At 38.6% G+C, this 72,089-nt stretch overlaps 2 protein-coding genes across 3 annotated transcripts; one reads left to right on the top strand and one right to left on the bottom strand.

Annotated features, from left to right (window-relative positions):
* The first annotated feature begins 41,031 nt into the window (after positions 1-41,031).
* On the top strand, positions 41,032-42,903 carry LOC127128572 (pentatricopeptide repeat-containing protein At5g15300). The gene has a single exon (XM_051057924.1). The coding sequence runs from the start codon at positions 41,229-41,231 to the stop codon at positions 42,786-42,788; it is 1,560 nt and encodes a 519-aa protein (XP_050913881.1). The 5' UTR covers positions 41,032-41,228; the 3' UTR covers positions 42,789-42,903.
* Positions 42,904-53,947: 11,044 nt separating this feature from the next.
* LOC127128570 (RNA-binding KH domain-containing protein RCF3) lies at positions 53,948-59,875 on the bottom strand. 2 transcript variants are annotated; one of them, XM_051057923.1, is made up of 7 exons: positions 59,075-59,875; positions 57,763-58,194; positions 57,381-57,638; positions 57,000-57,269; positions 56,821-56,885; positions 56,574-56,654; positions 53,948-55,926 (listed from the first exon to the last, which is right to left on the bottom strand). In XM_051057923.1, exons 1-6 carry the CDS (start codon positions 59,678-59,680, stop codon positions 56,594-56,596), a joined length of 1,692 nt encoding a protein of 563 aa, XP_050913880.1. In that variant the 5' UTR covers positions 59,681-59,875; the 3' UTR covers positions 53,948-55,926; positions 56,574-56,593. The 2 variants fall into 2 exon arrangements, with proteins under 2 accessions (XP_050913880.1, XP_050913879.1); XM_051057922.1 differs by lacking the exon at positions 53,948-55,926 and adding an exon at positions 55,933-56,404.
* Between the last annotated feature and the right edge of the window lie 12,214 nt (positions 59,876-72,089).

The following is a 72,089-nucleotide window of genomic DNA, read 5'->3' as shown; positions in this document are numbered from 1 at the left end:
TATTTTTCCAGTTTGGAGAATTTTGTCGAAGGAGTCAGATCCATTATTTAACATTCTTACATACTTGGTCATATCTTCTAGTTTAGAATTCAAGAACGTAGCTTCAGTTTTTAACTTGAAGATGGTTTCCACATGCTCTGCCTTCTCATTCTCCAGCTGTACTATCACTTTCTTCTGGCTTTGACTTTCATCTAGCTTGGAATTCATAACCACTTCTTCTGTCTTTAATTTGGAGATGGTTTCCAAGTGTTCTACCTTCTCATTCTCAAGTTGAGTTATTACCTTCTTCTGGCTTTCAACCTGTTTACATACCTCTGCACTTTTGTGACACAACTTTCTGTAGGTAGTGACCAACTCTTCAAAGGTTACTTCATCGTCACTTAAGTCTTCATCAGAACCCCATCTTCCAGTCAAGACAGTCACCAAATTTGCAGACTCTTCTGTTTCACTCTCATCAGACCAAGTGGCAGCAAGACTCATCTTCTGCTTCTTGAGGTAGGTTCCACATTTAGTTCTAATGTGTCCATACCCATCACATTCATAGAACTGTACTTCTTTTCCTTCTTTGGGCTTATCATCTGACCTTATTCTTCTTCCAGCATTGTTGGATTTACTGGTGTCAGATGAGATGTTCTTGACATTAGCCTTAGATCTTACATCCATCTTTTTCAACAGTCTGTTGAACTGTCTTCCCAACATTGCTACATCATTGGCCAGATCTTCATCAACATCCTGACTATTTTCCTCCTCTGTGTTTGACATGAAGGTCATGCCTTTGGTTTTCTTTTCAAAACCATCATTCATTCCCATCTCAAATGTTTGGAGGGAACCAATTAGCTCATCAACTCTCATGTTGGAGATGTCTTAAGACTCTTCTATGGCTGTCACCTTCATAGCAAATCTCTTAGGGAGTGACCTAAGTATTTTCCTTACTAGCTTTTCATCTGACATCTTCTCTCCCATGGCTCCTGAGGCATTAGCAATTTCAAGAATGCTCATATGAAATTCATGTATATTTTCATCTTCTTTCATCCTTAAATTTTTAAACTTGGAGGTGAGCAGTTTTAGTCTAGACATTTTAACTCTAGAGGTGCCTTCATGAGTGGTTTTGAGAATGTCCCAAGCATCTTTAGCCACCTCACAGTTGTTTACCAACCTGAAGATGTTTTTGTCTACTCCATTGAATATGGAATTCAATGCTTTAGAATTTCCAAGGGCTAGATCATCCTCCTCCTTGGACCATTATTCTTCAGGCTTCTTGTTAGTTGTAGCTTCTCCTTCCTTAGTAATTACTGGATGTACCCAGTCTGTTAACACAGCCTTCCAAGCCTTATTATCCAGAGATTTTAAGAAAGCTACCATTTGAGGTTTCCAATAGTCATAGTTAGATCCATCCAAAATTGGTGGCCTATGAACAGATCCTCCATCTCTCTCCATTGTACCAGAAAGTATTGTCCCTAAATCTCACCCAGAACCAGAGCAGGATGCCTGCTCTGATACCAATTGAAATTCTGGTATCAGATATGAGATGTCGAAGGTAATGTCACGACACTAATATCTGAGTAAAACAAACAGGATAAAGATAAAGAATAGTAATGCAAGAGACACAAGCAATTGTTAACCCAGTTCGGTCCAACTCACCTACATATGGGGGCTACCAAGCCAGGAAGGAAATCCACTAAATAGAATCAGTTCAAAGACTCTCTGTACACTTCAACAAGTTACAGTCTTTCTCACCTAATCTCTACCCGTGCGACTTCTACCTAAGCACTCTTAGATATGAAAACCCACTCACTCCCCCTCAATCACACCTGTGGTTTTAAACAACAATTCCTTGTGAAAAGAAGACACTTTTCAATAACACACACTTGATTTTGCTTAGCAGCTTTAATCAAGTAGACACACACTTGATCTTGCTTAACAGCTTTGATCAAGTAGACACACACTCTTGCTTACAAGCTTAGAGTGACAATTTACAACCCACAAATCAGACCAATTCAATCATCTATGGATGAATTGAATGGCTTACAAGTCTCACGACTAAACAAGACACAAACCCTTGCTCTCTCTCAGTATTTTGCTCTGTATTGGTTGTGTGTCAAATCAGGTTTTCCAAGTCCCTTTTTATAGAAGCTTTCAACTGGGCTTGGACATCTTGAAAACCCTAAAACTATTTTCCAATTAAATCTTCTCATGACAGCTAGTTAGATCTCTTTGGAAAATAAGTAAATCAGGTTGTAATCAATGATTGAATGCACCTGCAAATCAGATCTTCAATCATACATAGATTTCCATTAAATGCGCAATCACAAAACACATAATATTCTCCCTGAATGTTCTGTGTACAGGATGTCATGACATCGGGTCTGACATCCTGGAACAATCCTGCATAATTCCATTTATAATTTCCAGCAGGTACATAATATCATATGCCATGACATTATGGATGACATCCTGAAACAATCCTGCATAATTATATTTTCAAACTCCAGCAAGTACATAGATATCTTAAGTTAAGACATCACATGCAACATCTTGTGAACACTCTTTGTTTTACCAAAATTGCTGCCAACACTTAGAACCAACAGTCTCGTTGCCTACGGCTAACTCAGTAGTGAGCGTTGCAGATGTTACAAAGGTGACCCGCAGTGGTCGAGTTTTTGGGCCAGTTAACCCAGAGGGTAAGGAAGAATTGATTGTTGGTAAGAAGGAGGAGGTGCCTAGTGTAGATCTTGTAGGTTGTTCAAGAGATAAGTCTGGTGAATCCAGCAATTTGAAATCCAATAGTGATGATGATGAGGTACTCTGAATGATTAAGAGGAGTGAATTCAACGTGGTTGAGAAGTTGCTTCAGACCCCCTCTAAGATTTTTGTGTTGTCTCTGCTTTTAAATTCTAAAGTGACAGAGAAGCACTCCAGAGAGTTCTTGAACAGGCATACGTGGAGCAAGATGTTATTGTAGCTCAGTTTGATCATATTGTAGCCAACATCACTTCATGCAACAATTTGAGTTTTTGCGATGAAGAACTCCCTGAGGATGGAAGGAATCACAATCTGGCTTTGCACATCTCGATGAATTGTAAGAAAGATGCTTTGTCAAACGTGCTAGTTGATATTGGGTCGTCACTCAATGTGCTTCCAAAGTCAACGTTGTCAAAGTTATCTTACCAAGGAGCTCTCATGAGGTATAGTGGAGTAATTGTCAAAGCCTTTGATGGCTCGCGCAAGACTGTCATTGGGGAAGTGGACCTTCCAGTCAAGATAGGTCCGAGTGATTTTCAGATTACTTTCCAGGTAACGGATATTCACCCGGCCTACAGTTGTTTATTGGAAAGGCCATGGATTCATGAAGCAGGGGTTGTTACTTCCACTCTGCTCCAGAAGCTCAAATTTGTCAAGAATGGCAAGTTGGTGATTGTGGGAGGAGAGAAAGCATTGTTGGTCAGCCATCTGTCATCTTTCTCATATGTAGAAGCTGAGGATGAGGTTGGAACTCCATTCCAAGCCTTATCTATTGTTGCTGAGCAGAGAGTTGTGGCACTTATATCCTCTCTGAAAGATGCTCAGAAGATTGTGGAAGAAGGTCATGTTGATCAGTGGGGGCGTGTGGTAGAGGTCGCCGACAACAAAGGAAGAACTGGTTTGGGGTTCCAGAAGGGCTTGTCAACCGTTAGATCATAAGATATGCAACTTAGCTTCCATAGCGGAGGGTTCACTCATGGGAATAAACAACACTTAGTTGTTGTGCTAGAGGACAATGAAGAGGAAGACTGCACCAACTTTGTGACGCATGGACAGACATGCAACAATTGGACTGCTGTTGATATTCCTGTTATTTAGCATCGATCTAAGTAATTGCTTTTTATATTTTAAAATCCTTCACCTATGCCTAGGGGAGAAGTGAACACTGTTGGGCATTTTAAATTGATCATCAATAAAATTAATTCTATTCATCCACATCTTTGATGTTTATTTTTACTTTTTGCTTATTTCTGAAAATGGTAATCACAAAAAACATAAATAAACAATATAATTGTCCATCTGCATAATATTTGGTCACAAATTCACTTTTCTAAAATCAAAATATCAAATCATTATGCAGGTTGGTTCCTAACCCCATTGAATACGATGATCCTTCTCCTTCTCTAAATTTTGAATTCCCTGTGTTTGAAGCCGAGGAGGAAAATGATGTAGAGGTGAGTGATGAATTGTCTCGTCTTCTTGAGCAATATGAGAAGATTATTCATCCATTTGAAGTACAGATTGAGCTTGTCAACTTGGGTTCCGAAGATGATGTGAAGGAAGTCAAGATTGGGTCTCGATTGTGTCCAGATGCTAAGAAGGGGTTGATTAATCTTCTTCGAGAGTATTCAGATGTGTTTGCTTGGTCCTATCAAGACATGCCTGGGTTGGATTCTGATATTGTGGAGCATAGATTGCCATTGAAGCCAGAATGCCCGCCAGTCAAGCAGAAGTTGAGAAGAACGCATCTTGATATGGCTGTGAAGATCAAAGAGGAAGTTCAGAAGCAGATTGATATCGATTTCCTTGTGACTGCCGAGTATCCACAATGGGTGGCAAACCTTATGCCTGTGCCAAAGAAGGATGGAAAAGTCCGCATGTGTGTCGATTATAGAGATTTGAATAAAGCCAGTCCAAAAGATGATTTCCCTCTGCCACACAATGATATGTTGGTAGATAATACTGCTAAATTCAAAGTCTTTTCGTTTATGGATGGATTTTCCGGATATAATAAAATTAAGATGGCACCTGAGGATATGGATAAGACCACATTCATTACACCCTGGGGAACATTCTGTTATAGAGTGATGCCTTTCGGTTTAAAGAATGCTGGTGCAACTTACCAGAGAGCAATGACTACTCTTTTTCATGATATGATGCATAAAGAGATTAAAGTATATGTCGATGACATGATTTCTAAATCAATTGATGAAGAGGAACATGTTGAGCATTTGTTGAAGCTATTCCAGCGTTTGAGGAAGTATAAACTCCGCTTGAATCCCAATAAGTGTACTTTTCGTGTTCATTCTGGTAAGTTGTTGGGCTTTATTGTCAGCGAGAAGGGTATTGAAGTTGATCCTGCCAAGGTCAAAGCAATACAAGAGATGCCTGCGCCCAAAACTGAAAAGCAAGTCAAAGGTTTTCTCGACCGCTTGAATTATATTTCCAGATTCATTTCCCACATGAGAGCCACATGTGCGCCTATATTCAAGCTTCTTCGGAAAGATCAGTCTTGTGATTGGACCGAAGACTGCCAGAAAGCTTTTGATAGTATCAAGGAATATTTGCTTGAACCTCCGATTTTGTCTCCCCCTGTTGAAGAAAGACCGTTGATCATGTATTTGATTGTGCTAGAAGATAGTATGGGTTGTCTTCTTGGTCAGCAAGATGAGACTCGGAAGAAGGAATTTTGCAATTTATTACCTCAGTAAGAAGTTCACCGATTGTGAGACTCGGTATTCAATGCTTGAGAAAACTTATTGCGCATTAGCTTGGGCTGCCAAGCATCTGCGCCAGTATATGTTGAATCATACCACTTGGTTGATATCCAAAATGGGTCCAATCAAGTATATATTTGAGAAGCTTGCTTTAACTGGGAAAATTGCCCGTTGGCAGATGTTGTTATCAGAGTATGATATTGAATATCGATCTCAAAAAGCAATCAAAGGTAGTATCTTGGCTGACCATTTGGATCACCAGCCAATTGAAGATTATCAGTCAGTACAGTATGATTTTCCTGATGAAGAGATTTTGTACTTGAAAATGAAAGATTGTGACGAACCATTGCTTGAAGAAGGGCCAAAACCTGGTTCCCGTTGGGGCATGGTATTTAATGGTGCTGTTAATCAATATGGAAATGGCGTTGGGGTAGTGATTATTACTCCTCAAGGCATGCATCTACCATTTACAGCTAGATTGACTTTCAAGTGTACAAACAACATGGCAGAATATGAAGCTTGCATTATGGGGCTTGAAGAGGCCATGAATCTCAGAATCAAGTATTTGGATGTCTTTGGTGATTCCGCTTTGGTAGTGAATCAAATCAAAGGAGAACGGGAGACAAATCAGCCCGGTTTAATACCATATAGAGATTATGATAGGAGGATTTCAACTTTCTTTACAAAGGTTGAGTTCCATCATATCCCTCGAGATGAGAACCGGATGGCAGAGGCTCTTGCAACGTTGGCATCAATGATTGTGGTGAAGCATTGGAATGAAGTTCCCAATTTATCTGTGATGTGTCTTGATAGGCTAACTCAGGTGTTTGTTGTTGAAGAGATCAAGGATGAGAATCCGTGGTATTACGACATCAAATGTTTCCTCCAAAGTCAAATTTACCCTCCTGGGGCATCTTTGAAAGATAAGAAGACTTTGAGCAGATTAGCCGGTAATTTCTACTTGAATAGTGACGTACTATACAAGAGAAACTTCGACATGGTTTTGCTCAGATGCATGGATAGACACGAAGCAGACTTGTTGATGACCAAAGTGCATGAAGGTTCCATTGGTTCTCATTCCAATGGACATACAATGGGGAAGAAGATGTTGCGAGCAGGTTACTATTGGCTGACAATGGAATCTGACTGTTGCAAGTTTATGAAGAAATGCCATAAGTGTCGAATCTATGCTAATAAGATTCATGTTCCTCCGACACTATTGAATGTTATCTCTTCCCCATGGCCATTCCTCATGTGGGGAATTGATATGATTAGGATGATTGAGCCCAAAGCTTTGAATGGACATCGTTTCATTTTGGTGGCAATTGACTACTTCACAAAATGGTTTGAAGTCGCATCGTATGCAAATGTAACTAAGCAAGTTGTTGTAAGGTTTATCAAGAATCAGATTATATGCCGATATGGTGTGCCAAGTAAGACCATTACTGATAATGGATCGAACTTGAATAACAATATGGTGGAAGCTCTTTACAAATACTTCAAGATTGCACATCATAATTCTTCTCCCTATAGACCCAAGATGAATGGGGTTGTTGAAGCTTAGAACAAGAATATTAAGAAGATTATCCAGAAGATGGTTGTCACATACAAGGATTGGCATGAGATGCTCCCATTTGCTTTGTGTCGCATCCCGCGAAAAATCAACCGGCGAGCCTAAAAATAAAAACACACAGAGCCGCCACTAAACGTTATTTATCCCAAGATAGGGAAAGGAAACGCTCAGAGAAACTTGGAAAGGAAATGGTCTTGCGACCAAAGAGAAAGGGTAAGGGAGTCGGTTACGCGAGGGGAAGGTATTAGCACCCCTCACGTCCGTCGTACTCGACGGGATCCACGTTCTAGAAAGATAAGGTTGCTATAAACATACATCACACACACACACCGGGAACGCAGGTGGGGTTAAGAAGAAAGGGCTCGATAAGGTATCGCACCTTATGCCTACATATCTTGTCTGGAACAAGAATCAGAGCCACTGTAGTTCGGCTTACGCACGCCAAACAACACAAAACATACAAACAAGCAAGGGTGGCAAACATGGAGCCCGACAACCACTGGATGGAATTACGTCGGCATCCGAACCGAAACACACTCAAAATGGCAAACGAGGAGCCCGACTGCCAATCACTGGGCTTACGTCGGCATCCGAACCCAAACATACAGTCAGATAACAAGTAAACACACGCAAAAAAGAAAAAGGTTGCCCGGAGTGGTCTCGCACGACCACCTGCCTACATACCTTGTCTGGAACAAGGATCAGGGCGATGTAGTTCCCCTGAAAGGGACTAAATTGCTAACCAGAAACCGGGGAAAGATACACAACTAGGGAGCTGAGACTCGAGCCTAATGTTGTCATGCATCGTTAACCCTAAGTTCGGTTTTCTATCCTACTTGCATAAGCAAACTAACCTAACCAGGAAAGAAGCTAGCACACAAGCATACCATCATATATCAACATTAAATGAGAACAGGCATCTCAAACAAACATGTCAATCAAATAATCACAAAACACCCACTATAACCAAACAAGAGGCTCAATCAATGGGGTTTGACCGCCGAAGCGAGTCGTCTGTACAGGCTGGTTTTGCTCTTAACCTTGCCATTACGAGGCTAAGGTGAAGCAGATGAAAGGATGAAGTGAGGATCAGACCTCACAGCTCTTATCCCTAACCAGGGAGAGCTGACAAATGAGCATGGGTCCAGAATAGGGGAACCCTTCTATACTCGATGACTCTGACACAACAGATCTTGGGCTTTTGATCTCAATGCTACAACCATGTAATGGGAGCAAGGAGAAGACTCACTGAATAGTGGGGGACAGGTTGCTTGTCCCTACCTTCCACCAATTGCCTTCTTTGAAGGACTTTTCCTGCTTGGGCTTAAAAATAAACATACACAAGCATTGCCTCTTAAGGAGGACTTCAGACAATTTGCCCGGCCCGGTAACAGCCGGGTCTCCAGACTACATGAAGATTAGTAGGTTACCTCAATGCAAGTTGCTTAAGCAAAGCAAAGCAAAGCAATAGTTCACAAGGAACTGAGCAACTAAAGTACCTGGAAACAATCAAACTCAGTCAGTACTCAATCAGACAAACTGTAAAGCAAACAGTTAAACAGCTTAAACAATACAACACAAAGCAAGCCCAAGGCTTAAGCCCAAGCTCCAACACCTACAAAACAATGTTATGTTAGTGTACAAACATCCACAACATCAATTAAAATCAACTTGTATCATTCTCCATGTACATTATGCTTTTGATCCTGAAAAACCAAGCAAATATTAGCAACTAGACCACTAGGCCAAGCCTAGGGTCCAAAAGCAAGAAAAAACTCAAAACAGCAAGGTATTCATCATCCAACATCAAATTATCATCAAACACAAGCAAACATCATTGGTCTCATGTTTATATCATCCATCATATTCAATTCATGCACAAAATAATCCATATTGGTTCAAATGATGCACCAAATATACAAACAGAAGTATTGCATTCAAAGCCATGCCAAAACACATCAAAAAAATCTCAAATTAAATACACCTAAACAGGGGTCAATCAAGGTCTACCATGTCAAATTTGAGCTTAATTGGGCAAATGGAACCATGTTAATGAAAATCAACAAAAACAGACACAGTTACATGCTTCAATTCACAACATCAATGCATACATCCACTTCAAAAATTCATAACTCAATGAAAACTAAAAAGAAATGGATGGGACCAAAACAGGGAGGTCACACAATGTGTCTAGTTCATGCATATCAAATTTCATGGCCATACAATACAATATGAGGATTTCCCAATCAATCTACCAACATGTATCACATGAGCTTGCAATTTCAACAACCAGAAATGAAAAATCATGATCAAATTGAAAATACAGCGAAAAATTCTACAAAAATTCATCCAACATCCTAACATGCCAACTAGTCATCATGCAAAATTTCAGCCAATTCCAACATGCATAGGTCATCCAATTAAATTCTACAAGTTGACATCAAGAGGTATGACACAAATTGTCACACCTATGTTCCAAAAATCATATCTCCCTGTCCAGGTATCATAAATGCACAAAATTTACATACAAATAAACCTCAATCAGTCATGAATCACCACAAAAATTGGCACAAATTTCTTTTACATCATATGCATTTCACAAGTCAATTGGCAAAACATGTACAAAATGACACATACAATCAAACCTTAGGCATTTTAATTTTCTACACATGCAAAAAATCCACAAAAATCATGATAAAATTCTACACATTTCCATAAGAACAATGCAAAAAATCTCACCAAAATTGGATAAAAAACGAGTGAGTTATGAATTTCTAAAGATCAGGCATCAAAATGAAATGAAATTGTGAAAAAAAATGAAATAAATGGTGTCAGTGGCAAACTTGTAAATACAGCGAAACATTTGAATCTAGCGCCTCTATAAAACCGCACGGTTTCGCTAAGCGAACCGGAAGCTTCGCTAGGCGAACACTCATCTTCTTCAAGCTTCGCTAGGCGAATGGATCACTCGCTAGGCGAATGCGCGATTTCTTCGCGAAAAAAGACGACGGAACAGTGAACACAACACACACTTACGAACAAATTTTCACAGAATCATGCAAGCAATATACCGATCGAAACGTCTCGTCATGTAGAACATCGAAACAACAAGCATTCATCCTAAATCTACTCATGCTAACCGGATCGAGCAAAAGAAAGTTTATCATCAAAAGTTCAGATCTACATATCTCATTCAATTCTTAACGAAAACGCATGATTCAAGTTGCAGTGTGTTCTATGTTGCAAGATCTACCTAAACCGCATGTCAATTTCAAGAATCGAAAGGTTTGAATTCTGACCTTATGAAGCAACAGTTGCGAAATCGAGCTCCTCAAGGCTCCAATGGTGAAAACAGATGGAGTTTGTTGATTAGGAAGGTGAATGGAGAAGCTAGCTTAGCTCGAAACAACTCCAAGTGCAAGAATCATGAAGATGCCATTGTTGTGCAAGCTTTGGACAGTTGGAATTCTTGAAGATTTGGCCACGAATTCTGCAAAACAGTTCACCACAACCACATGTAGAACCTGAATCAATCAAAAACGAAGCAAATTGATGAAGATTTGGTGAAGAAATGTGAAAAAAAAGTGATGAAGTTTTGAGAGAATTTGAGAGGTTTTGGAGGGAAATTCAGTTTGGATCTTGAAGAATGAAATGTGGTTTTCAAATTCTGTTGTGATTAACAATATATACCATCTCCTTAATCCACTTCTTAATCCATAATTACCAAAATCATGTGATTAGTGCTAATGAGCTTTTTAAGTGCAAGGGCAAAATGGTCCTCTCCAAATAATGCAATGTGACAGCAAATGACAGCTCAAACAAGTTCTATTTGGCATATGGAGTGTATTAGAATTGGCCTTGCATTCAAAAACCATGTATTTGCAAAATGTCCATTTTTAGCACTTCATTTTCCAAGCCAAAATCCAATTTACATGCCTTAGCCATGAAATGAATATTCAAACACCCTTAAAATGCCATTCCTGAGGTGTTGGAAAAAGTCCCATTCAAAAATTCCAATTATTTTGAAAGTTGGACAATTTTGCCCCTGGTCCAATTCAGCTGTCCAGTTGAAAAGTGACTTTTTGCCTTGGCCATTTTTGGACAAATCCAATGATGCACCCTTGAAGTACATGTCAAATGGAGTTTGTGCATATAAAGAACTTGCAATTTGGACAATCCATGTGGAAGTTATGGCCTCCTGATTACGGGTCTTTTCTGAAATTCAATGAGCCATATCTTGCAAACCGTACATTGGATTTTCAAGTTCTTGGACTTTTTGGAAAGGTGAGAACAAGATCTACAACCTTCATGTTGAACAAATTTTCATTTGAAGCTTCCTTGGACACGTGGCTTTGAGGTCCCAAACTTTCCATTTTTGGAAACTTCAGTTAAAGGTCACTTTCTATTTTTGGCAGTTTTTGTCCTGACTTGATTTCCTTCATTTTTAAGCTTTGAGATGTCATTCAACACTTGTTCCAACATGATTGAAGTGTCTTCAACTCATTTTCACCTCCAAATCCATCAGATCATGTACAGTTGACCATAGTTGACTTTTCATCTGATAGATGAATTTGGCAATGCACAGATCAAATTGAACCCCAATTTCCAGCTGAAATGGCTCAAGGGTGACACCCTAGCCTCAATAATCACAATATAATCACAAAATTATCTTCATCTCCTTCACAAACCCCATCTCCTGATCCAACCCTGATTGGCCCAATACAACTGATTAGGGTTGACCAGTGGTCAAAACCCTAATCTCAAGGAATCTTCTTCAATCTTCTGATGATACCCAACCATGATGATGATGATGTATCAATTCAATCAATATGAAGACCAATATCCCTTGAGAATCATGAAACCCTAATCCACAGCCCCATCCTCAGATGGCCCATGATCAGTCAATAACCCTAGGCTTGCACCTTTGAACTTCCTCATCTCCTGATCAAGACTTGGGAAGATGGCTTGCACTATGTAACCACATGCTATGCAATATGAGATGCCTAATGTCCTAAAATGATATGTAAATATGTTAATGCTAGTCCCAAGAGAGGAGGGCAAATTTTGAGGTGTTACAGCTGCCCCTATTCAATCCACTATGAACCTGTCGATACGAAATAGCCTCGGATTTCGGATGATCAGGATGAAGAGTGATTGAATACCAAGAAACAGACGAACAATTTGCACCCTGATGGGATAATAATTAACAACGCCTGTCAGCATCGGCGAAGAAACAAACTCTGAACTTGTCGACCTGGATACCAAAATAAATGGTAACACAGGGATAACCATGGCCTGATCACCACACATCCACGCGGGATTATCATCTCTTCTTTTCTCTATTCTTTTCTTGAACCCCGAAATTTTCTTTTGCGTAAACGATCCTCAGATCTCTGCATTTGAACCCCGGAAAATGCCTCAGCATCTCTTTTTGCCAACATAATGAACCCCGATCTCCAATTTGAACCCCAGTCGCCTGACGATAACTCTCGATCGCCAGAATGAACCCCGTTCTCCAGAAAATGTCGCAACATCTCCTTTTCTCCATTTGAACCCCGTCTCCAGAAAATGTATCCACATTTCCTTTTCTCCATTTGAACCCCAGAAAATGCCTCAGCACCTCCTTTTCTCCAATCTCTCGTGATAATTCCGCTGGCAACGACGGAACTAACACCAAACCACTCTGAGGGCGACATGTCAGAGGGTAACCCTTCACAACGGAAGGTAGCATGTGTATCTCTTCCTCAGAAGACACCTATAACGACCTCCATTGGCCTCAACCAGAGTCTAAGGCGACACATGAACAGAAAGTAATCCTAAGGACCTCATCCCGGATATAATCTTCAACTCCATCTCCATTTGAACCCCAGAAAATGCCGCAACACTTCCTTTTCTCCATTTGAACCCCGAAAATGCCTCAGCATATACTTTTCTCTGATTGAACCCCAAAAATCGCGTTGATCGCGCAACGTCTTCTGATTTTATCTCCATCTCTGTCCGACGGAAACATCTCCTCCAATATCGCACTACTGGGGAACACTGCTGAACTGACGTCATGATGCTAAACTCCTCAGAGTAACATCTTCACCCTCTATCTCGCACGACAGAAACCTCCTCCAGTATCGCACTACCGGGGAACTACCTTTGGTCAAATCATGAGGCTAAACTCCTCGGAGTAACACCTTCGCTGTCTGGCAAAAACCACTTCTCAAACAGTAACCACGGCTTGAGACTAGCTTATGCTCGCAATGATGCATGATTGATTTTTTCTGCGTAATGCTCCATAATTATGGAAATGCTACGCGATTATTTATTTTTTTATGCAATATGCCATGTTATTTTTTCATGATGAATGCATAAAAATAAAAACATCCCCTTCAAGGGATTCTTCTGGGGAACACGAGACACTCTGCTGAGGAACTCGTCACCGCTCCGATTCCACCCTGCTGGGGAATCACTGCTGCTAGGGATAAGGCACCCTTGCTGGGGAATACCTCCTTTGCACCCAACCCTCTCGAGGACCTGCTGGGGAAGAAGAACCATCATCGCGCTCTGTGGGGATACCACAATCTCTTTGACTCGCTGGGGATACACGCCCCAACTCCACTTCGGGAAAACTCACACAGATATCTGTCGACTTCACTGGGGAAATGCCCACAGATACTCTGCTAGGGGAATAGCAATCTCCAGACTCATCTGGGGAAACATCCATATATCACCTGCTGAGGATAACCATCTTGACCCTGCTAGGGAACCGCATACTACTCCGCTGGGACAACCCATGCAATCCATATGTAGAATCATCTCAGCTGGGGATGCAAAATCTGTCCGCTACGGGAACTTGTTCAATCCACTGGTAGGATGAACACTGTTGGAGATATATTTCATTGAAACCCGCTCCACTCGGGGATAACAACCTTCTGGCCTGGCTGCTGAGGAAACACCACTTTAAACCTGCCGGATAACCATCCTGACTCGGCTGGAGAGGTCACAGACCTTGGATCTACTGGGGAGCTAGTCTTCTAACTCTGCTTAGGGACCTAGCTGGGAAAATGAGAAAAGTTGGCACAAAACACCCGTCGACTCGTCGAACCACGGTATCCACCTTCGTCCCTGATCGAACTCTGCGGGGAATCGCATACTTTCAAGTCTTCCGACTTTGAAGAGTCTTCTTGATTACCATCAAGGATCGTCGTACGCCGCAACGTCTTCGTCATTCTTCATTCGTTTATCCCTGAGCGAACTCTCTGGGGATCTATTACAAAGCTTCCACATCACAACCTGCAAGTGAGTGAAGAATATCTAACAGTACCTGCAAAACAGATCGTCAGATAAAACCGTGCCCCAGGCGTGTCAAGATTTCAACACTTGGGTCACTTAACCTTCCAAATAAGATTTCCAGCATTCAATCTTATAAACATGCATTGGAAGGAACCTGTATGTCTTAAAATGCAAAGATTCTTTATCAAAATAATCGGATGTTTTGGCAATCAAAGCGGTAATGAAAAACAAAAACAAAATTATTTGACTGAATATGCATTTTATTGATTGGAAAAGTGTGGCTCAAATGAGCAATACAAAGGAAGCAATTCCTGAAAAGAGGTAATTGCGCTCAAAAGGAAAAATCTATCCTAATGGCAATGTGAAACCCGTGATCTCATCGAGTTCCAACTCGGTTACACCCCATATGTCCTCAGACTCTCCATGCTTTCTGCCTTCTGAACAAGACGTTTCTGACTGATCCCTACCGGGTATTATCCATGATGCTTTAACCAAAGCGCAAACGATCATGCTAGACGCAGTTGTTCGTTTCAATCCCTCTTTTGCCTGGACCGCCCTTTCAGGTTTTCAGTCCACCGGGATACCCCTTTTTTGCCCAAGTCGCCTTTTCAGGTTTTCGACTTGCCGGGTGTACATTTTTTCAATTATATCCCTAATTTCTGCCCGAACCTTTTTTCTGTTTTTGGTTCGCCGGGATGCCCATTTTTGCCTGGACTATTTTATTCTTTTCGTCCAGCGGGTCTCTTTACACGAAGTATTTTTTAACTGCGTCCGCATTCACAGGGGATGGAAAATCCTCGCCATCCATGGTCGTTAACAACAAGGCTCCGCCAGAGAAAACCTTCTTGACCACGAATGGACCTTCATAATTGGGTGTCCATTTGCCCCTTCGATCGTTTTGAGGAGGAAGGATCCTTTTCAGCACCATATCACCTACGTGATATACTCGAGGTCGCACCTTCTTGTCAAAAGCACGCTTCATCCGTTGCTGATACAACTGCCCATGACAGATGGCTGCTAGCCTCTTTTCCTCTATCAGGCTCAACTCTTCATATCGGGTCCTTACCCATTCAGCCTCTTGCAGTTTCACGTCCATCAGGACTCTTAAAGAGGGAATCTGAACCTCAACAGGTAACACAGCCTCCATCCCATATACCAACGAGAAAGGAGTTGCCCCAGTAGATGTGCGCACCGACGTTCGATACCCATGCAATGCAAACGGCAACATCTCATGCCAATCCTTGTAGGTCACCACCATTTTCTGCACAATCTTCTTAATATTCTTGTTGGCTGCCTCAACCGCCCCATTCATCTTCGGACGATAGGGAGAAGAATTGTGATGCTCAATTTTGAATTCCCGGCACAACTCTGCCATCATCTTATTATTCAAATTAGAACCATTATCAGTAATGATTCTCTCGGGAACCCCGTATCGGCAAATGATGTCTCTCTTAAGAAATCTGGCTACAACCTGCTTCGTCACATTCGTATAAGAAGCTGCTTCTACCCACTTGGTGAAGTAATCAATAGCCACTAATATGAACCTGTGCCCATTCGAAGCTGTAGGTTCTATCTTTCCAATCATATCAATGCCCCACATAGCAAACGGCCATGGCGACGACATCAAACTCAATGGATTCGGAGGCACGTGCACCTTATCAGCATAAATCTGGCATTTATGACACTTCCGCACGAAATTAAAACATTGGGCCTCCATAGTCATCCAGTAATAACCTGCTCTCAGCAGCTTCTTTACCATTGCATTCCCACTGGCATGGGTACCGAACGATCCCTCATGAACCTCTTTCATCAATTGGCTTGCTTCTGCATCATCCACACATCTGAGCAAGACCCAATCGAAATTCCTCTTATACAAAACCCCATCCTTATTCAGGTAGAATACCATGGCTAACCTCCGCAGAGCCTTTCGATCTTTCTTTGATGCTCCCTCAGGATATTCTTGGGTCTCAAGATAGTGCTTGATATCATAATACCACGGCTTCTCATCATCAGGCGCTGCATCAACAGCAAACACATAAGCCGGTCTATCCAGACGTCCGATCTCCACACTGGGGAACTGATTCCACCTCTGCACCTTAATCAAGGCAGCCAGAGTAGCCAAAGCATCTGCCAAAGGATTCTCCTCTCTGGGCACATGATGCATCTTCACCTTGGTGAAAAACGTCAACAATCTCCTCGTATAATCTCGATACGGAACCAAATGAGATTGATGCGTATACCATTTTCCGTTAACCTGATTTATCACCAGAGCTGAATCTCCATATATGACAAGGTTTTTGATTCTCAAATCAATCGCATCTTCAATACCCAATATGCAAGCTTCATATTCAGCCACGTTGTTGGTACACTCAAATGTTAGCCGAGCAGCAAAAGGAATATGAGATCCTTTCGGCGTAACCAAAACAGCACCAACACCGCTTCCATTCACATTAACGGCCCCATCAAACATCAGAATCCATTCGGATTCAGGGTCAGGCCCCTCCTCCGGGATTGGTTCCTCGCAATCTTTCGATTTGAGAAACATGATGTCCTCATCAGGGAACTCAAACTTCATCGGTTGATAATCATCAATAGGTTGCTGGGCGAGGTAATCAGACAATACACTCCCCTTAATTGCTTTCTGAGAGGTGTACTGAATATCATATTCAGTCAAAATCATTTGCCACCTCGCAACCCATCCGGTCAATGCTGGCTTCTCAAAAATGTACTTGATCGGATCCATCTTGGAAATCAACAAAGTGGTATGAACCAACATGTACTGCCTTAGTCGGCGAGCAGCCCAGACCAAAGCACAGCAAGTTTTCTCGAGCAGTGAATATCTTGTTTCACAGTCGGTAAACTTTTTGCTAAGGTAGTATATGGCATGCTCTTTTCGACCAGACTCGTCATGCTGCCCCAATACACACCCCATAGACCCCTCGAGGACTGTCAGGTACAGAATTAACGGTCTTCCCTCAACAGGAGGCATCAGAATCGGAGGCTCCTGCAAATACTCTTTTATTCTTTCAAATGCCGCTTGGCAATCATCATTCCACCTGACCGTTTGATCCTTTCTCAACAATTTGAATATTGGTTCGCACGTGGCTGTTAGATGAGATATGAACCGTGAAATGTAGTTCAATCTACCCAAGAAACCACGAACCTCCTTCTCTGTTCTCGGTTCAGGCATTTCTTTTATCGCTTTTACTTTTGCAGGATCAACCTCGATTCCTTTCTCACTTACAATGAACCCCAGCAGTTTACCGGACCGCACTCCGAACGTGCACTTATTCGGATTCAACCTCAGTCTGAATTGTCTCAGCCGGTCAAACAACTTAGCCAAATCAACCAAATGCCCCTCTTCTGTTTGGGACTTTGCTATCATGTCATCAACATAGCATTCAATTTCATGATGAATCATATCATGAAACAAAGTCACCATAGCTCTCTGATAAGTAGCACCGGCGTTTTTGAGACCGAATGGCATCACCTTGTAACAAAAGGTACCCCACGGTGTAATGAACGTTGTTTTCTCCATATCATCTGGCGACATCTTGATTTGATTATAGCCAGAAAAGCCATCCATGAAGGAAAACACCGAGAATTGAGCAGTATTATCTACCAACACGTCAATGTGTGGTAGTGGAAAATCATCCTTCGGACTTGCTCTGTTCAAATCTCGGTAGTCCACACACATTCTCACTTTCCCATCTTTCTTCGGGACTGGTACAATGTTCGCGACCCATGGCGGATAGTTAGTGACAGCAAGGAAACCAGCATCCCACTGCTTCTGCACTTCTTCCTTAATCTTCATCGCCATATCAGGTCGAGTTCTGCGCAACTTCTGCTTCACTGGAGGACAATCTGTTCTCAACGGTAGCTTGTGCACAACAATGTCGGTATCCAACCCTGGCATATCTTGATAAGACCAGGCAAAGATATCGACATACTCTTTCAATAGCACCACCAATCTGCCCTTAACACTTTCCTCCAAAGCAGCCCCGATTTTCACCTCTCTTTTGACCTCGTCGGTACCCAAGTTCACGACCTCAATCGGCTCTTCATGCGGCTGAATCACCTTCTCCTCTTGTTTTAACAATCTGGCTAATTCCCCTGGCAGTTCACAATCTTCTTCGTCTTCTTCTCCAGCAAGATAGATTGGATTGTCGAAGTCATACAAGGGTGTAACAGGATTGTTATCAATGAGATCCGGAGAGGAATCGCATCTGCATGAATGTTGATTCATGCACTGCTTTAGAACCGGTGTGAGAAATCGAAAAAGAAAAATGAAAACATTGCCATTTTTATTTCGTTTTTATTTTTTAAACTGCAAAAATAAATGAAAAACAGGGAACACCGCTTTTGACTAAAAAACATCCTTTTATTAATGATGCAAAATCTTACAAATTTATGAACATGAGGAGGCCCTTACAATGGACCATTACGTGTCGGGCAACACGTATGGTTTGCATGCAAATAAGAAAGAAAACAAGAAAAATATTACTCTTCGAGGAGAGTGACCCGGATGATTTCTTCGGCCTTCCAGTTGTGGATTTCCATCCCTGGTGCGCACGGTGTTATCCACCGGTCCATATCACAGTCGCTGTCAGTATCCTCACCCATCATGCAGATGTGGTCCGGATCTAGCATTCCAGCACTGGTGAAAGTTACAGGCGTACGACCCCCTCTGCTCGGCCCAGAGCCTCGGCTCGGCTTATATCCAACCCCGAATCGGTCCTTCTTCTCAGGGACCTCCATTATTCTGCCCCAGCCTGGAGCTTCTCCGCTCTTGACTACCTCAGCAGCCTGCTTATAGGAAGCGATGGACGGTTTCTCTTCCTCTTGCTTGGCGAACAAAGCATTCTCCACCCTGACGGTTTCAAATGCCTGACTCGGCGTTTCCCATATCTCACCGTCCATCTCAACATACTTGAACGAAGACAGGTGGCTGACAAAGATGTCTTCCTCTCCGCAAACAGTAACGACTTGGCCTCCCCAGACATACTTCAGCTTCTGGTGCAAAGTCGACGTAACTGCCCCCGCAGCATGAATCCATGGGCGACCCAACAAGCAACTGTAAGCTGGTTGGATGTCCATAACATAGAAGGTCGACTTAAACACTTCCGGGCCAATCTTTACTGGCAATTCCACCTCCCCGAATACGGCTCGCTTTGACCCATCAAAAGCCCGCACAATCAAATCAGTCGGGGTCAAAATCAGCCCATCACAGTTTAGCTTCGCCAGGGCCTTCTTAGGCAACACATTCAAAGAGGAGCCGGTATCAACCAGCACATGCGAAAGCACGGCTCCTTTACATTCCATTGCAATGTGTAAAGCCCGGTTGTGGTTCCTACCGTCCACTGTCAGGTCCATATCCGTAAAGCCCAACCCATGGCTAGCATGCACGTTGGATACGACCGTCTCCAATTGGTTTATAGTGATCTCCTGAGGAACATACGCTTTCTTCAGAATTTTCAATAAAGCCTCCCTATGACCCTCAGAACTCAACAGTAGTGAAAGAATCGAGATCTTAGAAGGTGTTTGCTGCAAGTGATCCACCAATTTATACTCCGACTTTTTGATGATTCTCAGAAACTCTTCAGCCTCATCATCAAATTTGTTATCCGACCCCGCAGGCGCCGGTGTCATCACAGGAGTATTACCGCTATCTGCCACAGCCTTCCCCTTTGCCCTGGCTAAAGCCTCGGCCTTTTCCTTTTTATCTTTTTCTTCCTCCCCCCTCCTCAAAGCATCGGGAGCAAATAACCTTCCACTGCGAGTGAAACCGCTGGGACCGGCATTATCCACCTTTAGCACGGTGGTTTCACTAGCAGATTGTTCTTTCAACCTCTCACCATTACAATATACCTCTCCCCCATAATGCCATGGCACGGCATCCTCTTTGTCGTATGGAATCGGCCCAGGTACCGTGATGGTAACTGGAGCCTCCTCCACCAGGTTAGACAAATCAACCGGGTCATAGAAAATGGTTATGGTGGAGACCTCCTCCTTCTTCCCTTCAGACTTCTCGATCACAATCTCCCCATCGTCCATCAGCCCCTGGACATGCTTCCTCAGAAGCTCACAACCATTTGCAGAAATAGTGCACTCAGCACACTCAAACCCGCAGCCCGGGTAAACCCCATTTCTTAACAACTGCCTCTTGACCTCAGCCAAAGGCGTCTTCAGCTGATCAACATCAAATAGCCCAACTCGACTTTCCTCAGAAATTGCATTCACCCCCCTCTGACCATGCGCAGGCATGGGATTGGCATTGACATTGGGAGATGGAGCAAAATTAATGGCTTTGGAATCCACCAGGTCTTGAACTGTGTGCTTAAAAGCTTTACAGTTCTCAATGTTGTGCCCGGGCGCACCCGAGTGGAATTCACATTTAGCATTCTCATCATAACTGGCTGGCCTTTGATCAGGTCTCAAAGGTGCCAGAGTTCTAGTTTGCACAAGGCCCAAATCTTGCAGCTTCTTAAACAAGAAAGCATAGCTCACTGGAGGCCTATCAAACTGACGATCCTGCGCTCTGCCTCGGATCTGATAACCAGCCCTTTGTTGTCTCTGCTGAAAGGGTTGTTGTCTCTGTTGCTGTTGCTGTTGCGGTTGTGCTGAATGAGACTCAGCAGGAATTGTTACTGCAGCATTGTGCTGGAAGTAACGGTCCCTACTGGGTCCGCGTTGAGCGTACACTGCACTGGTATCTCCCTCTTTCTTCCTCTGTCCACCATTGCTACCGAATGGCTTTTTCGAACCTGAAGAAGAAGAAGACGCACCCTGAATTTTGCCCAGCTTTAACCAACTCTCTATTCTTTCTCCAGCTACCACGATATCAGAGAAGTTGGTAACAGGACACCCCGCCATTCGTTCTGCAAACGGCCCCTGCAGGGTCCCCATAAACAAATCCGACATCTCCCTGTCCACCAGAGGAGGTTGCACCCTCGCAGCCAGTTCTCTCCATCGCTGAGCATACTCCTTGAATCCTTCGTTATGCTTTTGAGACATACCCTGCAGCTGGGTACGACTCGGAGCCATATCAGCATTAAATTGGTATTGCTTAAAGAAAGCATCTCCCAAATCTTGCCAGCTTTTGATATCGGACGATCTCAACTTGGTGTACCATTCCAAGGAGCCTCCAGACAGGCTGTCCTGGAAAAAGTACATCCACAGTTTTTGATCCGCGGTGTATGCTGAGATTTTGCGGACAAATGCCTGGAGATGAGTTTCCGGGCAGGAACTACCGTTGTATTTATCGAACGCAGGCGCCTTGAACTTCTGAGGAATGACAATCCCCTCCACCAATCCCATGTTGGACATGTTAACCACCCCTGGCGTGGCATAACTTTCAAGCACTTTTATCTTCTCAGCCAGCAGCTGGATTTCCTTATTCTGAGGAGGAATGTCGTAAGGCACAAAAGGCTCATTTCGCATAGAGAACTGGTCAGCCTCTCTATCTTCCTCCTGATCTTCGTCAAACCCATAAAACGGAGGCACAAAGTTGTCTTTCATATTCTGACTAGGCCCAGGTTGACCAGCAGCACCAGCATTATTCACCAGACCAACTGTTGTCCTCTTTCCACCATCACGAGATCCCTGCCCCTGATTGGAGACTCCATCCAGGTTGACCCCACTGTTCTGAGCAGAAACCCGCTCGAGTTTCTCAACTTTATCTGCGAGAGCCTTCTGACCAATGGCAAAACCTTGCATTATATTGATCAGTTCGGTCATTTTCTCCTTCAATTCCAGCATATCAGCACTGGGAAGCTCCATGAGTCTGGGAGTGTTTCTTCTTGTGTAATATCTGTGAGGGCGAGTTGAGTGCAGGGGTACTACTCTTCGAGCGCGAGCAATGGTTCCTGTTTACAAACAAACACGTTAGTAATAGTCACCTGCAAAATAAAGCACAAGTTATCATGATTAATGCATGTATGCAGTGTCTATCCACATGAAGGACACTTTGTCTCTCGACCCTGGCATCATCGAGACAAATAATAATCCAGCATCAATATTCTGATTAGCAGTGTTTGATTTTGTCATGCAGATCGGAGATATGTGATTTAGCATGATACCCCCAACCATGTGTGTGCTCGTGAGAGTGCATACAGCAAAGCAAATAAAGCTTGAAAACCAATCACTGAATGAAAAATCACCATCACATAGCAAAAAGTGCACAGTCAGTGCAATAGTCATACATCAACCAGATAAGGTCAGATACAATCCTCCAGAATAGGAAAGAAATACAGACAAGTGAATTCCGTCAACAAGCCTGACGGTAATTCAACACAAATGAAAGATCTATCTGGATGAGGGTCCCGCAGATGGCCCTATCTCGCCTTCCATCCTTGCGAACTCTGCGGCGAACCTGAGCTCTATGTTCTCCTGTTGTAGTCTTCCAACTTCCTTCTGATGAATCTTCATCTGCCTGAAGTAGTGGTCTCTCTCTGCCATGTAATGATCTCTCTCAGCCCTGATCTTTGCTTTCTCCGCCTCCCACTCTGCAGCGAGGACTCTGGCTCTCTCATCCCTCTGATCCCTGACTAGGATTTGCCTCCTCTTCTCATCTTCTATCACCTTTGATGCTCTGAACAGCTTCTCCTTAGTGATATCATGCTCCTTTGCTGAAGATGCCAAAGCCTGACTAACCTTCCCATAGTAGGCTGTATCCATCTCAAATCGCTTGGTCTCCAAAGCATGCCGCTTATCCTGATCTTCCATCTTTGCTTTGAGCTCCTGATTAGCTCTCTGAACCCGAGCGACACTCATCTCCAATTCCGTCTTCTCTGCAAGTAGCTGATCTCGTTCCCGCTTCACCTCTAAGAACTCATCCATGCTGACAGAAGAACTTGGACCCTCAATCCTAGGACACACTGAGTCACCTCCAGGGAACGGTAGAAATGTAGACTCAATCCTCTTCCGCAACCAATCCTCAAATAGTGGAAAATACCGGCAGTTGACTTTGCCATAAGGAACCTTACCCCTCCTCTGGATATCTCGCCATTCGTCCAATACCTGCCTCAACTTGGTCTGGTTACCATCAATCGGGAAATAGAAGGACTCCTGAATCTCTCGCCCGAGAGGAGGACCCTCTATAGCAAACCCCATCTGTCTCCGGAGAAGCATCGGGTTGTAATTAATGCAACCCTGAACTCCCACCAAAGGCACATTAGGTAAACTCCCACAACTACATATGAAGTCCTGACCAGCTAAACCATTATGAGTCCAAGCAATGTCATCAGCCCGCAGACCCATCAATCGGAAGGACCACTTGACACTAGGGTCAATCTGAACAAAAGCACCTCGGGAAGGCAAATACCCCATGAACCATCTAAAGAGCAACTGAGAGCAGCATCTAACCAGACCACCCCGCCTCTTCTCATTCCTGTTATGCACTGAGTAGTAGACATCTCCAATCAGGGTAGGAATAGGGTTTCTCTGCATAAACAATCTGATAGCATTATGGTCCACAAAATTCTTCTGGTTAGGAAACAACACAATCCCATAAATGCTCACAGCAATCAGAGCACAGACCGTCTTCCAGTTACCCACAGCAGCATGTTCCTTGGCATTGGCCTCCAAGAAACTCAAATGAAACCCGGGTAGCTTTCCTTTCTCCTTCAGATTACCCTTCACAACCTCTGGACTCAAATAGAAAGCACGGGAAATCCCACCAATATCAGGTTCTTCCTTAGTAACACGGAAAGGAACCTGGTCCCTGATTTGGATACTCAAAATATCAGCATAATCTTCCAACATCGGCCCTAGCACGTAATCTGGGAAGACGAAACACCTCAACCCAGGGTCATAGAACTGAAGAAGAGTGTGGATGGCGCTCCTGTCGCAGTCAGTGAGTCTGAAAACCATCTTCAGAATACCGCCGTATGACTCTCTAAACATTCCCACATGGTCAGGAGTAATCAATGCTATCATATCCTTGAGCACACCAATCTCTGGATCAAAGAAACTGTAAGCAATGTTGTTCTTCAAACCGGTCCTCATATTGGAGCCGAAATCTCTCAACCAGGATGTCGATCAAAAATGTCCCTGCATATGGGTAAACATGGGTTAGATGCAAATAATGCAAAATGCAATGATGCTGATGAATGAATGTAATGCGTTGCCATCCTCCAAGCCATCTGATCATCTGTACTGAATCTGGGCTCTGAACTGGTCATAACCATCTGAGTGGACAAATAATCACCAATCTGATCCACGGGTTCCGAAATAAACGGAAGACAGATGCATCATCATCATCATCAACACCAGACCATCTCTGAGCAGACACACCATCACCATCTGAATCGGCCCGGGGAATCCGAAATAAACGGATCCCCACTGATACATATCTCGGCCCGGGGAATCCGAAATAAACGGATCCCCACTGATAAGTCACGGACAGCACTCCGGCGTCACAGCAATAAATAACCATAAATCCGACTTATAATTATGTCTCTGAATCACAGATCAAAAGGTCACCATCTGAAGGCTATCTGAACAAACATCTGACAGAACAACCCTCCCCTCACAGGTAGGTTCTAAACAAGCCATCCTAAGGCGGATAATAGTCTCGACAAATCGGGCGGAGATACTCAATGGGTTTGCCCTTGCGGGTGTGCCATTGTAGCTCCCTTAAAATCGTCTAAACCAAAGATCCGGGAATGATCGGTCACCAGAGTCAACAACTCAAATGGAGTGACTCAAACAAAGCGGAATATCCACAGAGATGAGCACTATCAAGTGAGCCTCGTCCGGCTTGTGGCACATCACGCCGCCAGGCACATGTTGACTTAACATGAAAGAGGCAACGTGAGACCACACTAGTCCTAGGTGTATACTCGGGCCTGGGTTTTAGCCCCACTCAGAACACCCACCCCACACAACAGAACCACCTGCAGAGGACAGCAACAACATGATAGTATGATGCATGCAAACATTTAATGCAAATATATACACACTGGTTAGAATAATAAATGCAATAAATAACACAAACAAGCAACCTAAACTAATCCTAGAACGCTAGGAAGGACTCGCTTAGGGACGATGGACCAGCATAGGTCTACATCGCAAGTCCCCAGCAGAGTCGCCAGCTGTCGCATCCCGCGAAAAATCAACCGGCGAGCCTAAAAATAAAAACACACAGAGCCGCCACTAAACGTTATTTATCCCAAGATAGGGAAAGGAAACGCTCAGAGAAACCTGGAAAGGAAATGGTCTTGCGACCAAAGAGAAAGGGTAAGGGAGTCGGTTACGCGAGGGGAAGGTATTAGCACCCCTCACGTCCGTCGTACTCGACGGGATCCACGTTCTAGAAAGATAAGGTTGCTATAAACATACATCACACACACACACCGGGAACGCAGGTGGGGTTAAGAAGAAAGGGCTCGATAAGGTATCGCACCTTATGCCTACATATCTTGTCTGGAACAAGAATCAGAGCCACTGTAGTTCGGCTTACGCACGCCAAACAACACAAAACATACAAACAAGCAAGGGTGGCAAACATGGAGCCCGACAACCACTGGATGGAATTACGTCGGCATCCGAACCGAAACACACTCAAAATGGCAAACGAGGAGCCCGACTGCCAATCACTGGGCTTACGTCGGCATCCGAACCCAAACATACAGTCAGATAACAAGTAAACACACGCAAAAAAGAAAAAGGTTGCCCGGAGTGGTCTCGCACGACCACCTGCCTACATACCTTGTCTGGAACAAGGATCAGGGCGATGTAGTTCCCCTGAAAGGGACTAAATTGCTAACCAGAAACCGGGGAAAGATACACAACTAGGGAGCTGAGACTCGAGCCTAATGTTGTCATGCATCGTTAACCCTAAGTTCGGTTTTCTATCCTACTTGCATAAGCAAACTAACCTAACCAGGAAAGAAGCTAGCACACAAGCATACCATCATATATCAACATTAAATGAGAACAGGCATCTCAAACAAACATGTCAATCAAATAATCACAAAACACCCACTATAACCAAACAAGAGGCTCAATCAATGGGGTTTGACCGCCGAAGCGAGTCGTCTGTACAGGCTGGTTTTGCTCTTAACCTTGCCATTACGAGGCTAAGGTGAAGCAGATGAAAGGATGAAGTGAGGATCAGACCTCACAGCTCTTATCCCTAACCAGGGAGAGCTGACAAATGAGCATGGGTCCAGAATAGGGGAACCCTTCTATACTCGATGACTCTGACACAACAGATCTTGGGCTTTTGATCTCAATGCTACAACCATGTAATGGGAGCAAGGAGAAGACTCACTGAATAGTGGGGGACAGGTTGCTTGTCCCTACCTTCCACCAATTGCCTTCTTTGAAGGACTTTTCCTGCTTGGGCTTAAAAATAAACATACACAAGCATTGCCTCTTAAGGAGGACTTCAGACAATTTGCCCGGCCCGGTAACAGCCGGGTCTCCAGACTACATGAAGATTAGTAGGTTACCTCAATGCAAGTTGCTTAAGCAAAGCAAAGCAAAGCAATAGTTCACAAGGAACTGAGCAACTAAAGTACCTGGAAACAATCAAACTCAGTCAGTACTCAATCAGACAAACTGTAAAGCAAACAGTTAAACAGCTTAAACAATACAACACAAAGCAAGCCCAAGGCTTAAGCCCAAGCTCCAACACCTACAAAACAATGTTATGTTAGTGTACAAACATCCACAACATCAATTAAAATCAACTTGTATCATTCTCCATGTACATTATGCTTTTGATCCTGAAAAACCAAGCAAATATTAGCAACTAGACCACTAGGCCAAGCCTAGGGTCCAAAAGCAAGAAAAAACTCAAAACAGCAAGGTATTCATCATCCAACATCAAATTATCATCAAACACAAGCAAACATCATTGGTCTCATGTTTATATCATCCATCATATTCAATTCATGCACAAAACAATCCATATTGGTTCAAATGATGCACCAAATATACAAACAGAAGTATTGCATTCAAAGCCATGCCAAAACACATCAAAAAATCTCAAATTAAATACACCTAAACAGGGGTCAATCAAGGTCTACCATGTCAAATTTGAGCTTAATTGGGCAAATGGAACCATGTTAATGAAAATCAACAAAAACAGACACAGTTACATGCTTCAATTCACAACATCAATGCATACATCCACTTCAAAAATTCATAACTCAATGAAAACTAAAAAGAAATGGATGGGACCAAAACAGGGAGGTCACACAATGTGTCTAGTTCATGCATATCAAATTTCATGGCCATACAATACAATATGAGGATTTCCCAATCAATCTACCAACATGTATCACATGAGCTTGCAATTTCAACAACCAGAAATGAAAAATCATGATCAAATTGAAAATACAGCTAAAAATTCTACAAAAATTCATCCAACATCCTAACATGCCAACTAGTCATCATGCAAAATTTCAGCCAATTCCAACATGCATAGGTCATCCAATTAAATTCTACAAGTTGACATCAAGAGGTATGACACAAATTGTCACACCTATGTTCCAAAAATCATATCTCCCTGTCCAGGTATCATAAATGCACAAAATTTACATACAAATAAACCTCAATCAGTCATGAATCACCACAAAAATTGGCACAAATTTCTTTTACATCATATGCATTTCACAAGTCAATTGGCAAAACATGTACAAAATGACACATACAATCAAACCTTAGGCATTTTAATTTTCTACACATGCAAAAAATCCACAAAAATCATGATAAAATTCTACACATTTCCAGAAGAACAATGCAAAAAATCTCACCAAAATTGGATAAAAAACGAGTGAGTTATGAATTTCTAAAGATCAGGCATCAAAATGAAATGAAATTGTGAAAAAAAATGAAATAAATGGTGCCAGTGGCAAACTTGTAAATACAGCGAAACATTTGAATCTAGCGCCTCTATAAAACCGCGCGGTTTCGCTAAGCGAACCGGAAGCTTCGCTAGGCGAACACTCATCTTCTTCAAGCTTCGCTAGGCGAATGGATCACTCGCTAGGCGAATGCGCGATTTCTTCGCGAAAAAAGACGACGGAACAGTGAACACAACACACACTTACGAACAAATTTTCACAGAATCATGCAAGCAATATACCGATCGAAACGTCTCGTCATGTAGAACATCGAAACAACAAGCATTCATCCTAAATCTACTCATGCTAACCGGATCGAGCAAAAGAAAGTTTATCATCAAAAGTTCAGATCTACATATCTCATTCAATTCTTAACGAAAACGCATGATTCAAGTTGCAGTGTGTTCTATGTTGCAAGATCTACCTAAACCGCATGTCAATTTCAAGAATCGAAAGGTTTGAATTCTGACCTTATGAAGCAACAGTTGCGAAATCGAGCTCCTCAAGGCTCCAATGGTGAAAACAGATGGAGTTTGTTGATTAGGAAGGTGAATGGAGAAGCTAGCTTAGCTCGAAACAACTCCAAGTGCAAGAATCATGAAGATGCCATTGTTGTGCAAGCTTTGGACAGTTGGAATTCTTGAAGATTTGGCCACGAATTCTGCAAAACAGTTCACCACAACCACATGTAGAACCTGAATCAATCAAAAACGAAGCAAATTGATGAAGATTTGGTGAAGAAATGTGAAAAAAAAGTGATGAAGTTTTGAGAGAATTTGAGAGGTTTTGGAGGGAAATTCAGTTTGGATCTTGAAGAATGAAATGTGGTTTTCAAATTCTGTTGTGATTAACAATATATACCATCTCCTTAATCCACTTCTTAATCCATAATTACCAAAATCATGTGATTAGTGCTAATGAGCTTTTTAAGTGCAAGGGCAAAATGGTCCTCTCCAAATAATGCAATGTGACAGCAAATGACAGCTCAAACAAGTTCTATTTGGCATATGGAGTGTATTAGAATTGGCCTTGCATTCAAAAACCATGTATTTGCAAAATGTCCATTTTTAGCACTTCATTTTCCAAGCCAAAATCCAATTTACATGCCTTAGCCATGAAATGAATATTCAAACACCCTTAAAATTCCATTCCTGAGGTGTTGGAAAAAGTCCCATTCAAAAATTCCAATTATTTTGAAAGTTGGACAATTTTGCCCCTGGTCCAATTCAGCTGTCCAGTTGAAAAGTGACTTTTTGCCTTGGCCATTTTTGGACAAATCCAATGATGCACCCTTGAAGTACATGTCAAATGGAGTTTGTGCATATAAAGAACTTGCAATTTGGACAATCCATGTGGAAGTTATGGCCTCCTGATTACGGGTCTTTTCTGAAATTCAATGAGCCATATCTTGCAAACCGTACATTGGATTTTCAAGTTCTTGGACTTTTTAGAAAGGTGAGAACAAGATCTACAACCTTCATGTTGAACAAATTTTCATTTGAAGCTTCCTTGGACACGTGGCTTTGAGGTCCCAAACTTTCCATTTTTGGAAACTTCAGTTAAAGGTCACTTTCTATTTTTGGCAGTTTTTGTCCTGACTTGATTTCCTTCATTTTTAAGCTTTGAGATGTCATTCAACACTTGTTCCAACATGATTGAAGTGTCTTCAACTCATTTTCACCTCCAAATCCATCAGATCATGTACAGTTGACCATAGTTGACTTTTCATCTGATAGATGAATTTGGCAATGCACAGATCAAATTGAACCCCAATTTCCAGCTGAAATGGCTCAAGGGTGACACCCTAGCCTCAATAATCACAATATAATCACAAAATTATCCTCATCTCCTTCACAAACCCCATCTCCTGATCCAACCCTGATTGGCCCAATACAACTGATTAGGGTTGACCAGTGGTCAAAACCCTAATCTCAAGGAATCTTCTTCAATCTTCTGATGATACCCAACCATGATGATGATGATGTATCAATTCAATCAATATGAAGACCAATATCCCTTGAGAATCATGAAACCCTAATCCACAGCCTCATCCTCAGATGGCCCATGATCAGTCAATAACCCTAGGCTTGCACCTTTGAACTTCCTCATCTCCTGATCAAGACTTGGGAAGATGGCTTGCACTATGTAACCACATGCTATGCAATATGAGATGCCTAATGTCCTAAAATGATATGTAAATATGTTAATGCTAGTCCCAAGAGAGGAGGGCAAATTTTGAGGTGTTACACTTTGCATGGGTATCGTACATTTGTCTGCACTTCAACAGGGGCAACCCCTTTCTCTCTTGTTTATGGTATGGAAGCAGTGCTCCCCGTAGAGGTTGAGATTCCTTCATTGTGTGTGCTCATGGAAGCCAAGTTGACCGAAGCTGAATGGTGTCAGACCAGGTTTGACCAGTTGAATTTGATTGAAGAGAAGGGATTAACTGTCATGTGTCATGGTCAGTTGTATCAGCAGAGAATGAAGAAAGCTTTTGATAAGAAGGTCAAGCCTCATGTGTTTAGATAAGGTGACCTTGTGCTCAAGAAGATTTTGTCGTTCAAGCCAGATTCTAGAGGAAAATGAACTCCTAATTGTGAAGGCCCATATGTTGTTAAGAGAGCCTTTTCAGGCGGTGCATTGGTTCTTACAACTATGGATGGTGAAGAGTTCACTCGTCCTATGAACGCAAATGCAGTCAAGAAATACTTCGCCTAAAAAAATAAAAGAACAGTTCGCTAAGTTGAAAACCCGAAAGGGCGGCTTAGGCAAAAATGAGCGTCTCGGTGGATTGAAAACCCGAAAAGGCGATCCGGGCAAAAATTAGGGACATAAAAACAGAAAATAATTTCCCGATAAGTTGAGTACCCCATCTTGGGGCAATTTATGCAAAAATTAGGGATTATGGCAAGTAACTGCATTCTGCTGATCTCCAGTGATTTTGAAGACTTGTTTGAGCACAAGGGTTGACGTCAGTTCATCTTCAGCAACGGTCAAAAACACAGTGGATATCAAGATTTGGTAGAAGGATTAAGGATCATTTGTATTCAATGTAACCCTTTTCCATGTAAATTACCATTTTCAACTTTGTAAAATCTATGGAGTCTTGTCATTTACAGACTACCATTCTCTAAATAAAGTTGAGCTTTTATCCAATTGTTTCTACTCCTATTTACTTTAGCCAATAGTTTTAAATTTTATTATGATCATTTTAAAATTAAATTTTTAAATCAAAAATCAAGTTTTCTTTAAAATATAAAAGCAAGAACTTTTCCAAAGCAAGTAACAGTAATATCAATAACATTTCAGTGAATAGCAAGTCCTTAAGTGCAAAGCATCAGAGGTTCCCCAAGCAGTAACTCTTCGGGTATCTCTAAGCATCATTGTTGATTCATGTCCTTAGTAGAGTGCTATTATCCTCAGCTAGCGTATTCAGTTCCCCGGTGGAGTGTTTGATACACCATTGGAATTTCTTTTTTGTTCCCTAGCTGAGTTGATTGATTCAAATCCCCAGCGGTGTGTCCTTGTCCCCAACAGAGTTTCGGCCTTCCCAGCGGAGTTTGTATTTCTTCAGCAGGTAGATCGTCACCAGAAGATGTTTGATCTCTCCCCAGTATATCGCTTTGGTATCTCCACCAATCGTCATATCTTTGCTCCCAGTCAGAGTTCCTTCCTGGTTTCTGAGCAGCTTTTTGATTCTTCCCCGGTAGGGTTGTCTCCCATTTTTATGGTGTTGACCTAAAATTCCCTACAGTTGGATGTGTTTTATCCTCAGCAGATATCCTCCTTCCCCCGGTTAGGGTTTGAGCTTTTGGGATATTGATCTCTCTGTTCTCCAGCAGTTTGTCTCCATGACTTTTTGTGGATTGACCGAGGATTGTACCGGTGGTTCAAATTCTTTGCAACACCTTTGTATCCTTCGTGATCGTTTTGTCAGCATAATCACCATAGATACATATACATATACATTCATAATAATTTCATGATTTGCATGTCCTGCATATTTGATTTGTTTGAGATTCTCATTCTCTGTTATGGCGGTACTTGATCCCCATATCAAATTTGGTGTCTGTCCTCCTTCAATTGTAGAGTGTCAGCCCCTAAGCAGAAAAGACTTTAACATTTCTCTGTTTCCCCACTGAGTTTATTTCCCCGTGGATGATTGTTATTTTAGTTTCCTCTCCAGCAAATTTTTCGGATGGAATTACTCCCCTTGAGTTATGTCCTCATTGAGTTGAGTCTTGATTGATTGTTCTTTCTAGTTCTTACCTAGATAGATATTTTGGTCCCCGAAGGGTCTATTACCCAGTAACTGGTAATATTCTTCTTAGTTTGTGGTTTGTTACTTCTTGCCCAATACCCGGCAAAATTACCCCCCTTTTTTTCCCCAGTGGAGTCCCCGGAAGTATATCCTTAATATGTTCATCCTAACTGATGACGGATATCTTTCCCTTCCCCCGCAGGAGTCTATCCTTGATATGTTCACTTTAACCAGTGAAGGGTATTCTCTTCTTTGGTATTCTACCCAGTAAAAAGGTAGTTGTAATCCCTATTTTGTTTCCCCAGAGACTTAATCCTTGATATGTTCATCTTAATCGATGACGGGTTTCCTTCTCCCCTTTGATCTTCTACCCAGTAACCGGTAGTTATAAATCCTATTGTTCCCCTTTCAGAGTTTATCCTTGATATGTTCATTTTAACCAGTGATGGATTTTCTCTTTGATTGGTCTTCTACCGAGTAACCGGTAGTTGTAAATCCTACTTTGTCCCCTCGCAAAGTTTATCCTTGATATGTTCATCCTAATCGGTGACGGATTCCCTCTCCGACGGTTTTCTATCCAGGTTTTTTGATAGATGTAATTCCCTTTTTGTTTAGTTGGTATATCCTTGATATGTTCATCCTAACCGATGACGGGTACCCTCCTTGACATCCCCAGGCAAGTCTATCCTTGATATGTTCATCTTAACCGGTGACGGATTTTCTTCCCTGTTGAGTTTATCCTTGATATGTTCATCCTAACCGATGATGGATACTCTCACCCTTTGGTCTTCTGCCCAGTAACTGGTAGTTGTAAATCCTTTTTTTTGCAGTTTTCCCCAGGAAGGTTATTCTTACCCAATAATCGGTAATGAATACTTCCTTCTGGCGGTCCTCAGCGAGTCATCCTTGATATGTTCATCTTAACCGATGAAGGATGTCCTCTCTGTCAGATCTTTATTATCTCCTTACCTAGTAACAGGTAGTAGATAATAGATGTCTGCTCCTCCTGTGTTGAAGTTTTTTTTTCTCCCCAGTCGAGTCGAGTGCGCATTTCCTTAGTGAAATCGCTTTTCCTTGCACGAGTCGAATATTTCAGTTTTATCCTGGTTTATTCGTATCCCCTGCAGATGTTTTTGTTTCCTCGGCCGAGTCCTTCCATTTTGTATGGGTCCCCTCAAGTCCCCCAGTAGTTTTAAGTCGTAGTTTGGCCTACACATAACTCATTTTATCCCCTAGAGTCTCTGTCTCCCCAGTGAGTTTTCCTTATGGAATGCATTATACTCCTGCGAATTTTCAGTCTCTCTGATTTCTTTTTCTTTTATGGCAATATTTCCCCACAAAGCATTAACTCTTGCACTCATATCATATGCATCATGAGGTCTCTTAGGGACCAAATTTTGTTTCTCTATGTTGTTATTTAAGCCCACTCTACTCAGTCGAGCCGAAGATTTTAACCTTCACCTCCTAAGTTAGAATGTCCTTAAATAGGGGCAGCTGTAAGACCCCAATTTTGACCCTAATATCCCTCATGTATTTCATCGTAAACATTGGCATTGGGATCATACCTTGGAATCCTCATTCCCCCTTTTCATTGGGTTTGTTTTGGGAGAGATCACCAAGCATTTTGTGATTATATCATACTTGTATTTTATCATTTTACTAACCAAAATACCAAAAATATGTCTTTGTATCTATCTAACTCTTTGTGTAAGTAAGGAACATGATTTCCTTGATTCATTGATCACATCTAGGGTTTGAGACCCTCATGAACAAAGAACTGAAGGAGAAGGGCGATCCAAAACGCAATGGAATTTAAAATTTCTCCTTTAGTGATCCTCACGAATCGGCATGATCAGTGATAGAATTGTTACCTCTTGTGGCGATTGTAACCTTTGATGTAGATCTACGGAGCGATCGCGAACGTTGAACGATGACAACGCCTCTACTCAGTCCACACGAACGAATTCCTTCAATCTCAGTGCTAGTTGCTACGAATGAAGGCTTTGAGTGAGTGAGTGTGTGTGTGTGTGTGTGTGTGTGTGTGTGTGTGTGTGTGTGTGTGTGTGTGTGTGTGTGTGTGTGTGTGTGTGAGAGAGAGAGAGAGAGAGAGAGACGAAATTGCAACTGCACAAATGCTTTTACACAAGGGTTCTATTTATAGAACCACTTGTATGGGCTACAAGCTAAAAAGCCCACTCAAGTGTATGTGGCCCATATCTTATAATATGCCAAAATCACTTAAGCGCATGGTACCTTACCATATTTCGTATTCTACCAAAGTACACCGTACCTTACGATGTTATACAATTCACTTAAGGACACCGTACATTACGGTATTTCTTAGTTACTTTATCTCTTATCAATCTGTCCTTTTGTGTGTGACCCTGTAGGTTTTTGCGGCATTGGCAATTATATTAAATCACGTATTTAACATAATAAACAGTGAGCGGTATCTAGAAACACATCACTGCTACCCAAGACACGAAAATGTCATGTGATCTGACAAATCCTTTTGTGATAATACTTATATGTACAATTACCCTTTTGCCCTTATGTATATATTGAACACAAGGCATAGACCGTGTCATCCTTGTCCAGTTCAATATTGGGCCCATAGACATTTATCCTGTTACGTAGGATGGGAAAATTCCATTCTAGGTCACTCATGTCCCTTAGCATGCTTCGTGGAGTACCCATCAACTGTCTTTATGGTCATCCAGTTACAGACGATGTTTGATCAGCAATAAGGCACTCGACTCTACATCTAGGGTCCATAGTGGTTTCAGGTCGAAGGGTGGTATACACAATTATCACCATGAGAATAACTTATGACATTTTGCATAACATTCTATATAGTATTCTCATAGCGGGTCAATCCAGTATAAATATTACTCTTAATATTCATACCTATGTTTAAGACTTGATAACTCTTTATCCATGATCCATGAGATGTGATCATCAGTCTATATACATAATAGTCTTAATGCTTTAATGTTATCCCACTTCACAATAAAGCTCGACTATGGATACTTTAAGAATAGTGTCCTTATGTTTAATGTGATCTCATGATTAAGTCACACTTGATACATTAAACGGACTAGCTATTCTAGGGACTTTATTAAACAAACATAATAAAGAAAAAGCCTTTTATTATTAATAAATAATTCGATACAAGTACCAAATATATTGGCCTCTAGGGCTTACACCAACAAGAACACCATCAAGAATTGATTCAAGAGTGGTTATGAGCATCATGTATGAGTCCCAATTGCTTCTACATGTTATATTGATCAATTTTGCCTCAAGAGTTTGAGGGTGATTTGCCTTGGAAACCCTAGTTTGACTGGGTATCTTGAGTAACTTCTCCAACAATCTATCTCACCAATTGGTAAAATTTATTAAGGGACACTTCAAATTTAATCATATTATGCATATATTATCTACCATGAGCCAAGAAATTCAAGAGAATTGGAAATTAGCAAGTTGGTTGATGGTGGTTGGCCAGATGGATTCATCTGATCAAAATTGGGTCTCCCTAGACCCTATCTCCTACACTTTTCACCATATAAAAATTATTCCAAGAGAAACCTTACTCTAAATGATGTTATAAACAACTTTAATGTTGAGACCTAGATCTAGTTTTGCTTGGAAAATCATTTTCTATGTTGAAACATTATAGATCATTTTGTCTAAACCCTAATTTGAAAGTCAACTTCCCAAGGCCATAACTTGCTCAATTTTTATGATATGAAAGATTTACAAGTTGCACAATAAACTTCAATGTGTCTACTTCAACTTTTATTTTTGGAGTGGGATCTAATTTAACTTCTTTCCACATGTGATATGAGGCTACATTATAGGTCACTTTTGACCTATACCATTGATCAAGTGATTTTGCCAAACTTCAAAAATGCATAACTCTATCATTTCAAATCCAAATGACATAAAATTGGTGACCATTTGAAGCTCCCATAAAAAGTTAATCAAGGTGGAATATTGAGACATGTGGCTTGACACTTAGAAAATTTTTAATATGTCAATTTTTCCAAACTTTCACCTCAAATATCTCCAAGTTCCGAGCTCCAAATGAAAAATTGTTCAACATCAAAATTGTTCCTCTTGATATCACCTTTCCAAAGAGCTAAAGTTCATGAATTTTGGATGAGAAATGCATAGGGTGTGCATGGCTTAAACAGGCTGGTATCATGTGTCATGGATCCAACTTCAAGTATCAATGTTTAATTGCCTTGCATTTCAAGCTTGCTTAAACATATCTGAACTTCATTTTGGACCTTTGAACAATCATTTGATGGGCCTATGCGTGCCCATGCAGCTACTTACATCACTTTGCCAATTTTGGAAACTTGAATGGAGTATGCAATTAACACTTGAATTCTCTATAAATTGAAGCTCAATTGCTCACAATCGACACACACACTGCACAAGCTTTGATTCCCCACAGAAAACCCTTCATACCAAGAGGATAAACCTGAGAAATTCTTTTGAATTTGAGCTTGAATCTCCACTGTTTTGGAATTCAATTCTCCAGGAGTCCTTTGATTCTAAGCCATTCCATTCCTCTTCTGCAAGCAATTGGAGTGAAGCAAAGCACGATTCAGATCAAGATCTAGCAAGCTCATACCTCCATTGAAGGTATTTTGCAGAAAATTTGATCTCTTCGATTCTCCTTGTTTCTTGCTCAATTCTCTTGATTATTGTGTTAGCTGAAGTCCTACCAATGCAGGCAAGGTATTTGAGTTGTTTTGATGCTGAATCGAAGCAACCCAAATCATGAACCTCATTTTTTAATTCCACATATCTCTCAATATAGTTTGAATTGGAAGAAATGGAGGTGATATTCGTGCTCAGTGATGTTTTCTCTTTAAAATCATGTCCATGTTTGAAATTTTGGTGATGGTTGATGATGACCAGTCCGACGAAGCTCGCTGGAGAAGACAATTGGAGCTCTGGTTCCGGTGATGGGTTGTCTCAACTCTAGACCGTGTGATCCTTGCTCCACGTTATAATCTCAGTCGTTCCTTTTGATTAACAAGTTTGCCACGCAGTTGACTAGTGCAATGGTGGAACGCGCGTTGTGGATCGTCAGATCTGCCACCTCAATTAATGAGGGAGATCTGGTGGTCCACGTATTTTTGTAATTTCTGATTTTCCATTTAATTCCATTATTTTCAATAATTCATAATAAATTTAATATTGATCCAAAAAATATGGGACTTTCACCAGAAAATTTCAAATATTTTTCTCTTTCATATTCTGAATTGAAATTATTTTTTGGATCATTATTAATATTTTTCATGAATTAATTGATTTTTCATTTGTTTTTAATTGTTTAAAAATATTTTTAAGTGTCCAAAAATTATGAAATTTTTTATCCAAGGTCCTTTGACCTTGTTTGACCTATGATAAATCACATGGCCATTTATTTGGTGTTTTGATGTGATTTTAGGATTTGGACAAAACATATTTGAATTTAATGCATTATTTTAATATTTTTAATTGAATAAATGTCATTTTAATTGTGTTGACCATTTGAATTGACTTATTTGAGTTTCTCATTTGTTGTTGGACCTTGGTCAAGGTTGATTTGACTTTGTCAAATTAATATTATTGGATTTAGGGGATTGATGGAATGTACATTCCATCTCCCAAAATGAATTAATAATATTAATTTGGTAAAAGTCTTCCTTTGACCAATTTGTGATCTCATTCATCCCTTTCCCTCTTCATCTAATTCCCCTTCTTCATCCATTCATTTCAATTGGCCAATGACATCTCAAAAATCCTAATGCTAGTTGATTGAAAGATTAACATGAGTATGGATGAGATTAGGCCACACCTATGCATATTTTTTGTGTGTGGTATGTTTAATGAACATAGTTATTAATACTATGTCTCCAACATGCATTAACACCAAAAGTTTATTGCACGGTCTCAAATAGTTGTGACTTCTACATAAGTCCAATTACGATTGCTTAACATAGCGCTAAATTTGTGACATAAAAGGCATAAGCATTCTAGTTAGTGAGATTGTAAGTCTCCCTTCTTCCATGGTATTGTGTGGAAACTTGGCCTTCTTTCCTTCCTTTGGAAGATGTTTTGGTTCAAGGATCTATGCTTGTGGCGAGTGGGTTGAGTGTTCTCCAAAGAATGTCTTGAAATAAAAAAAAACTAACCATTAACTTTTACTTTCAAACTTTTACTTTTAATGCAATTTACTTTTATTGTTCTATTATCATTTTTCATTGTACATATCATTCTAATTATTTATGTTTATGCAATTTTCACTTTGTCCACTTGGGCCATATTATGCGATATACTTTGTTGCTTTGTTTGTTTGATTTGTCTTTGACCATTAATGCAAATAATAATAACAAAAAACCCTAAAAGACTTTTGAGTGGACTGTTGTTTTGATCTCCCCAATTGGACTTAGAATTTAGGCAACATTCCTTTGCTAATGGACTTGGCCAATGCCAATTTGTTGAAGAACCAAAGTCTTTCAAGTTTGAATTCATCTGATACATCATTCTAGATCTCTCCAGATTCATCTGCAACATTGATCCTTGTTAAGCTGTTATGTTGAACCTGTGACTTGTGGATTTCATCTGCTATATAGGTTATTCTAAAGAAGATCATTGAAGTGGATAAGCTTGGACGAGGTCATCTTTATTTGATGTCTTTGCTCTTCAAGATTGATATAATTGTGCATTTGTGTGTTGCTTGATTCTAAAAAGTCCAAGGGAATTCTGGGTTTCTATTGACATACTTATCTATTGGATTGCTCTCATTTGGTCAGATCTTTTCAACTTTAAACTTTTAAATTTCTTGTATTTAGCGTAGTCTCTTCATCTTCTCCCCACTTCTTTAATATCAAAATCTCTCCCTCCATTTTCAAAAATCTTCTTTGTGTGAACTATTTTTATTCTAAATTTTGACCACTTCTACAAAAAGGTAGAAACTTTGGCCTTATGCCATTGCATTTCCAAACTTATTTTCTTAAATCAAACCTGTAAATAAACTTAACTATACTTGACTTAAACTTTCAAAAAGGTAAAAAAGAACTAACTCATTCAAACCATTTTCAGGCCTTTATGCCTTTCTAAATTAAATTTTGCTAAAATCAACATACTCATTTTGAAATTTCTAGCACGAACTACGAGGTTTTGATCCCTCATTTTTATGTTGGTACGTAGGCACGAGACCGAAGGTCTTGTCAAACACAAAAATATAATTCACCAATTCTTTTCTCATCCCCCCATTCTATTTGTTTGTAAACATCACTTTGTACAAAATACATATACACACAAAAAGGGCTCCCTAGGAGTACCTAGGACACTTTGGGTGCTAACACCTTCCCTCTGTGTAACCAACCTCTTACCTGTGTTCTCTGATTTTTATTAGTTTTTATTTGAAAACTTCTTACTATTTGGGTTTTGTTCGCATTTTTTCTCTTTTCCCTTGGAAACAATAAAATCGTGGTGGCGACTCTTGTTAATTGATCTTTAGCTTGTCAATAGCTTAGTGATCATGAATTTCCTGCTACAATAATCACCTTCACGCACCTTTTCTCTGCCACGCCACTCACCGTCATCCAAGTCAACTGACCGGATGATCATCGATAACAATCGTTGTTTGCTCAACCAATGCAACCAGTATGAAGGAGATGATGATAGACTAATTCAACATGGTTGTGGATCCAAGCATCATACCATTTTTAGATTACGACACAAATCTCAATTTGAGGTTGTTTGTTTGCAAGCAATTTGAAACTAAATAGTGGTTGTTTTATGTAGCTGAAGGATGTTAAGAAATGATATTGTTGTGGTGGTCGGGATCATTACCCAAGGTAGGTGGTGGTTGGCTTTGACAACAGTGGCAACATGTAGAGAGTCAGAGGAATAAGATGGGGGAGTGTTGTGGATGAGGCTTTGTTTAATGTTTTAATTTTTTCAAAAAAAATATGAAATCGTGTGCCATATTATTAGCGCAGGATAGATCTAACGATGAGTAAACATTCGAAGTTACCGTGACTTTGGTGGGTTAAAGTCACTGAATCCTGATCCCTACCCTACCTTACATGTGTGGGTGCATGTGGAGGCCTCAGCGGTAACAATATTTTGTCTGCGCAAGGTGCTTTAAATGTGTATGTTCACCATGCCAACTACCCCCTCAACGCCACTACGGAGCTCTCTCTTTCCAAGGGGCATTCTCAACGGTCAGTCTCCATCAACAGTGCCTATTTATATATTGGTTTCACTGTTTTCCACATCAACCCTCTTTGTTTCAAAGCTGGTAGCAAGGACTTAAACGCAGTTATTTCAGATTGGTCAAATACCCCTTATAATCGACCATAGATCCAATCAAGTAGGAGTGCATCATTCACAGACGTACATGTTGGCTTTCATTCTTAAACACCACATAAGAGCACGACCTCCATTTTCATCTTGATCGTTGATTCACATCTAACGGTCGCTCATACTCCACGCTGGACAAACCGATGACGATTTTAACCATTTCGTCTATAATAAGTGTAACCATAAGTCACACCCAAATATACTTTTTTCACACACATTTTTAAATTTTCATCTGATTCCATCACTGATTTAAGGATTGTAGTGATAACCTTTTGAAGGTATCCAATCTAATGAGTAGAGAAGAAGCCATGCAATGTGACTTAACTTCATTTTAGCTATTGAATTAAACTTCTTTTCAAAATGAACACAAAACAAGCCATGCAGCCACCCGAATTCCCAACCTAATAGAAACGAAGAAGATTAACATCATGATCAGAAAAAGAATAGGCACAACCACCCCAATTCCCAACCTCGTAACCCTCAAACAAATCCACGCTTTGATAATCATCAACGGTTTCGACACTTCCTCCAACGTTGTCTTCCTCAGAAACCTCGTATTAACAATCGCCACCTCACTTGTGGGTCCCATTGCAACTCCAACGGTCACAAACTATGCACACCAACTATTTGCCCAAATTCCCGAACCAGACACATTCATGTGGAACGCCATGATTCGTGGTTCCTCTCAGAGCCCTGATCCTCTACGAGCTATCTCATTGTATTCTCAAATGCACCGATGTTTTGTTAAACCTGATAACTACACTTTCCCTTTTGTTCTCAAAGCATGTACTAAGCTTTTCTGGGTCAATACTGGTTCAGCGGTTCATGGCAGGGTTTTGAGATTTGGGTTTGGATCAAATACGTTTGTGAGGAATGCCCTTTTGGTTTTTCATGCTAAATGTGGTGACTTGAAGGTAGCAACTTCACTTTTTGATGATTCTTGTAAGGGTGATGTGGTTGCTTGGTCTTCACTTATAGCTGGTTATGCGAAACGTGGAGATTTGAGTTATGCGCGGAAACTATTTGATGAAATGCCTGAAAGAGACTTGGTGTCGTGGAATGTGATGATTACTGGGTATGCTAAGCAAGGGGAGATGGAGAATGCAAGGTTGCTTTTTGATGAGGCTCCGGTTAGAGATGTTGTTAGTTGGAACGCGGTGATCGCGGGTTATGTGGTTTGTAACTTGAACCAACAGGCTTTGGAGTTGTTTGATGAGATGAGTAGAGCTGGGGTTTGTCCGGACGAGGTGACTTTGTTGAGTTTGTTGTCTGCTTGTGCTGATTTGGGGGATTTGGAAATTGGTAAAAAAGTACATGATAAGGTTATGGAAATTAGTAAGGGAAAGTTGAGCACGTTGTTAGGGAATGCAATTGCTGATATGTATGCTAAATGTGGAAACATTGATGAAGCACTTCATGTGTTTCGGTCAATAAGAGATAAAGATGTGATCTCGTGGAACTCGGTCATTGTTGGTTTGGCTTTTCATGGACATGCCGAGGAATCACTTGGCTTGTTCAAGGAGATGCTGAGGACTAAGATTTGTCCGAATGATATAACTTTTGGTTGTGTTTTGGCAGCATGTAGTCATGCTGGTAAAATTGATGAGGGTTATAAGTATTTTGATCTCATGAGAAGTGAATATAAGATTGAGCCGAACATTAGGCATTACGGGTGTATGGTAGACATGCTAGGACGCGCTGGACTTTTAAAGGAAGCGGTTAAGTTCATCGAATCCATGAAAATTGAACCTAATGCAATTGTTTGGAGGACTCTGCTCGGAGCTTGTAAGGTTCATGGAGATGTGGAATTGGCAAAAGTGGCTAATGAGAAACTTCTTAGAATGAGAAAGGATCAGAGTGGTGACTATGTGTTGATGTCAAACTTATACGCATCGCGAGGTCAGTGGGATGGGGTTGAGAAGGTAAGAAAGCTAATGGACGATAGCGGTGTGACGAAAAGCCGCGGCTCTAGCTTTGTTGAAGCATGAACATTGTTTAATGTCACAATTTTGCAGAAAATTACAGTAATGCAAACATTGAATATCAAACAAATAGGTAAACGTAAACATGATACATTAATAGTATAAAATTAGATATCTCTCACACACACTCACTTTTTTTTCAATGATTACAAATAGGCATGCATTGCATGTAATTAGATTGGTTTAACGTCTTGATAGAACAAAAGCAGACAAAAGGATTAGGATTATGAAGAGATGAATTGCAACGAAGGATCCAATCATTGCAATTGCACTTCCTAAAGTGGCTCCAATTGCAATCAACCTTAACATAAAATCAACTATGGAGACTCCTCTCTCAATGCTTCCCATTTGTGTAGATGATTTTTGTTCAACATAAGTTGAGTTCATCATTTTTCCTAAGTAGAAGGAAATAAATTAATTTGAACCTTAATATAGGAAAGGAGTTTAAAGGGGTATAATAGAATTGATAGATGTACTTTGAATGAGAGAATAGTAGCTATTTATAGTCATTTGTTTCATGTTCATCCATATGCTACATATAGTCATTTGTTTCATGTTCATCCATATGTTCATCCATATGCTACTATACCCGATCAAAATAAACAAATCCAACAAATCCATTTGCTTTGAATAACTTAACTTTCTATGAAAACACAACATATATACAATATTTTGTTCTATCCAAAATCACTTAGTAAGAGTTTCTTTCATCTTATCATAAATTCTGTGTTTGAATCTAATATAACATGTAATAAAGTCAATTTTTTATTAAAAAAATACTAGACTACTAATTATTTATGTGAATTTTTATTTAAAATAACCAATGTTTTCAATTAAAATAGCAAAATAACCAAATTTTAAAAAAATATATTAAAATAATCACATTTTTAACTGATGTACTGGCGCATCCAATAACCACTCAAAGGAGGCGCATGCTCCATTGGCGCATGTTTCCAATAGCATTGCATGTAGGCGCCATGGTAGTTGGCGCATGCATGCCTTGGTGCCACATGCATTGTCTCTGCATGGATTATTTGCATTGTATTGTCTTGTCTTTGTAGATTATTTGCGTGATCAGTATATACACTGTCTTCCCTATTTAACTGTATACGAATAACAGATCAATGCATTCACCATCAAACACTAAACTTACATTTAAAAAAATGTCTTCATCACCACATTACATGATCAGTGTCCATACCGATGGTGAAATATTTGAGCATCAATTATTCAGTTTTTGTTTTCGCAACACATAACTAACTCGGTTTACAATAAATCGACGATCAAATTTTTCATATTTGAAACAAAGAATAGAAAAGAAATTGCAGTGTAGTCAGGTGGGCCAAATCATCTATAAAAGTCTGGTGTGGTTTGCAGACAATCAAGTAAAGTTTTATCATTTGAAGATTCGAGATGATGACGATGTTCATCACATGTTTGTCAGTCATGAACAATCTGGGTACAATGATATAGAGTTATATATATTACCGCGACAACAACAAGTGTCTCAGTTCGTTGATCAGTCACAAGTGTTTTGTGAAACTAATGACGACGAACAAGTTGAAGTCAATGTTGTTGATGAGGAAGAAGAAGAAGTCGAGTTATTGGTTGATTCAATGGTGAACGATGAAGAAGAAGAGGAGTCATTACCAGCTAGTCATGTATATTGTCCACCTTAACACATGACAAGCTTGAATTTGGGTGTCGATGAACCTTCATCAGATATATTTTACAATCCTTATGTGCAAATTCAAGGATCATTGAAAGAAGAAGACAGATTTCGCACAAAAGAAGATTGTGTAAAAGCCATTAAAAAGTATCACATGGAACTATCAGTTGATTACAGAGTTGATTGAACTAATGCAATGAGGTATAAGATGTATTGTTGAAATGATCGCTGCCTTTTTCGGTTGTCAGCTTCTTATCGAAAGAGGAGTGATTCTTGGGAGATTGGATTCATTGGTCCAGTTCACACATGCATGCTCACGAACCCAATGCAATACCATCGCAAACTTAGCTCTTAGTTAATATGCGATGAAACTTTGTCTGTCATTAGCGACAATCCGTCGTTAAAGGTGAGTACAATAATCTCGTATATTGTAGCACAATACGACTATACTCCATCATACAGGAAGGCTTGGATAGCTAGGACAAAGGCGGTTGAAAAAGTGTATGGAAATTGGGAGGAGTCTTACAAACAACTTCCAAAATACTTGGTGGCTCTTAGACAATATGCTCCAAACACTATTGTCAAGTTGGAAACTTGTCGGCGTATACCCCAGACGAGACTTGTGCTATTGGAAATGGAATATTCCACCGTCTCTTCTGGGCATATCAACCATGCATCAAAGGTTTTGCTTTTTGTAAACCTATTATACAAATTGATGGTACATAGTTGTACGGAAAATATAAAGGAACGCTACTGATGGCAGTGGCACAAGATGGCAACAACAACATTTTTCCCATCGCATTTGCCCTAGTTGAAGGGGAGACTGCTGAAGGATGGAGTTTTTTCCTAAAAAATCTATGATTGCATGTTCCTCCTCAACCTAACTTATGTTTGATCTCTGACCGACACCCTTCAATAGTGAGTGCCTACAAAAACATTGAGAATGGCTGGCAGGATCCTCCGTCGACGCATGTCTACTACATCAGACATATCGCTCAAAATTTTATGTGAGAGATCAAAGACAAAATGTTGCGGAAGAACGTTATCAATGCAGGTTATGCATTAACAAAACCTTCTTTCAAACACTACCACGAAGACATCAGATTGTCTAACGCAGATGCAGTATGATGGATCGATAGTATTCCATTCGAGAAATGGACTAGGGCATATGACAACGGTCAACGTTGGGGCCACATGACAACAAATCTTGTAGAATCAATGAACTTTGTCTTCAAAGGTATCTGAAACCTGTCTATAACCGCTTTAGTGCAAGCAACATATTTCAGGCTATGGGCGTTGTTTGAAACCAGACATTCCAAATGGATTTCAGTGTTACAATCTGGGTAGTTGTTCAGTGATGCTTCAACGAAATTCATTAGACATGAAACTGCCAAAGCTAACACACATGTGGTTACGTGTTTTACCTTACTAAAGGTTGGTACAGTGTTGTTGAGTCCATGGATCACAATGAAGGCATGCCGATGAGACAATACAGAGTGGAACTAGATAGAGGTTGGTGCGACTGCGAAAAGTTCCAAGCCTTTCGTATGCCCTGCTCCCATGTCATTGCGGCATGTTTAAAGGTTTGAACGGATCCATCCTACTTATTATCTGACGTTTACAAAGTCATTAGCATATCCAATATCTACAAAATTAGCTTTTCATTGGTTGCAAAAGAGGATTATTGGTCTGAATATCAAGGGAACATTCTCTGGCACAATGAAGTAATGCGAAGAAAGAAAAAGGGCCGCCCAAACAGCACCCGTATTCGAACCGAAATGGATACGGCGAACAAAATGGTTTGATTATGTAGTTCATGTCGCCAGCCCGGTCACAATCGTACTAATTATCCCAGTGTTGAAACAAGCACAACTAAATAATTTTAATTGTACCTCTTTTGTTTTATATTAAAAACAATATTTATTTCATATGATAACTTTGTGAGAAAATATCATCACAAACAAATACAACACATTTAACACACAAGCAACACATAAAAAACAACACAACAGACTACAATAAATAAAATACCATTACTATAACTAAGCGATTACAACCATCAAAACAATTTTGAACATATTATACATCATCCTGTGAATGTCTATGTGAGTCTTAATATCCATCCATACATGCACTTCTCCATTTTGGTTGAACGTGGGCTCAAGCCATTGAATTCTTCTAATTCTTTCACCATCTGCAATTTCGCATTCTAACCAACGGTTCAACGTCCGATTAAGACGTTCAAACGATTCTATATTCCAAAGTTGAATCTTTATCGGAGGTTGCACTGCTGAAAAGATTAAATTGGCATTTCTCTTGTGAATGTATTCAAACATGGTTAAAGAACAAAAAAATGAAGGAGATTGAAGTAGAATGAAAGAAAATGGGGTTGAAGGGTAAGAAGGTGTCTGGAAAAATATGGGAGATGCGCATATTTATAGATGAAACCATGAATGCATGCGTTAATGCCCTAGGTGTCACACACATATGGCACAAGCACACACATGCATGCGCCAGATGCATGGGCGCACTCACTAAACCACACATGCATGCGCCAGCTACCATGGCGCCTACATGCAATGCCATTGGGAGCATGCGCCATTGGAGTTGGCGTCTCCTTTGAATGGTTATTGGATTCGCCCGTTCAACTGACGCATCAGTTAAAAAAGTTGGTTATTTTGGTAATTATTTTGAAAAATTGGTTATCTTGGTATTTAAATTGAAAAACATGGTTATTTAAAAAAAATATTTATGTTTTCTACTGGTCAAAATAATTTTACATTACTTGGAAATCGAGGCTACCGATGCTAAGAGTATTTTTTATATCATATTCATTCTCTTTAACTAAACGATATGTCTTTTCTAAAAGACAAAATTTTGAATGTTCTCACATCCAAAATGGATAATATCTCGTAATCGCAGTGATGCAGATTTGAGATCGATCGGAACATTTACACCATACTGAGGAATTGGAATCACATGCTCGCACCTTTGTTACAAGTAGATTAAAATGGTTCTACATTGTTTGGGAATCAAAACTGATGGTATTTATATAAAACACTTACACTCCTTAAGTCAACTATATTTTTTTAAAGAACAAAGTCGTGAGGATTTTCATATTGAAAACAAACAACATCATGTAAAAGTAGTGATGCAGAATTAAGGTAGATCGGAACAATTTTAATTCTTTAAACTCGAGAAATAAGTTTTAACAACGGCAAGCAATAAAAAAAGTATATATAAGTTTTTTATTTTGAAAAGATCTTTTAATAAATACAAAGTCATTTATTAATTTATATTGTCTTGTTAAGAGATAACACCTGTCGTACTTGCTCTATGTTTCAAAACTAATATTTTTTAAATTTTTGACCTAAAATTAATATTTTAAATGATTTTCATCCAACTCCACTAAGATTTCCATAATAAAAAACATTCTTTCATTCTTAAAAATGATAGAAGGACAACGTTGGACTTCACATAGTCAGTACAAAAGTCAAGTACTTATCCAAGAATCAAGATATAACATAGTTGTTTATGTTGGAAGATCTCGTGAGAAATACAACAAATATTTATCCATAACCTTAAGGTGATATATATTTGGATTTTTTCACTTATAAAATGTTCAATCTCGACTTTTCTAATCAATGTGGGACTTTCTCACACTTCAAACTCACACTTGTTTTTTTTTTCAACACTCCCCTCAAGTGTGAGTTTATCAACCATGCTTCCATTCAAGCGAAAACTCTTTCATCCACATATATTTTGGACTGTCGTTGACACGTTTTCAACAAGACATGTCTTCTACCCACAACCATGTGGAGAGGACTTTCGATACAAGTGAGTCGGTCTTTCACTCGAACCAACAACTCTGGATACCACTGTTGGGACATCAATTTGGATTTCATAATGAGGGAACATTTTATACATTAGGACATTTCTTTATGAGCAACACACATTATGAGAGACACACCACATTCATCCAAAATCTTAAGATGATAGGTGTGTGGATTCTCTCACTGATAAAGTGTTTGATCTTCACTTTTCTAATCAATGTGGGATTTCCCCACACTTATTTCTCAACACTTTAAACTCACATTTGTTGTCTCAACAACTTCAATACAAACAAATAATTGTAATAAAATAGCTTAAATGTGTATTTAGTTCATCTGTTATGAAATTTTATATAAGTCTATCATGTTTCGTATCTGCAGTTTTTATCCCAAACTTTATTATTTGCTACTATAAATAATTTTATTGTTATATCAACGTACGAAATAGATCACTTAAAAAAGTGATATAACATTCACATCACAAAATTTTGATTTGTTAGTGTGGGCCTCAATTCCTCGTAGTTTTCTCATATTCTTTTTTTGAGTGACGGTGTACCTGAAACGACATTCTGATGTTAAAATAATGTGAAGTGAATGCACGTGACAAGTATGTAAACTGATTGAGTGATCATATATGGAAAAGTCAACTCCTTATAAATAGAGTGGTTCGACTCGTATGCATTTTGATCTGAAGTCGATGTTCTTCTTAAGTAGTGCTAGTGGCAATCTATTTGATGATAAACTCTGAATCAATATTTTAGTTTTGAATGGCGGTGGAAAGTGTACTTGCAAACACTGATGCATAAGTTAGTAAGGTTTTAGCTTAAAATAATTTGTATCTGAGGTTAATTTGTAGTCCTTCTTTAATAGTGATATTTTAGGGTTTTGAGGCCATAGAACCTTATACTTGTAAAAATGCGCTCAAATGGCATATGTTAGAAGATTCCATATAGTACGATCTAACATTCTCATGGGCTCTGTCAGATCTAATGAGATGTACTTCTATGGCAGGTCCATCTCAAAACTCCAAGTTTCTTGCTTAATGATGGGATGTCTTAGTAACATACCCATAACCATTGGCATTCCCCCTCTTTCTATGTAGTATTTATCCTTATGTCTAGAAGGCATTGGTTGAGGAGTGAGTTTAATGGCTTCTACAAAAGTCTATACGTAACGATTACATTATGGGAAATAATGTTTAAATTATCATTATGTGGTATTCGTTCATTGGTTCTTAGTCGGCCTTTAGCGTCCTCTCGTGATTGTTAATGGATCTGGCTCATTGACCTTTTAAGCCATTGGATCTGATCCCTTAGTCTTCTTTCAAATAATCATTTGACTTTTATAAAAGGGGTGTCTTCTTCATTTTTCTTTTCTTTCTCTTTCTCAATCCTCTGCACTACTACGGAGAAGTGATTTTCTCTCAGTTAGTAAAGGGTTTTATCTTAGTTTGATGGGTGATATAAAGAAGCGTGTCATGGAAAATGTATCACTTTTCTCCTCGGTTGAACTGTCACTAGAGGATAAATTTTAACTGGTAATGGGTTTGATCCCCAACAATAGCATTTTTCGTATTTTCTTGAAAACACGTTACTTTTCCTCTCAATGGTAAAATTTTCTTTATTTTGCAATATTTTCGTTTCAACTTACAAGTATAAATTTGTTGAAAAATTCTAAAGTTTCTTCATTATCATCCTTTTAAGTCTTTGTGAAGATAAAATGTTGGAATTTGTTACATACTCTTACGTATGAAATATATTTTCAATGACATTGTATGCATTTTTTCTGGTATAAAATTAAAAAAGGTTAGATAAAGAAAATAATTTATCATGTTACAATACAAGAGATTATGTAAGAAACACCTGCATTGAATCAATAATTTTTTTGCTCTTGCAATCAATTGTAAATATTATTTTCACACTTTTTTAATCCAAATGCTTTTATTATATATGTTTGTCTTTCCCTATGAAGAACCCAATATATATATATATATATATATATATATATATATATATATATATATATATATATATATATATATATATATATATATATATATATATATATATATATATATATATATTATATATATATATATATATATATTGCTCGCATTCTGATACGTTGGTGTTTTGGTTTCACGCACATCCTTGATGTTTCTTGTGGATTTATGTGTTGCTAATGTCTTGAGCGTTGATAATTTATAAATGGACGTCAAGGAATAGGTAATTTCTTTAATTTATAAATGGACGTTAAGGAATAGGTTATTTCTTTTTTAAATAAAAAATAAAGTAAAATAAGGATTTTTCACTTGGTTGTCATCCCACGTGAGGGAATAGATTACTTTTATTCTAGACCCAAAAAGAAAATGGTGAACTTCCACCATTTTTCAATTTGGGTTGCAATATCTTGTCAGTATGATTAGGAATAGGTTTCTCAATATTGTCAGCCAAATAAATAATTAAATCATTGAATTTTTACTTTGGATGATAACATAAAGAAATTATTCTCAAATATAAATATGAATTGCAATAGGTGAAATCAACAAAAACAACGACATTCTGTGAAATAGATTGCAAGAGCGAAAAAATATTTTGTTCAAGGTTGATACAATTAATTTCTTCAATGAATGAATGTAATAAATACAACAACACACAACCTTGAAATATTTCTTAATTAATTAAGAAAATTTAAAATATTTTTCTGTCTTACAACCCATCTCAGAAAATGACGTTTACAAGTTTGGAGCAGTGGCAGATAAGTTAGGTTAGGGCAAAATCTAATGAGCGAATGCTTTTATAGACAAAACTGAGTAATCTTTCTCCTTGGTTGATAGTTTAACTGAAAGAATAGATGATTTAATATTTAAATAAAAAATAAAAATAAAAAGAATGACACCATTATAAAAGAAATAAAAATATAAAATGCAGATCTTGAGAAATAGATGATATTTTTTATTTTAAAAAATAAAATGTGACGCACCCATAATTTATCTCTTAATTCTTTATTGGTTGAGGTGAAATCTTTATCCTAAAATACATTATTTGTGGTAGTGCTAATTACTTCATTCTCTAACTCTCTAAATAATCTATTGAGACTTTTTGTGCTCCACCGTTGTTCACTTTCCAAATTTTTCCTCCTCGGTTCTCTATCGTGCATTCCTTTCCACCGATAAGTTTGCATCTTCTTTGTTTTCTTTAAACTTTGTTTTACATCTATGTGAGTGATGGTATTTATGTTTCTAAGTGTTGGTACTTCCTTCAAATGCGATAGTGCTCTTGTTGTGGATGGGGAAGAAAACATTCTTATATGTTAACTATCTTAGTGTTGTCTATTTCTTATCCATCCCTCCTCTATTTTTATTCATTGTATTGAAAGTTGCAATGGAATTTTCTAGAATAAATACTTCACTTTGTGAACCAATGCTTGAAAATAAAAAGGGACTAATATATACCTTTTCACATTATGTGGTGTGATAATATACTATCATTATTTCTCAAATTCAAACTAGGGTGTAATCAAAGAATTTGTTGTGTCTTTGACCAAGGCGGTTCCTGATGGTGATGGAATGGGGCCATGAAAATGTAACAACATTGTATAGATGGTCCTTCATGTCTAGTCGTCTCATAAGAGGAAGCATTCTCCATATTTTGTTAGTTGTTTGTACTATATCTTCTTATTTGATCCTTTTTTAAGGTACTAATAATGGTATTTCTTTTGTACTATAATGGGGTTCTGATAATGCAATAACACTTATAGATGTCTCGGCCTGTTTCGTCGTCTCGTATGAGGAAATGTTTGTTGTTTCTTTTAGATTTATTGCATTTGAAAAAATGATATATATGTACAAGATGTATTTTAAGTAACATATGAAACAAGATGTTTCAGCATGTGTTCCAACATCTGAGTTTGTTGTCAAGAAGAGTTCTTAACTAAAATGTTTGACAAAATTAGTTAACCAAGAGTTGTTTGACTAAAGTGCTTGACAAAATTAGTTGCAAGAGATGCAACTAAAATAATTGACATAATTAGTTCAACAATAGGTTTAAGATTTGAATTTTGACTGTCTTTTGATGTCCTTTAGAAGTATTTGAGGTGCTGACTTCTTCAAATGATAGAGAATTTTGCTTTTGGAAAAAAAATTGTGTTAATAATCTAAAATCAACTGAAAAAAATTTAGATTTATTTCAGTCAAAGAAGACTTGATTGAATGAACTTTCAAAAAGGTTTGGTTCAATAACTACTCTACATAAAAGACTTATACGAAGAGGAGTCATTTTGGATGCTAAGGTGTAACATGTGGAACACAATATTCCAACATACTTATTACTATATTTGATCTTTATCAACAAGACATATCTTATTGTATGTTGCAACATCAGACAACTATTATAGTTGTGATTTAATATTTCTTTATTCATAAATATTTTGATTAAATTTGATGGTCGGTTAAATTTGAAGGTTGGGTTTTAACCGTAGAGTATGAGATAAAAAAAAAAAAAAATTATTAGCCTTGGTTATACTTATGAATCTAGATCAAGTGACTTTTACATTCTTTGTTACAACCATCTAAAATGCAAAATCCATAAAAAAAATTAATATATTTATGAGAAAATAAAATGTACACTAAAAAAAATGTAAAATAATTTTATTATCAAATAAAAGATGTATATTCTGCAAATCACGTTTTTACTTTTAAAATAACCTTCAAACTTAATTTATTAGACTGTTTATTTTATTATCAATTTTAAAATAAAAACTCATTTAATTCAAAAACTAAAATAACTTTAAAAAACTGGTCCACCCCCATCTAACTTTAAAATGATTTATTTTATATCAATCTTTTAATATTCAGATTTACATATTATAAAAAGAAAATTAATAATAATTTTATAAAAATGTAATAAATTATTAACATGATAAAAATATAATATATATTTTATTTAATTTAACACTCATCTTTGATATTTGAAGAATATAAAATAGTATTTTAAATTAAATAAATTTATAAACTATATTTAAAATTATTTAAAAAATCAATTAGTAATATAAATTGAATTCAATTTATTTCAACTTTAAAAATTCAATTAATTGAAACAATTCTCAAAATAACAGTCATGTCGAATAATAATCTATTTTATTCAATTTTTATTTTTTTTACATACATTCAAAATAATGAAATTTATCCAATTCTTAATATTTTTACATATATTTTAGAATAATTAATTCTATCTGATTTTTAATATTTTTAATATTTTTTATAAATCAATTAGGAATTGAACACTTCTACAAGATAGTAATAAGATAGTTTTAATCAAAATTGAAGCCAATTGTCGTAATATTTTATTATGATAATGTGATACATACTAATTTAAAATTAAGTAAATATTATTTTTTTATACATTTACACACAATACCGTATAAATACATGTTACATGATTTAAACATTAATATGAATTACTCCATTTGATATTCAGTTTGCTAAACCGTATAACTCAATCAGAGCAAAATAGCATGGTTGTAGTTCACCAAAAAAGAAGACAACGAATTGTAAAGCACGTTGTACTCTTGATGTTAGCACTATCACAAACATGAAATTCACTCCATAATATCCTTGCTTTCATTAAGAATACAAATATTTTAAACTTCATTTTATTTTAGACACATGCGAAAATCACAAGTCAAATAGAAAGAAGCATATATTTGTTGATACAATTGAAACACCATGTGACATTTGTAATCTTAAATAGACTAATACAGTAGATTACCTGTTCCAGTAGTTACAAGAAGAAACCCGATTACAGGGTTGCTTTTGACACCAATATCAAACACAGTATAAAACTATAGTTTAGGTGTCACAATTAATGCAACAATAACATTTCTCATCCAATTAATATTACAGATAAGAGGAGGGGACAACAAGAGATAACATACCCACTTAAATAACTGAAGTTCCACTGTCCACAATATCTCTGAACTTTAACTATTTCCACAATCCAACAACCTAAACAAAGTGCAAGACTAACATCCAACAACCTAAACAAAGTGCAAGACTAACATCCAACCGATGGTCCTCCAAGCTCCTGTGCTTAGTTCATTTAAGGCCAACATTTCCAGACACATACTTGATGAAATGAAATATTATTCGTTAACACATTCAGAAACACATAAACAAGAACAGCCCTATAAACAATCTTTTTAATACTCCCTCTAAACCCCACTCTTATGGGCTGAAACACATGTGAACTCCACCACTTTATGTGGGACTTATTTTTAAAATGAGACCACGTATGTTTCTGTCAATGTTCATATAAACAATAAACAATAAACAATAAATTGGTGTGTTGTGGTTTAATGTGATGCAAGAATTGGAATAGTTTACATGACATTTATAGACTAATTTCCTACATATACAAAATTACAAAGTAGAAATATGATTATAATTATAATCATACTTCTATGTTATCTGTCACAGGTGTCTAGTTAAGGGCTTGATTTGTAGTCGATCTATTGTAGGTGAGGCATAACTTGCATATATCTAAGAGATTGATTTATCACTTGAACATATGCACTGGTGTCTAGTTAAGGGCTTGATTTGTAGTCGATCTATTGTAGGTGAGGCATAACTTGCATATATCTAAGAGATTGATTTATCACTTGAACATATGCACTGGTGTCTAGTTAAGGGCTTGATTTGTAGTCGATCTATTGTAGGTGAGGCATAACTTGCATATATCTAAGAGATTGATTTATCACTTGAACATATGCACTGGTGTCTAGTTAAGGGCTTGATTTGTAGTCGATCTATTGTAGGTGAGGCATAACTTGCATATATCTAAGAGATTGATTTATCACTTGAACATGTGTCAACATCAACTCCAAACATATAGCACACTACGACATTTATTACCCATATATAAAATGTTGGTATATTAGGTTGCCGTTTATTGGCCAGTTCATTTATTTCAATTTTTGGGTACCATATTGATAATTCACTATTCTTTAACTTGAGATTTATTATTTTCCTCGGATTATTGCGTCACAGGTCACATGTTCAAGACATAAAATCAATCTCTTAGATATATGCAAGTTATGACTCGCCTACAGTAGATCGACTACAAATCAAACCCTTAACTAGACACCACTATGGTGACAGGTCACATGTCCTTTCTAAGTTGTGATCTACCTAAAACGTAGAACTTGAAAACAAACAATCGTGGAATGGAAGGTTGATGACATAATAGGAATGTACTGGAAAACTATACACCGAACCAGTTTGGCGTTTGGTTTCAAACATATTACTCCCATGTAGAAGTCCAGTATGGTTGTATGGCCTTTGCTCTCATGTGGTTCTATAGAAGAATGAGATTTGAACTCAACGGAACTTGTTTATTGTTTGACTGAATGTGTTCTTGAGCTATTGAATTGCTTTTACAAAACAATATGCAGGTTTCTTGCAAACTTATGTTTAAAACCCAATACTAGCCCATTCAACCTAAAAATCAATGAACCAGTCTTGTATTCAGTCCATTCAGCTCATATAACCAGAGGAGCTGAACTGGAAAAAGTTCAACCAACCCAGAATGAACTAACAAAATCCATATATATGAAAAAAGGTTGTGTAAGGTCAAATTAGATCACACACCTGCAATACAGCCGACACAAGATCTCTCAAATTTAACATAAAGACTAAAGGTCAAATTACCGGGAACCAACATTGAATTCAAAGACATAAAGTTAAAATGCAAGTAAATGTGAGCTATCAGGAAAAACAAAACCCGACAATAATAATACAGGTATACAACTGCCAAAGGATCATAGCTACATGGTGTTTTAGATCTAACGACAACCAAAGAGGAATCAAAAAGCAGCCACAAAGAAAAGCTGTTTTTATAGGTTCTTGGGAGCACAAATTATGAAGCTTGGGAAGTAAGGTAAAATGGAAAAGGTCAAATTCAATAGTCTCCAACATGTTTGGTCCCCTAGATAGAGGCGTCAAGGTTGGCCATGAGTTTGTCAGTCCCTAGGTTGAGGCGTCTCAAGGTGGGGCATGAGTTTGTCAAACCGTGGTTCATCTGGTCTTCCAGTTTAGGCAGTAGGCTTCAGGGCTTCACATAACTCAGCTGTTGGGATGGGAAGGGAAAGGCAACAAAGGGAAAACAAGAGCATCAGAATTCTACAAGGTACACTGGTCAGGTTATGATATCAATCTGTTATACGCTAATGTGAATAGCCTATATTGTAGGAAGTTGCCAGATAAACTAGAAAACATATCACAAAAACTAAAATCACCTGCAAGGACCCATCAAGTTTTAGTAACCATGGTTTCTCCTCCGAGAAACACCACTCTGACTAGACAATCTGTCAGACAATCTGGCAATAGATACCAAATGTCAGTACTGACGAGTTATCAAACACTTCGAAGAAAATATCAGTGAAAGTAGCCTCTTCGCAGTATGTAAAGGGAAGCATGTGGAAACTTGAAAAACAGAATAGTAATAATTAAACGTGGAACATAAAAAAAAAATGAATTGGTTACCCAGAAGTGCTAGTCCGTCCCGTAGCATAACCTCCATAAGCTCCATAAGGAGCACCTCGACCAAGCTGCCGCATATGAAACAATAATTATAACAATGAATTGAGAAAAAATAATTGACCAAGCAGAACTCATCCACACTTAAAATCTTCGAAAAAAATGAATGGTTGTAAAAAGAGAACCTGAGAACTTCCATAGTTTCCATAACTATCACCAGATGGAAAATCACTTGAGCCTCCATAGCCATCTGAATAAGAATGGCCACGTCCATGTCTTCTTCCATCTCTACCGTCATAGTTCAAACCATCTGGTCCTTCTGGCGAGGCAGGAAGATATGGAAGTACTGGTGGAAGGAATGATGAGACAGAACGCTCCTTATCAAAAATATTTGCTCTTAGCCTTGTAAGTACTTGGACAAGGGCATCCTTGGCAATATCTAGTTCCCCAGAAATCTAATAAAGTATTGAGAAAGAAAACGAAAAAATATAATTCAGATTATTGCAACTTCTGATTTACCAAAAAAAAAATGACATCACCCAAGCAATCTATAAGAATGCCCTCACCTGCACCATTTCATCATCTTCAGATGCAATTTTAGGGAGATCTTCCTTCGATAGGATGCGTATGTTAGCTTTTGTAAGTCTTCTCATTTCAGTAATGATGGTGCCTCCTTTACCAATTAGGCAACCAATTCGAGAACTTGACACGAGTAACCTGCTAGTAAAAGAGAGAATCCCGGAATCTCTTTCAATTTTCTCACTGCACCGTGGTTGCAAACGCACAGCTGCTTCTATTGTTGGAGAGAAAGAATCTTCAAATAACTGCATAAAAACAATCCAAAAAGCATCAAGAAAACTAAAATAAGTCATCCATTCATATCATATGTCCATACAACATAAACAAATTGAATAAATAAAAAAATGCAATTGATAATGAACATTTCACCTCTCTTGTCGAAATGGCAATTAAGCAGTCATCTCCTTCTGTTGCCGAACTATCAACCTTGATTGTAGCTCCAGAGTCCTGCCTAATTTGATTGATTATACCACCGCCCTTACCTATCACACCTCCAATGTTAGCAATTGGACAAACAAACCGGATTGAAAACTCCCTCACAGAACCTTCATCCCTTGAACTCGGATACATGGACCGTGGTGGCCAGTCTCCAACATCACCTTTATACCCCCCATAACCACCACCAAGAGGAGCCATCCCCATAATTGGAGCCCCACCAGGAGGACCCCCCATTGAACCACCAGCTGCATATACCCCAGGAACCGCAGAAGCAAGCAAATGCTGAGTACGTGAAGGGTTGTCATGAAGCCGTGATGCAATCTGAATAAGAGCCTTCTTCACAACAGCAATCTCACCAGAAACCTGCAGTTTCAGCATTGTGAGCAAAGACATACAATAATTTCTCATGCAACAATAACAGATGAGTTTACAAGTAATTCTTGTGCATACAGAATATAAACACAACAAATAAAAAAAACTCAGTATACAAATTAATTTCATTAGATATTAGTATTATTCAAATATATAGTTTGAGTTTTTCATTAAATTTGAGTTTATAGAGTGTTTTAGAGCTGGGCAATTTGAGATCTGTAATGAAATAAACACTTCATAGAGTGTTTTAGAGCTGGGTAATTTGAGATCTGTAATGAAAACAATTTATGACACTAAATTGGTTTACTATACATCCCTAAGGCTATGTTTGGATATCATAAAATGCACAAAGCATAGTGGAGCGGAATGAAGATTACATTCCATCTTTGAAATTTTTGGACAGAATAAAGCAAATTTTTCATTCCACCCAAATTGGAGGGGAAGAAATATGGTGGTAAGTGATGGAATGGAATCCATACCACTCTATTCCGCTCTGCTTCATCCGATTTTAAACGATCCAAACAATGTAATACCACTTCATTCCATCCCATACTGCTCCATCCGATTCCATCCATCCAAACAAAGCCTAAATTCTCCTAGATAGCAAATAGCTTATAACTTACATGAAAAGAGTTTGGCTTTATTTTATATTGTTATAGAAATAACTTATTCATAAACACATATTAGATAGCAGCTTATACAGTAATTAAGTTGTTTGTCCAAACAAACCATAATCAATCTGCTTGCACAAGAATCAAATTCCACTGAATTTCCAAAAAACAATGCAAAACACAACTACTACATAAACATCAACAAAATCCACAGAACAGTGAAAATGAATCATAATTTAAAATCATAATTCAAAATCAACCTGAACAAGTTCATCAGAATTCAAAGCACAAAGAGGCAATCTCTCATCCTTAAGAATCCGAATCTGTGCACCGGTTTCACTTCTAATATTCTGAACAATCTGCCCACCTTTCCCAATCACACACCCAATCTGATCCGACGGAACCAAAAGCTTCGCCGAAACCTGAGAATCCTCCTTCTCCATATCCACATCCTCATCCTCCCCCTCACGCCCACGCAAATCCTCCGCAATAACCCTCTGATGAATCCTTATCAGCGCATCATGCGCAGGACACACAAACTCACCAGAATCCTCCAAATCATTCGACTCATCCGCCACACTATAGATCGTCACAACACGCTCATCACATCCAGGAACCGTCTCCCCGATCCGGATCTTCGCCTTCGTTTCGGCGCGAAGCTGTTTGACGATCTCGCCGCCACGCCCGATTATGCTTCCGATCTTGCGAACGGGACAGAGGTAGCGGTAAACGGTGTCGTCCTGTGTGATGAGGAACGTGTCGCGGGAGTCGTCGCCGCCGGGGTTACGGCGTTTGGGTTTGATGTTGCCGTCGTCGGTGTGGGAGTGGGAGCGTTTGTTTCCGTACGAAGTTCGTTGACCGGCCATTGGGGAGAATTGAAATTAACGGTTTGGGATTGGATGGATCTTTGATGAGTATTTTTCGTGTTTTACGAATTGGGATTTTTTATTTTTTATTTTTTGAGTTTGTTTGTTTTAACGAGAAGGGAATGAAAAGAGAGACTGGTTTAGGGTTTTTATCTATAAGTGTAAGTTGTTTGTACACTTCGCCGACATAGTTTTTTCCTTTCCAACTCAACTAGTACTTTTTTTCTCAAATTATATAAATTTGCATTATACATCCTCTCCAACTTTTAAAGTGCATTCACTATTTTTTTTCTAAACATATCCATAATTTGTATTATATCTTTTTCTACTAGAGGAAATAGATGCACTTATATAAACATTAATTTTTCTTTCTTTTAAGAATGAACTTAAAAAATTATATAAATAGTGGATAAATTTAATATTTAAATTAATTATTTAATTTATGTGATTTATTCTATTTGATTTTATTATAGGTGTTATGCGTGTGGGTCGATCCTCAATCCACGAACCTGTTGATCTAATCAAACTAACATATAAATTATTCAAATTCATTTATTTACGGGTACTCTCAAATCCAAGTCATAACAATCTGTATAATTTTTATTTGGGTATCAGGTTTGAGTTATGCAACTCGTAGACTTGATATAACTTTAGTAATTTTTTATTATTTTTATTATTATTTTAAATAAAAATATATAATTAATATCTCACTAATATTTGTATACGAGTATTTTTCATCTATATGTTAAGTGAAAAATACTTATATTATTAATTTTAATAAATTTCATCTATATGTAAGGTCGTAAAAAAATAGGTGTTTTCAACTTTTACGACCTTGCATATAGATAGATGAATCTAGTGTTATCTCATTACCTTTGTTGCATCATTGACTAATGCTAATGCTAAGTAAATTATACTTTAAATTTTCAATAATAAAATATCTTAAATTGTTGAATTGAGATATTTATCAATGCTAGCATAACCCATGATTCTACTTTTACTATTACCAACTAAGAAACAAACCCTTCTTTCTTATGAGAAAAAGAAAAGATAATATTTTTATCTTCAATCATATATTTTGTTTATCTACTATCAAGAAATTATTTAGCATTTCAGACTATCAAATATATTTGTATTATAAAGTTAAGTAATCCTTCGCTGTTAAATATAAGCAAAAAAAAATCAAAAGTCTTAAATATAAGCAAAAGTCATTTATATTTATTACATGCAATGTCGTTGTTCCAAATATACCCCTACTTTTTTTCACATTTTTATGTTTTTAACGATTTCTAAAGCAAAAAGTATAGGTAAAATTAGAAAGACTGTAAGACATAAATGTATTTAGACATTTTTTTAAAGGGTGGTTTTTTTTTTGTAAAGTTGCTTATATATGAGATTGGAGAGAGTATTAATTTTTGGCACCCAAATTATTTTGAGTTTTCTTAGAGGAACAAGAGGACGAATAAGGAGTTCTTTTCATATTAAATTCATGGTTTTCCTTATGAAACAGGATGAAGAAATATAACCAATTTTACCATAATAAATACATTTATACATATTATAGTTATTGATTTTTTAGCATGACAAATATACTTTTTAGAAGTATAATACATGACAACCTCTTGTTGTTAAGGGTTGTTAAAGGTTTATAGGATTGTAGTGGTGTTAGAGCTATCTCATGTAGGAGAGGGGAGAAGTGTTGTCTGTGGTGTTTTTATAGAGAAGTGAATCTCCCCACTTAAACTTAGGGTTGATGTATTTATAAGAATCTATTGGGTATGATTCTTAGGATCCAATAAAGTAGTAACAATGTTTCCCCCTATTATGAGCGTGGGAAGTGGATAATTATTTCCCCCTACTATACGGGATCACATGACTTTTCCCACTTAACACTATTATGAACAGAGACATATCACCTTCCATGTTTCCAAAAACAGACGCATAATCCAATCGACGAGAAACCATTCTGAATGATGGGATGATGCTCCCATAAATGGGTGATTAGGAAGCCGACACGGGACAATGTATCTTCTGACCTTGGGAACCTTTATACCTCATCTTGTGAGCCATTTGTGAATATAGCAATACATAGTCCTTCGAGGATAAAGTATTGGAAAGAACAAAGTGATTTAGTCCTAAACTCCTACAAGATGAATCCCTTAGAAAATACTTTAAGTCTAGTCCCTCATGCGAGACTTTAAGATGTGTCCCTCATGCGAGACTTTAAGTTGATTCCCTTGGGAAGACTTTAAGTTGAGTCCCTTAGACGAGACTTTAAGTCGAGTCCCTCAAATAAGATTTTAAATTTCACCCCTCAGGCGAGACTTTAAGTTGAGTCCCTTGGAAGAGACTTTAAATCGAGTCCCTCAGGCGAGTCAAATATTTATATTGACCTTGATGGAGACATGGATATTCATAGAAGATCTAGCGTTTATATTGCCTCTTGGGCGGAAAGGACTCTTCGAATAAGGTCCAACATTTATATTGCCTCTTAGGTGGCAATGATTCTTTAGAGAAGATTCAACATTTATATTTCCTCTTGGGCGACAAGGACTCATCATGGAAGATGAAATATTTATATTGTCTCTTAGGCAACGAGGATGTTGGGTCTGAATAGGGATGTATAAAAATGGTTTATAAGGGATGAATAAACCCTTATTAAAAAATTCAACCGATTTTTTAAAAAGAGTGATAGAGTTTTTCAAAAGATGCGAGTGGAAGGTTTGAAGCGGAAATATGAAAAATATACGTTTATTTAAACTTGATCACGTTAACTCTTAATAAATTTCCAAATACTAAATGATGATACACAAGGTATATGATTGATTCAATTGTATATCTTATAAGATGTGATTATACGATGATTCAATGATAATAAATTTTAACCTTAATTGTTTCTCAGATTTTAATAACCAATGCAGTTAGATTAGATATTGATTCTAGCAAAACATAAACTTATGCAATAAATCATTATCAATTGAATAAACGATAAATTATGCTAGAATTGGAATACCTAAGCATACAAATCCTATGAATATTAAATGTAAGAGTAATGGGGAGAGCTGACACATGGATTTATAGTGCTGCAGCGTTTGTCCTCGCGTTGCCTATGTGCATTTTTCAATAGTTTCCCATTAGAACATGCATTATTACTTTTTATTTAACAAATAATTTTCAGGAGTTCATACAATCACCAATCCACAATAATGCAGAGAAAAATAAATCTCCTATCTAGATCTTAACTTATACATAGCGTAATGCCAAACTTTTATGCGTAATCTTTAATCGATTAATGCATCTTAAATCTTCCAATATCACCAATCCGCCCAAGCCTTCGTATGTAGCAATAAATCCTTTGATCCTACCAATTCCTTGAGTGATGAATTGTCTGAAGATTTGAGAAGAACTTCGCCTTATCCATAGCCTTTCACACAGTCACTACCAAGGCAATCTAGAGAGAATAACCTCCTTCTTTTCACTAGTATTTGCCAACACCAATGACAACAACCTCAATCTTGTAAACTACCTGAAAATCTCAATCAATTCTTCAAGAATGATTAGTTTCAAGACCGCGTCTCCTTCAATCAATTACAAATCTCTCATTATCAAGATCTGCAATCAAATTGAAGTTGAAGATGTGAGAGTTTCATTGCAAGAGATTTGAACTTTCAAAAATAGAGGGTGTTGATTTTTCACATAATCACACAAAAACAATTATGAAATTGTTGACAAGTTACATGAAAAATGATGACAAAAATACTTTATATGTGTTTGAGATTAAGCACACAAATGAATTAAAAGAGTTAGTTAGATTATAATCAAGAGCATTTCATGATTTGAATCAACTGAACAATTGAGACAACAGAAAAAAATGGAAAAATTGTCTAATTCGAATCACGTGTCAAGTCTAATTAGAATCAATTCTAGTAGAGGAAATCCATAATTGTCTAATTCGAATTGAAGCTAGCTGAAATATGCCCACTGATCGGTCACCATTTCCATTGAATTCCCACCGTTAATCCGACATATTTTCATCACTTTGGTAAGATTTATGTTTGTTTTTAGTTGCTTCGGAGTCATTTATCATGTTTTGTTGGTTTGGTATCGCATTGCATTCGATTACAAGTTTATGTCAAAAAAAAATCTCGTTTATGCTTCGTTTGGTAGTGTCATTGTTACAGGCCATTGCACAGGTTTAAAAGCAATAATGGTGAAGTTATGAATACTCAGAAAGGCAAAAATATGAAGAAACAGCAAGTCAACACGGGCACCCGTGTGCCACAACACTGCCCGTGTTGTTGATCAGGCAGGGCAAAATGGGAGAAGAAAAACAGAGATCAACACGGGCACCTGTATGGTGACACACGGCCGTGTTGTTTAAAACAGTGCATTAACACGGGCACCCGTGTGGAGGAACACGGCCCGTGTTGTTGCCTCTGTAGCTTGTGTTGAAAATAATTATCATGGAGAGCAACACGGGCACCCGTGTGGTGACACACGGCCGTGTTGTTGGGCGCAGCTTGGAAACCCTAACTTTTGCTTTGTGAACCGACTCTGCTCATTAAGGGTAGTTTGGACCTTTTGCTTGGAGGAGATTCATCTGAAGCTATAAGAAGGCTTGGAAGAGAAAGGAGGAGGGACTTTTTGACGGACGAAAGAAAACATTGCATTGGAGAAGATAGCTACTACGAAGGATTTGAAGACGGCGAGATTCAAGGGCATCAACCATTAAAGATCAAAATCTCTTAATTCTTTGTAATGTCTAATCTTTACATTATGCTTTCTTTGAATACTATGAGAGGCTAAACCCCCTATGTTAGGGGGGTGGTCCTGATTTGATCGTATGTTATGAATTTGAACAAATGATTTCCTTATTGCTATGTTACTTATTTCAATTCAATTGTGTGATGTTATTATGCTTTTGTATCGGACAAATACAAATTGATCTATGACTATCAATAACAGGATTGTGATTGTTAGGGTTTTTACACAATTAGGTTTATGATTGCATCATCTAGGACTAGTAACTGTTGTAAACCACCGCAAACCTTGATATTATTTATGATTAAAACCAATGATTAATTGAATGGACATTTGAGTAAGAATTGGTAGTTTAATAGTTTCTTCCTTAAGGACTTAAGGAAGAACATTATGAGGTTAGGTAATTGAATGTTTCATATGTATTAAGGAAATCTTGACTGAATTCATAACTGGTTAAATCAACCACTTCCCCTAGCATATTTTATATTAATCAATTATATTTTACTGTCTGTTGTGTTTATTGTTAGAATTCCAAAACAACCAAATCATTATCTTTTTGTTCTGATAGAATCAAAGTAAAATAAGTATTTCCTACGCAATCCTTGAGATCGATACTTGGAGATAAAACTCCTTATTACTACATCGGTAAAAATAGTACACTTGCTATTTTTCTGATCAAGTTTTTGGCGCCGTTGTCGGGGATTGCCAAAATACCTATTTTAATTTTTATTCTATTGAAATTTTGTTGCTCGTCAACCAAAATTTTACCTGTGACAATCTTGTTATTCGAGTCTAATATTTGTCTAACTAGTGTATGCGAGGTAAGGCCTCAGCGGATTTTTCTTTTGACGCAGATCCAGAAAGAACTCTTCGCGCTAGACTGAGACAAGCTAAACGAGAAAAACTGGAATTAGCAGAGAAAGCAGAGGAGGAAGTTGCTTCAGTGCACTCAGAGAATTCAGATTCAGACGCGGAAATAGTTCCCGAAATCATGGTTGCAAACCCACCACCACCAGAGAGACTTCTCGGTGACTATGGTGGAACCAACACTCCGGGTGGTCGTATGACAATTGTAAACCAACCGGTAAATGTAGACCAATTTCAGCTGCATCCCAGCATAATTAATCAACTCGAAAGGCGGTCCTTATCTGGAAGAGTGAATGAAGATGCCAACAAGCATCTCCAAAGGTTTTTGACTATGAGCACAACGCTGAAAATGCCTGGACATAACGAAGAAGCAATAAGGCTTCGTATGTTCCCATTCACTTTAGCAGATGAAGTCGAAGAGTGGTTCTATTCCTTACCTGCTGGCAGTATCACTACATGGGAGCAGATGGAAACAACATTCTTGCAGGAATATTTTCCTGCATCTGTGTCACTGAGAAAAAGATACGAGATCCTTAACTTCAAGCAGAAGGAGGGTGAGTCACTAGGAAATGCCTATAAAAGATTCAAGAGAATCCTAGTGGCTTGTCCTACTCACAACATGGATGAAACTGACCAGATGCAAATGTTTGTTAATGGTCTTCGAATTCAAACGAGACAAATCCTTGACTCAGCAGCTGGTGGCTCAGCTAACTTTGCAACAGCCACCAGTATGAAGAAGATAATTGAAGCAATTGCCTCAAATGAGCATCTGGAGTTGTATGATAGGGTGTCAAGCAAATCTACGGTAATTGATTTGAAGCTTGAAACAAACAAACAGGTAAAAATTGAAGAAGCAGTTGCTGCAGAGGTGGAGAAAAGGTTGAAGGCACTAAACATAGGTGCTCAGAAAGTGGCTCAAGTACAACAGGCATCAAACGATGTGTGTGGAATTTGTAATGGACCACACAATACTGTTCATTGCTTTGCAACACCACAGCAGATAGAAGATATCAAGTTTTAAAAGCAAAACAATCCCTACTCCAACACCTACAATCCGGGGTGGAAGAATCACCCCAACTTTGCTTGGAAAGATCAGAAGGGGAATGTGCAACAGCAGGTACAAGGCCAATATCAAAACCAATATCAGCAACAGCAACAACAAGTCCCAAAGAAGGCAGATTGGGAGATTGCAATTGAAAAGATGGCAGCTCAAAATATGCAATTTGAAGAAGAGACTAGAAACAATCAGAAAAATACCACTGCCTCCCTAAGGAATCTCGAAGTTCAGCTGGGACAGATAGCACAGCAACTGGCAAGTTCTCGAACACCAGGTTCCCTACCAAGTGAAACAATTCAAAATCCGAGAGGTCAGGAGAATGTTAATACTATCACGACGACAGAGAAAAAGGTTGCTAAAAAGAAAAAAATGATATCACCGAGCGAGCCGACTAAAGAAGAAACTACAAAAGGAACTAAACTGGTGATTAAGTTGCCCTATCCTCAAAGAATGACAAAGAAGGAACCTAGTGAGTCAGACTTGGAGAAATTCATGACAATGTTTAAAAGGATTGAGGGTCATATGACTTTGTTTGAAGCACTTGAAAGGATGCCCATGTACAAGAAATTCGTGGAAGAGGTAATGGCTGAAAAGAAACCAACCACTAAAGAACAGGTATCCGGTAAGGAACAATGTAATGCAAACTCCCTGGAGCAGAACATTCCTAACAAACAAAAGGATCCAGGAACCGTCACAGTACCATGCACAATCAAAGAAAGAATCTTCAAAAAGGTACTAATAGATTCTGGAGCTAGTGTGAATCTGATGCCATTATCGATCTATCACAGGCTGGGTATTAAAAATATCAGTGATATAAAGACCAATCTGAAGTTTCCGGATCACTCAAGAAAAGATGCATATGGTATAGCTGAAGATGTGCTGGTAACAATATCGGACTTGACTTTTCCAGTCGATTTTGTAATCCTAGACATACCTGAAGACAATGAGGCACCCATCATTCTGGGTCGACCTTTCATGAAGACGAGTCGATGCAAGCTCGACATGGATGAGTGCACGTTAACCTTGAAAGTTCACAACAAGGAAATAACATTAAATGCTATTGAAGACCAGGAGATGGAGGAAGATACAGAATCGCAGTATCAAGTGGGCTTAATCAGGACATTGAATACTATCAAAGTCTCACCACTGCCAGTAGCCACCCTAAACGGAAAGATTCCTAACACCAAAAGGAAGGTTAAAAAGGAATTGTGGCACAAAGGAGTCCACACTAAGAAAAGAGACAACGTCCGAGTTATAGGCAAGAGGTGCAACAAGGTTTTGAACCTAAAATGCCCCCCATGATAAGGGAAATGAATCGTCGAGCCATGCGACGTTAAACGAAGCGCTTCGTGGGAGGCAACCCACGCGTTTGATTGCTAATTTATGTCATTTTTCTTTTTCTTTGTGTGTGCTAAAATTTTGTTGTAGAGGAAGAGGAGAATTAGAAGGGCAAAGTCACAAACACCTCAAAATGGAAGGAAACCACACAAGTGCAATAAATTAATAGTAGTCGCTGTGAGTCCCCTTTGTGCTTGAATTTATGTTTAATTCACTTTCAATTTGTTTTGTTCTTGAGCTTTTGTTTTTGTTGTCGTCGTATTATTTTGTTTTTTTTTTGTGGTTTACTTGTGTGGACAGAGTGATGAGAAATGGTTGGACGAATCCGGGATCAATGGTAGTGGATGAATGACACCCCTCAAACTTAGGCTGATAAGGCACCCCGGAAGTTGATGCAACCTTGAGAAAATAAGTCGGACACAATTTGGGGACACCGGACCAAGAGAGCGGTAGGGAAAAACCAAGTCAGAAAAGAACCACATAACACGAAGAGGCTTTAGAGCTTGCAAGCTAACCAACATGGTGAGATCACAAAAAGCCAAACACTAAATATCAGCATGAGAGTTCAGCCAAGTATGACTTTATCACTCTGATTTTGCGTATGTCCTGTTGACACGTCACAGCATGACAACACACACTGAGGCAAGTTGTTTGTTTAGCCAGGGCCTTTCTAACCATCCCTATCTGTATGTTTCCCTTCGTGAACCCCGTTGAGCCTTAGCCATTTTATTCATCATAAACCCCCTGATAACTATTAAGCATTATTCATCATAAATCCCCTGTTAATTTTTAATCATTCATTTTTTTCCATAACTCGGTATGATTGTGTGAATTGCAAGATGTGCAATAAAACTAAGTTTGGGGTGGAAATCTTGAAAGAGAAGGCAAGTGCATAATAAGAGATCATACAAAAAGAAAAATAGTATGTATGTTCTTTAAAAGAAAAAAAAAGAGAAAATAAAAACAAAAGAGAAAAATGCACTTGCCGAGACTTAAGACTCTAACACATATAAAATGCTCGAAAAATTTGAGTAGAAAAAGAATCAAAAAAGTGAAATTAACCCCCAGAGTATACGTGATGCACGAGAAAAAGAGAAAGAAAAATCACACAACATGACTACCGAGTTCAAAACCCTTTGTTATCCATTTTTTTGTTTATCCCACCGTACCCAAGCCCCGTTACAACCCAAAAAGACCTCGAAAAGTGTGTGGAATCTACTGTGGTAGTGACATTAGAATGTATTCAAAGTTAAGAGTTTGGTATTGCATACTGTGCTGTGAGTGTACACACCTAACCCTGAGAGATATTGTGAGTGTGTGAAAAGCTTGCAGGTGAAGAGGTTTCTGATGTGGAAATGTGGTAAACTGCCTGAATCGGAGAGACCTGAAACTCGATTGGAAAGGAAGAACACAAATGGTGAAAGACTAGGTTGCATTGTGGAAAAGGAATTCGGGGGTGACCTTTGTTTGGACTCAATACATCACTTGAGGACAAGCAATGAGACAAGTTTGGGGTTGTGATCGGTCACCATTTCCATTGAATTCCCACCGTTAATCCGACATATTTTCATCACTTTGGTAAGATTTATGTTTGTTTTTAGTTGCTTCGGAGTCATTTATCATGTTTTGTTGGTTTGGTATCACATTGCATTCGATTACAAGTTTATGTCAAAAATAGATCTCGTTTATGCTTCGTTTGGTAGTGTCATTATTACAGGCCATTGCACAGGTTTAAAAGCAATAATGGTGAAGTTATGAATACTCAGAAAGGCAAAAATATGAAGAAACAGCAGGTCAACACGGGCACCCGTGTGCCACAACACTGCCTGTGTTGTTGATCAGGCAGAGCAAAATGGGAGAAGAAAAATAGATATCAACACGGGCACCCGTGTGGTGACACACGGCCGTGTTGTTTAAAACAGAGCATTAACACGGGCACCCGTGTGGAGGAACACGGCCCGTTGTTGCCTCTGTAGCTTGTGTTGAAAATAATTATCATGGAGAGCAACACGGGCACCCGTGTGGTGACACACGGCCGTGTTGTTGGGCGCAGCTTGGAAACCCTAACTTTTGCTTTGTGAACCGATTCTGCTCATTAAGGGTAGTTTGGACCTTTTGATTGGAGGAGATTCATCTGAAGCTATAAGAAGGCTTGGAAGAGAAAGGAGGAGGGACTTTTTGATGGACGAAAGGAAACATTGCATTGGAAAAGATAGCTACTACGAAGGATTTGAAGACGGCGAGATTCAAGGGCATCAACCATTGAAGATCAAAATCTCTTAATTCTTTGTAATGTCTAATCTTTACATTATGCTTTCTTTGAATACTATGAGAGGCTAAACCCCCTATGTTAGGGGGGTGGTCCTGATTTGATCGTATGTTATGAATTTGAACAAATGATTTCCTTATTGCTATGTTACTTATTTCAATTCAATTGTGTGATGTTATTATGCTTTTGTACCGGACAAATACAAATTGATCTATGACTATCAATAACAGGATTGTGATTGTTAGGGTTTTTACACAATTAGATTTATGATTGCATCATCTAGGACTAGTAACTGTTGTAAACCACCGCAAACCTTGATATTATTTATGATTAAAACCAATGATTAATTGAATGGACATTTGAGTAAGAATTGGTAGTTTAATAGTTTCTTCCTTAAGGACTTAAGGAAGAACATTATGAGGTTAGGTAATTGAATGTTTCATATGTATTAAGGAAATCTTGACTGAATTCATAACTGGTTAAATCAACCACTTCCCCTAGCATATTTTATATTAATCAATTATATTTTACTGTCTGTTGTGTTTATTGTTAGAATTCCAAAACAACCAAACCATTATATTTTTGTTTTGATAGAATCAAAGTAAAATAAGTATTTCCTACGCAATCCTTGAGATCGATAGTTGGAGATAAAACTCCTTATTACTACATCGGTAAAAATAATACACTTGCTATTTTTCCAATCTGTGCTATGAAATTCTTTTAACAACAAGGGAATAGAGGGTGAATTAGCTGAGATTACCAACCTGCCTTGGTAAAATAGAATTCCCTGTTGCACATAGTAACCTGGCCTGGCATCAGGTTTTGTAGTCACTTCTTGAATAATTTGTTGAATGTTTGCATCTTGTGACACTTCCTGTAATAGATGCTTCCCTTCTAGCCATTTAGGAGAAGATACTAACACATTCAGCTCCATCTCATCATGACATCTAGACAAAGCATCAGCAGCTTTGTTCTCTAGCCCAGGTTTATACTTGACCTCAAACTGGTATCCCAATAATTTAGAAAGCCAACATTGTTGGTCAGGAGAGGAAACTCTTTGTTGTAAGAAATGTTTGAGGCTCTTGTGATCAATATAAACCACAAATGATCTGCCCAGAAGGTAATGCCGCCAATGCTGAATAGACAACACTAAAGCCATCAATTCTTTTTCATACACTGATTTTGCAAGGTTCACATCAGACAGAGCTTTACTGGAAAAGGCTATGGGTTTCCTATTTTGCATCAACACAGCTCCTAACCCCCTACCAGCAGCATCACATTCCACTTCAAAAGGCAAGGAAAAATTAGGAAGCATCAAGACAGGTGAAGTAGTCATGACATGCTTCAATTTTTCAAAAGCCGTCGCTGTTTCTAGACCCCATGAGAAGTTATCTTTCTTGGTCAATTCTGTTAAAGGCTTAGCCAGCTTCCCATAATTTTGGATAAACTTCCTATAATAATCGGTCAGTCCAAGAAAACCACGTACTCCTTTGACATTCTTTGGAACTGGCCAGTCATTAATACACCGCACTTTCTCTGGGTCTACAGCCACCCCCTGTCCAAAAATGATGTGCCCCAAATAATCAATTTGAGTACAACCAAACTTACATTTAGCTTGATTTGCAGCAAAAGAGTTAGAGACTAACACTTCTAGTACTTGTTCTAAATGACCCTTATGAGTAAGCATATCTTTGCTATATACCAGTATGTCATCAAAAAACACCAACACAAATTTTCTCAAGAAGGGCCTAAAAATGTCATTCATCGTGGACTGAAATGTGGCAGGTGCATTCATCAAGCCAAAAGGCATAACAAGATACTCATAGTGTCCATTGTGGGTTCTAAAAGCAGTTTTATGGATATCTTCTTCTTTCACCCTAATTTGATGGTATCCTGATTTTAAGTCAATCTTAGAAAAAATTGTAGCTCCAAACAACTCATCTAACAATTCATCTACTATAGGAATAGGATACTTATCTGGGACAGTGGCCTTGTTGAGTGCTCTATAATCCACACACATCCTCCAACTGCCATCCTTCTTTTTTACTAAGATCACTGGGCTAGAAAAAGCACTCATGCTAGGTCTTATTACTCCAGCATCCAACAGTTCTTTGACT

Source organism: Lathyrus oleraceus, chromosome 3 (genome assembly GCF_024323335.1).
Source record: "Lathyrus oleraceus cultivar Zhongwan6 chromosome 3, CAAS_Psat_ZW6_1.0, whole genome shotgun sequence".
NCBI classification, from domain to species: domain Eukaryota; kingdom Viridiplantae; phylum Streptophyta; class Magnoliopsida; order Fabales; family Fabaceae; genus Lathyrus; species Lathyrus oleraceus.
Note: the sequence above shows the minus strand (reverse complement) of the source record. Positions and strands in the feature narration are given on the sequence as shown.

What these genes read in the sequence shown, in the direction of transcription:
- LOC127128572 (XM_051057924.1), top strand. Translation starts at nt 41,229, where the DNA reads ATGATCAGAAAAAGAATAGGCACAACCACCCCAATTCCCAACCTCGTA.
- LOC127128570 (XM_051057923.1), bottom strand. Translation starts at nt 59,680, where the DNA reads ATGGCCGGTCAACGAACTTCGTACGGAAACAAACGCTCCCACTCCCAC. An exon ending in TTGCCATTTCGACAAGAGAG is followed by an intron (nt 57,639 to 57,762) that starts GTGAAATGTTCA and finishes GTTTTTATGCAG; the next exon opens with TTATTTGAAGATTCTTTCTC. An exon ending in GGACGGACTAGCACTTCTGG is followed by an intron (nt 56,655 to 56,820) that starts GTAACCAATTCA and finishes ATCTATTGCCAG; the next exon opens with ATTGTCTGACAGATTGTCTA.